The sequence below is a fragment of the Phaseolus vulgaris genome, chromosome 11 (assembly GCF_000499845.2).
Source record: "Phaseolus vulgaris cultivar G19833 chromosome 11, P. vulgaris v2.0, whole genome shotgun sequence".
Taxonomy (NCBI): Eukaryota; Viridiplantae; Streptophyta; class Magnoliopsida; order Fabales; family Fabaceae; genus Phaseolus; species Phaseolus vulgaris.
The window spans coordinates 27,117,603-27,189,691 of NC_023749.2; the positions used below are offsets into that span (position 1 = coordinate 27,117,603).

Genomic DNA, 72,089 nt, shown 5'->3' on the forward strand with positions numbered 1-72,089 from the left:
CATCTATGTCATTTCCAAGTTGTTTTGAACCAGAGATCATCATAGATAAACATCATGTCTTTGCGCTTCATACACAAAGCAGAAGGTAAGTTGTAAATCACTAACAAAACAGGTCATGAACTATGATTACTACTTAAATTTCCAAAGGGATTTATTCCATCAGTTTCTAATCCAAGTCTTAAGTTTCTTGATTCTTTTCCAAATTCATGAAATTCTTTATCAAAATTCTTCCACTGCAAAGAATCAGATGGATCATGAAGTAGTCCATCACATTTTCTATTATCTGCATGCCACCTAAGGTTTTTAATGTCATATGCATTTGCAAACAAACGCTTAAGCCTTGGAATTATTGGAAGATACCAAACAACCTTAGCAGGAGGACTTTCCTTTGTGAATTCATAAATTTCATCATTCTGACCAACTTTAACCTTATAACGTTACAAACCACACCTAGGACATCTTCTTAAATCTTCATACTCATTTCTGTATAAAATACAATCGTTAGGACATGAATGTATTTTTCTATACTCCATACCCATTGGACAAAGTATTTTTTTGCCTCATAATTTCGATTGGGCAAGGTATTTCCTTTTGGAAGCCTGTCCTTAAGCAATTGAAGCAATTCTGTATAAAATTTGTCGGCCCATCCATTCATTGTCTTCAAATTCATCAACCTTAACATTGTTGTTAATCGTGTGAAGTTAGTTGAAACAGGATACAAAGGAGTCTCTACATCTGATCCTGCCTGTTGACCAGAACGTTGGAACTTGCCTCGTCAAACTTGGATCGACGTGCGCACCGCTTCAACCTCCGTCCTTCGTCACGATCCACCTCAAGAACCTGTAAAAGAACAGAGCGGCGCCGCTGCGGCCGATCGCACTCCAACGCCCAAGTCAGTGACTGAACCACCAAATACTAAGAGCAATAACACTCAAGAACTCTCAAGGAACCGTGCAATGTTCTCTCTCACAGTATGCTCAAGAACTCGCAAGCGTAAAGAATACAATCTGAACGTGCGTACCTCGAAAGTTCGTTGGGAAACCCTTTTATACCTGGTCACTTTCTCTCTCCTGGCAGTTACGCAGCTGGACACGTGGCTCGCATCCAGGCGTACACGTGCCATCATCTAGAGCCTCCTTGACTTGGGCGCTGCTTCTGACTCTCTTTTGGCTAAGTTACTTATGCATGGTACTGCCCAGTGCATAGCTAACTTGGGAGTGCGATCTCTACTAGAATTGGCGAGTTAGGGTGCCTTCGTACACCTTCCCTGTGGTCTCGCCGGCCGCCTTCATAATCTGCACCACCTTCATCTTCGGCGATGTGCTTGGTCTGGCGATCTCCAATCACTTGGTCGCCTGAGTTTACATCTGGCGACTTCATCTTTAACCCGGTTCTGGTATGCTGGGGATCGGAGCACGCCAACTTAATAACTGGCGACTTCACGAGCCCCCCGACTTCCTTCCCTTCTGCCAACCTGGCGTCTCGTCAACACGCCTATACCATAGCTTGATGCCATGTCATCACTTCCGACTACCAGGGCGGTACACAATCCCCCCAGTCTTAAGCGAAGACTTGTCCAGCGAAAAGACTAAAAGAGTCACGTCAATACCGATCTACGTGGCACTGGCGCAGAATTTCAAGCGGTTGTACTTTCTGCTTCTCTGACGCTCCACCAAACACTTCACCCATCGCTCGACACGTGGCTTCATCAACGGTTACCTTCAGTTAACGTTTGCGCTTCCCAAACCCATTTCGAAAAACCCTTAAACCCATTTTCGCTCCACTGTTCCATCATTTTCTTCGTATTCTCAAACGCTCCAACTCTCTTCTGCGAAAAAGCTCTCAGCGTTCTTCAACATTCTGAATCACCAACATTCTTCATCGCCTTCCTGATCATAAAAAGGTACTTCCTTTCCTTCTTCTGCTGGTTTCTCTTGCATTTTAACCGATTCGCATCATCCTGTAACTGTCTGGTGCATACGTTGTGGGTTGTTTTTTTTTTTTTCCATTTCTCATTCTTCGTAACTTAGGGCTCCGTCAACGTCACAACGAACCTACGTTCGTTCACTTTTCACCCTTCTTTTATGATCGAGTCAGCCTCTGCGAACCCTGATCATTTTCCTTTTCTTCTTCCTTTGCAGCTTCAACAATGACTCGCTCAAAGATCACCCCAAATCCTCCTCCTTCATCACGAAACCCTTCCTCACAAGCACACGACCCACCGCGAGCACGCGGCGCTTCGTCTTCCCAGGCTAAGAGGCCTGCACCTTCCAGCCCCAACCTGGCCCAGGCTACTCCGCCTGTCACCGGAGGAGCCTCCGTCCCCCCACCAGACTTCAAAAAACTATATCCCTGGGCCAACTCGACCTTGTTGAGGGAAACGTCTTCTGTAAACACTGCTGGGGCAGTTCTGCGATTGACGAAGGGGGATGAGCCTCACCAATCATTCCACAAGGAGCACGACGAGAAGATGAGTGCTACCTTGCCCCCCCGACCTGCCAGTCTACGCCGATGACAAGGCGATCAATGATGGGCCCTTCTGCTTCGTTTACACAACTTTGTTCAAGAAGGTGAAACTCAGGTTTCCCTTCACTCGCTTTGAGAGGGAGCTTCTCACCGAGCTCAACATCGCCGCCGCCCAGCTCCATCCCAACAGCTGGGCGTTTTTGCGGGCGTTCCAAGTCATGTGCGACCACCTGGGGTTGCCAGCATCAGTAGATGTTTTCTTATTTCTCTTTGAAGCCAAACACCCAGGAGATCGCCTATGGGTAAGCTTGAATGGGATTGCTGGGAGGTCGATCCTCTCTATCTTCCAGCAATCCTATAAAGACTGGAAGGGCAAGTTCGTCCAAGTGCGCCCCAACGACAAGGACGCTTCCCTGCTCGACGGTTTCCCCTTGTATTGGGTAAACAAGGGGAACAAAGAGTCCAAGAGCAGCTTCAGGAGACCAAGAAGTCCTGATAGCATGGGCGCTTTGGACAGAGATCTCTGTTTCTTCTGGAAGAGTGTGGCAGACGCCAACATCACCTTCCTCACCACCACACTCATCTGCTTCGAGTTTTTCGAGGACCAGCTCGAAATTCGCATAGGTTAGAACGTCTAAGTCTTTGTTCTAACACTACTTCTGTTAACTGTTTCTGGGCGTCTTGTGCGTTGTGCGCAAGACTTTGGTTTTATTTTCTGCATCATTCATCTGCTTTCTGTTGCATACTGTCTTATGCATTTATTTTCTTTCTGAGCTAACCCATGCATTTTTGCTCTGTGCAGATAATATGTTGGGCCGGGGCAAACTCGCTGAATTGAGGGCGCTCGCCCGAACCCACGGGTTGGCATCGGGTTCCCAAACCGTGCCAAACTCTGTGGTGGAGATCGCCGCTGCTCAAGGCAGATCGCCACCCAGGGGCCCAACTTCCTCTAACGCCCAACCCGCCAACCAACGTAAGAAGCTTGTCCTCAGGAAACCCAAGAGGAAAGCCCCCCAAGTAGTCCACGAGGAGGTAACTGAAGATGGCCTCGTCACGAAGAGGAAGAGGGTGGCACCTTCTTCACCACCTGCTCCACCCCCTCTTCCAACATCAACACCGCCATCCACGCCTGCTCCACCTCCAACATTGCCTCCTCCGCCAGCTCCTGCCTCACCAGTCCAAGCAATTCCATTGGCGTCTGCGCCACCTGCGGTTGAGGCCCCCGAGCGCCTCCACACCTTGTGCAACAGCTGGAGGGGGTCCTCCTTCAAATGCCTCAGCCGCAGGCGTTGCTCCAATCCGGGATGAGGTTGCCCATAACTCTCCAATTCTGATTACTGAATCCCCGACGTCGCCACCGCGCCAAGAAGCACCTGCTGAGCAACCAACTAAAGAAGGTGGCGGCGAGAGCCAACAACAGGCCCAACCGGCACCTCCACAGGCAGGTCTCTCTATTGAGGTTAAGAGGATGTGGGAGCCTTTCTCTGCTAAACTGAAGATGATGGCAGAAGACTTCCCCACCATTATCTCTAGAGCTGTGGAGAGCTCCACCAGGAAGCTCCAAGATGACCTCTTCAACCTTCGAACTGAGAATAGCACTATGAGGGTTGAGGTGGAGAAGTTATCCTTCAATCTGACACTTGCGGAGATTGAACACTCCCGAGTAGAAGACGCAATGAGCACCGAGCTCCGGTTGGCGCGCAAGGAGGCCACCGATCTCCGCCATAAGGTACAACTCTTGGCTCAAGAGAAAATTGAGCTGGAGAGCAAGATTGTACCTTATCGCGTCAAAGTGGCTGACCTGGAGGCCTTAATAAAAACTGACGCCGCCAAGGTGAAGAAACTGGAGCAAAGGTCAGCCGATCGGGAGGTCTTCCTGGGGGCGGTGGAAAAAGAAAGGGATGAAACCATGGCGAAGCTTGCTGAAGCCAACACAGAGAAGGGGAAAATCGCTGCTAAATTGGGCCAAGTGTAGGCAGAATCCAAGAAGGTTGCTGAAGACCTTCTCCAAGCTCAAGAGACCATCGAACAACTCAAGAAGCAAGCTGAAGAGCTGGAGCAGCAGAACAAGGGGCTGAAGGAACAAACTGAAGAACTCAAGAAACAAATTGAAGAGCTTAATCTGAGTTCTGCCCAAATTCTGGCTGCTGGATTCGAGGCCGCACGGGAACAATTCGCCTGCTTGTTCCCTGATCTGGATCTTAGCATGGTATCCCTTAACAACGAGGTGGTGGATGGGAAGGTGGTTCCCGCTGAAGACTGATCAATTCCATCCATCCACTACCTTTATGCTTTCACCTTGCATACAATTGTAATAAACTTTTTCTTTTTTTTTTGTATATGTGCCCCGAACTGATATTTACTTAATGAAATTACCTTTGTATTTCTTCTTGTAACTTCTTTGTCTGCTTTAACTTTCCTTGCACAGTTTGCTTTAAGAAATTAACTTAACGATTTCGTAAGCGTGATCATATACTTAACTGCTTCGAACCACTTCAACTTCAAATAACGACCACTTTAACAACTTCTAATCTCAATGCAATGAATCTTCAGCGTAAAACCATTCTTCAAACGACAAACTTTAACTCAACTACTGGCTTAAAAAATCGCTTCACCCGATCTGCTTCATAAAAAACGGGTCTTTAACTCTCTCGCCATTGCTTGAACTTTTTCTGGTCGCCAAAGACTCACTTGGCGATATCAGCTTCTTTCTGGCTTCCTGCCTTGGCCATTGTTCTTTTATCTGGGGTAGAGGCGCCTTTCGGATCCTTCTCTACCTCCTTGAGCTTCAGAACAAGAGACCGGGTGGCTGGGTGCTCTCTTCGAACCTACCTTAGCCACCTTCCAAACTTCTTCCGCCCTCTACGCCATACCTGAACTCGTTCGAGACGAGAAGGATTTTCTCTTGCCTGAACTCGCTCATAGGCGAGAAGGTCTTTTAACTTGCCTGAACTCGCTCATAGGCGAGAAGGTCTTTTAACTCGCCTGAACTCGCTCATAGGCGAGAAGGTCTTTTAACTCGCCTGAACTCGCTCATAGGCGAGAAGGTCTTTAAATCGTGCCTCTACATTGCCCCAGGGGTTACATCTCCTCCCCCCCAGAAACACTGAGGACTTTTCACTGGTGCCTCTACATTGCCCCAGGGGTTACATCTTCTCGCCCCCAGAAACACTGAGGACTTTTCACTGGTGCCTCTACATTGCCCCAGGGGTTACATCTTCTCGCCCCCAGAAACACTGAGGACTTTTCACTCTTCCTCGCCTGCACTCGCTCGACGGCGAGGAGGTCTTTATCTCGCCTCAGAACGCGCGAGGGCGTTGAGGTCTTTTAACTGGTGCCTCCGATCGCCGAAAGACGATGAGGACTTTAACTTTAACTGGTGCCTCCGATCGCCGAAAGACGATGAGGACTTAAGCTTTAACTGGTGCCTCCGATCGCCGAAAGACGATGAGGACTTAAGCTTTAACTGATGCCTCCGATCGCCGAAAGACGATGAGGACTTAAAACTTTTTAGAAAGCATGCGATATATCTTTAACTTGCCTTAAGTCACGTATAAGTGACAAGGTCTTTCTTCAAAACTTTCTGAAAACAACAGGCATGCAATCTGAAACAACTTAAACTTTTGAAAACTTCTCTTTATTGGGTGGCCTCGTTAAAAACCCTCCTTAGGGAAAAAAGAGTGCCCCCTTCAAACTGTTTTAACAGAGACATTGTAATGTAACTTCGTGTTTATCTTTACTTACAAAGTTCTTAACTGTAATATGACTTGAGGTGCGTGGCGTTCCAAGTGCGAGGAATCGCCCCTCCTTCCAATGTCTCTAAGCGGTAGGCGCCGTTCCCGAGCGCCTCGGTTATTCTGAACGGTCCCGTCCACTTGGGCGACAGCTTCTTCTCCATCTCGTACTGGTGGGCTTTCCTCATCACCAGGTCGCCTTCTCTAAACTGTCTCGGCATCACCTTTGAGTTATATCTTCGTTCAATCCTTCTCTTCACCGCCTCAGCCTTCAATCTCGCCTCTTCCCTGACCTCATCCAGTAGATCCAGATTAAACCTTCTTTCTTCATTCGAGTCTTCCTCTACGAAGTTCTGGAATCTCGGCGAGCTCTCCTGGATCTCCACTGGAATCATTGCATCACACCCATAGACCAAGCTGAACGGGGTCTCATGGGTTCCTGACTGCTCAGTGGTGTGGTACGCCCAGACTATACGGGGTACCTCCTCAGCCCAGCTTCCTTTGGCTTTCTCTAGCCTTCTCTTCAACCCTCTCAGCAACACCCGATTAGCTGACTCTACTTGGCCATTTGTCTGGGGGTGCTCGACGGATGCAAACACTTGTTGAATTCCCACCCCTTCGCAAAGCTTCTTCAACAGGTGGCTTGCAAACTGAGTCCCATTGTCCGACACCAGGCGCTTGGGCACACCAAACCGGCACACAATGTTCTTCCACACGAAACCTTCGATCTTGTGTGCGGTGATCTGGGCCACTGGCTCTGCTTCGATCCACTTGGTGAAATACTCAATCGCCACCACCAAGTACTTCATCTGCCTGAACGCCAGCGGGAATGGTCCCAGGATGTCGATTCCCCATGTATGAAACGGCCAAGGGCTGTAAATCGACTTCAACTCCTCGGGAGGCGCCTTGTGCCAATCGGCGTGCTGTTGGCATTGTTTGCAACACTGCGCGTACTTCTTGCAGTCTTCTCTCATCGATGGCCAGTAGTAACCTGCACGGAGAGTCCTTGCGGCCAGAGCTCGACCCCCGACGTGGCTTCCGCATATCCCTTCGTGGAGCTCTGCCATGATTCTCGTGCATTTCTCGCCATGCACACATTCTAGGAGTGGGTGAGTGAACCCAAACCTGTACAGATCGTCATCAATCAATGTGTACTTGCTAGAATTTTTCTTTACCTTCCTAGCCTTTGTCGGATCCAGCGGGAGAAGGCCATCTGCCAGGCACCGCTTGTACTATGTTATCCAGGTATCTGGCTCATGGGTAGCGCAGACCTGCGTCATGTTCACCCTCTCTCCCCGACATGCTCTAATTCTCGGCGATCTCAACGTTTCTTGCATTAAAGACTTGTGACTTCTTGCCGCTTTTTCCGTCGACCTGCTTATCTGAAGAACCAGGTGATCTGCTACAAATGCTCTCGGCGTCTTCAGAGTTTCTTGAATCACCGTCCTCTGCCTACCCCCCTTGCCTGAACTGGCGAGCTTGGCTAGCAAGTCAGCTCGGGCATTCTGCTCTCTGGGCACATGTACCACTTCAAAGGAGGCAAAGGAACTCTTCAGTTCCTGCACATACTCCAAGTAAGCCGCCATTTGTGGATCTTTAGCCTGGAACTCGCCTGTTACTTGCCCTGTGACTAGCAGCGAGTAACTCTTAGCCATCAACACCCTCGCTCCCATCTCTTTGGCCAGCAAAATCCCGGCGATCAACGCCTCATACTCTGCTTGATTGTTACTGGCTTTGAAAGCAAACCTCAAAGATTGTTCAATCAGCACACCGTTGGGTCCTTCCAAAATGACTCCAGCACCGCTACCCTGCTGGTTCGACGATCCATCCACCGAGAGTACCCAACGGAAGTCGTCCCCTTCAACTCGTGTCGCCTCAGATGAGAGCTCGACCACGAAATCTGCAAAGATTTGCCCCTTGATCGGGCCTCGGGGCTCATACTTAATATCAAACTCTGACAATTCTACTGCCCACTTCACCATCCTTCCCGCAACGTCAGGCTTCTTCAAGACCTTCTGGATGGGCAGGTCAGTCATCACCAGTATAGTGAAGCTATGGAAATAGTGGCGCAACCTCCTCGCCGAAAATACCACAGCCAGCGCAGCCTTTTCCAGGGCCTGATATCTCGTTTCGGGGCCCTGCAGCACCTTACTAACAAAATAAATAGGCTTTTGAGCCTGATCTTGATCCTGGGCGAGCACCGCACTCACCGCCCTCTCAGTTACAGCAAAATTCAACCTGAGAGGGGTTCCCACCAGCGGTTTGCACAAAACCGGCGGGCTCGCCAGGTACTCCTTGAGCTTGACGAAGGCTTCCTCGCACTCCTTCGTCCAAGCAAACTTGTTATTGCGCCTTAAGCACTGGAAGTAGGGATGGCCCTTTTCTCCGCTAGCTGACACGAAGCGAGACAGGGCTGCCATCCGACCTGTTAGCTGTTGAACTTCCTTCACCGTAGCCGGGCTCCTCATCACCAAGATGGCGGCACACTTATCCGGGTTGGCCTCTATGCCTCTTTCAGTTAAGAGGAAACCCAAAAACTTTCCAGCCTCCACGCCGAAAATGCATTTTTCTGGATTAAGCTTTAATTTGAACTTGGCGATCGTCGTGAACAATTCCTCCAAGTCTGCAACGTGCTTGCTTTTCTCTGGCGAGGTCACGACCATGTCATCGACGTACGCTTGCACATTCCTTCCCAGCATCGGTGCAAGTACTCGATCCATCAACCTCTGGTACGTGGCCCCCGCGTTCTTCAGCCCAAACGGCATCACTTTGTAGCAGTAGCACGATCTCTCGATCATGAAGGCAGTCTTCTCTTCATCCATGGGATGCATCTTGATCTGGTTATACCCCGAGAAGGCATCCAGGAAGCTCAACAACTTACACCCCGCAGCACTATCCACCAGGGCGTCTATGCTTGGTAAAGGATATGAATCCTTTGGGCAAGCCTTGTTCAGATCAGTGAAATCGACGCACATGCGCCATTTCCCATTACTCTTCTTCACCAGCACAACATTTGCCAACCATTCAGGGTACTGGACTTCCCTGATGTGGCCTGCAGCGAGGAGTTTCTGTGTTTCGTCCCTAATCGCCTGCCTCCTCTCCTCGTTGAACTTTCTTCTTCTTTGTCTCACTGGTCTCACCAAGTTGTCCATCGCCAGATGATGGCACAAGAAGTCGGGATCGATCCCGGGCATGTCCGAAGCGGACCATGCAAATGCATCCAGATGCCGTTCTATCACCTTGGCGATCTGGTCCTGGAGCTCAACCTCCAGGGATCTTCCCAGCTTGAAGATTTTTCCCCCGATCTCTCTCTCGAGCCACTGCTCAACGGGTTTTGGTCTGGTTTCTCTGGCGATCACCGCCCTGGCGATTCCCAGTTCTCTCGCTTCCTCAGGGCGATTCCTTGCCTCTTCTTCCTCCAGGCCAGCGTTCTTCTCCCCCAGCTCAGCATCCACCATCTCAACATCCCTTCCGGCGGTCTCTTCTGTTACCGTCGATCTGGGCTTCACACCAGGAGGCGGGGTGGTCATTACGTAACTCACCGATCTCTTGTTTTTCAGGCTATTCTCATAGCACTTTTTTGCTTCTTTCTGATCGGATTTGATGGTGATCACCACCCCCTCCATAGACGGCAACTTCACCTTCATGTGCCGGGTCGACGGTATGGCACCTATCCTGTTGAGCGTGGGTCTTCCCAACAGGATGTTGTATGCTGAAGGAGCGTTTACAACAAGGTATTTGATTTTCTCCGTTCTTGAACCCGCCACATCTGTAAACGTAGTCCTCAATTCTATATACCCCCTGACCTCCACCTGGTCACCAGCGAAACCATACAAACACCCTCCATAGGGCATCAGCTGGTCAAGGGGCAGCTCCAACTGCGTGAAAGTCGGCCAAAACATCACGTCTGCCGAGCTTCCTTGGTCCACCAGCACCCTGTGGACCTTTCTTCCTGCTGTTATCAGCGAAATTACTATGGGATCGTTGTCATGAGGCACAACATCCCTAAGATCTTGCTTGGTGAATGTAATATCCACTTCCGGCGAGTGGTCTTCAAACATATCCACCGTCATCACAGACCTCGCGTACCTCTTCCTCTGTGATGCGGTGCATCCACCTCCTGAGAAACCCCCTGCAATGGTGTGGATTTCCCCGTGCGTGGGCATCTCGTGCTGCTGGGCTTCTCCACCTGCTGGTTGGGAGCTCGACGCGCCCCCCGTCCTTTTGTCCAGCAAATAGTCATTTAGGAACCCGCTCTTAACCAGATCGTCGAGCTGGTATCCCAAAGCTAAGCACGAATCCACTGTATGGCCAAAGTGAAACTCACACCAGGCGTCTGGCTTTGGTCCCAGCACCTTGTCGCCCCCCTTCTCTAGCGCTTTCAACCTAGCAGATATATTGGGAATGGCGATCAGGTCCGCCAATCCCATGACAAACTTGTGCTTAGGCGGGCGATTGTACTCCCGGCGTGCTGGTTGCTGGCGTCCTTGGCCCCTGCCCTTGTTCTTCCTTGGATCATAAGGATGGCGAGTCCTCTGATCCCTCCTGGCCGCCGCTGTCTCCAGCACCCTCTGTGGCTGGATCCCGGTCTGGGCGCGTGGCCTAGCGGGAGCCACGCTCCCTCTCTTCTCGGCGACTTCACTCTCGTCGGCGATGTGGGCCACCGCAAGTCGCCTAACCTCAGCAAACGTGGCGGGGTGTGCCCTGATCAATGCCTCGCAGAATGGTCCCGGCAGCACGCCCTTCTTAAATGCGTAAACCAGCATTTCTTCATCTTTGGCCGGCGATCTGACCATCTGCGCCCCAAAGCGATTCAAGTAGTCCCTGAGGGACTCTCCCTGATATTGCCTTATATCAAACAAATCGTAAGACACCCTGGGCGGTGCCTTATTCACGATATACTGCTCGACGAAAATCTTCGAGAACTGTTGGAAGTTGGTAATGTGGCCGTTAGGCAGGCTCACAAACCATTCCAGCGCCGTTCCCTGGAGTGTGCTCACGAACATCTTGCAGTATACGGCGTCCGATCCTCCTGACAGCATCATCTGCGTATGGAACGTGGTGAGATGAGCTTCAGGATCCTCCACGCCGGTGAAAATAGCCTTGACAGGTACCACACTCGCAGGAATAGGCGTGTCAGTAATCGCCTGAGCGAAAGGCATAGGAAAAACACGAGGTGGCGACGACGGCGCAACCTCTTCAGCAATAGAACGCCCTTGCCGCTCCTGAAGAGCTTGACGCAGCTCCTCAGTCACCTTGCTAAGCTCGTCATTCCTGGCCCGAGAGGCGGCCAAGTCTTCATGCATTCTCGCCTGTTCTATGCGCGAGGCTTCCACAGTTGCCTGCAACGAGCGCATAATCTCTACCATCTGCGCCATGGTCATGGCGGCGGCGCCTTCAGCAGCGACGGGCGCAACTGGACTTGAACGATTGCTTCTCATTTTTCTCATGAAACTTGACGAATCACAGAATGCAGCGAGCAACACTTACTTCAGCTACGATCGATTCAACGATCAATCGGTAAAAACTGCGCGAAACTCCGCAAGAAAACTCAAGAACACAGCGAACCTCCACAGAAACCTGCAACTCCACCAGAAACCACCGCTTCTCCCTCGACAAACCAAACGAGCCAAAGAACTCAAACTTCACCGAACAAATCTCGCGTAAACAGCGGAAAACTTCACTTCACCGGAAAAAACTCGAAACGAACGGTGGAAAACGCGAAATCACCGAACAAAACTAGATGAACAGCGAACTACGGTTGCACCAGCACACAACCACACAGAAAATTACGAAAACCTCCAAGAACTCACGCTGCGGATGGGAGCAAGTTTTACACGGCCCCACGGTGGGCGCCTGATGATCCTGCCTGTTGACCAGAACGTTGGAACTTGCCTCGTCAAACTTGGATCGACGTGCGCACCGCTTCAACCTCCGTCCTTCGTCACGATCCACCTCAAGAACCTGCAAAAGAACAGAGCGGCGCCGCTGCGGCCAATCGCACTCCAACGCCCAAGTCAGTGACTGAACCACCAAATACTAAGAGCAATAACACTCAAGAACTCTCAAGGAACCGTGCAATGTTCTCTCTCACAGTATGCTCAAGAACTCGCAAGCGTAAAGAATACAATCTGAACGTGCGTACCTCGAAAGTTCGTTGGGAAACCCTTTTATACCTGGTCACTTTCTCTCTCCTGGCAGTTACGCAGCTGGACACGTGGCTCGCATCCAGGCGTACACGTGCCATCATCTAGAGCCTCCTTGACTTGGGCGCTGCTTCTGACTCTCTTTTGGCTAAGTTACTTATGCATGGTACTGCCCAGTGCATAGCTAACTTGGGAGTGCGATCTCTACTAGAATTGGCGAGTTAGGGTGCCTTCGTACACCTTCCCTGTGGTCTCGCCGGCCGCCTTCATAATCTGCACCACCTTCATCTTCGGCGATGTGCTTGGTCTGGCGATCTCCAATCACTTGGTCGCCTGAGTTTACATCTGGCGACTTCATCTTTAACCCGGTTCTGGTATGCTGGGGATCGGAGCACGCCAACTTAATAACTGGCGACTTCACGAGCCCCCCGACTTCCTTCCCTTCTGCCAACCTGGCGTCTCGTCAACACGCCTATACCATAGCTTGATGCCACGTCATCACTTCCGACTACCAGGGCGGTACAACATCATTAGACATATTTTCGAAAACTGCATTAGCAAAAGATTCTTTTCCCACATCACGAATCATGTCTTCTAATCTATCGTCCACTGAGAAATCAACTTCCTCCGAAGCTCCGCGCAGAGTTGGCAATTCTAATAATTCACCATGCCATGTCCATGTTGTGTAAATTTTCAAAAATCTATCACACAAAAGATGTTCTCTAATTTCGGAAACACTCAATATCCTTCCATTCAAACAATTGACACAAGGACGCCTTATTCTTACTCCATTATTAAAACTAACGACATTATGTAATGCGAACTGTATGAATTCATCCACCCCTTTTTCATAAGCATCACTTACCCATGGTGTATTAATCCAACTCCGATCCATTGAACTGCTAAACTAAGAACTAGTGCGGACTCAGAACCAAAGCGTTTAATATGTTATCATTAAAATATAAATTAAAATTGATCCTGCCTGTTGACCAGGACGCAAGAACCTTGCCTCGTCAAATCTGGATTAACTCTGCGCCGTGTTAGCTTCCGTCCTTCGCCTTGATTCACCTCAAGAACCTGCAAAAGACAGAACGGCGCCGCTGCGGCCGATCACGCTCCGACGCCCAAGTCAGTGACTGAACCACCAAAATACTAAGAGAAAACTAAGAACAGGAACCGCGCAAAATTCTCTCTCAGCGTACTCAAGTTCTTGCAAGCGTAAAAGAAGTATTCTAAAACGCGCGTACCTCAGAAGTTCGTTAGAATCTCTTATATACCTGTGCACTTTCTCTCTCCTGACAGTTACACATCTGGACATGTGGCTCGCATCAAGCTGTACACGTGTCACCATCTGGAGCATCCTTGACTTGGGCGTCACTTTTTACTCTTCAGGCCTTTGGCTAAGTTACTTATGCAGGAAGCAACTCAGCGCATAACTGCCTTGGAGCGTGATCTCTTATGCGTGGCGAGTACGGGTGCCTTCATACACACCTTCCCTGTGGTCTCGCCAGCCGCCTTCATTGTCTACTTCTCTTGCCTCATCGTGCATGCTCGGGTAAGCTGTTCCTCGACCTCAACCTCTGGCTAGCTAGAGAATGACCATCTGACGACTTCATCCTCTGCTTCGAAAGCCTGGAACAAACCTCCTTGATCCTTCGGCGATGTCCTCCTTTCGGCGATCTCTGATCACTTGGTCGTCTGGGTTCGCATCCGGCGACTTCATCACAAACCTGGTGACCGTCGGTTTAGGTATGCTAGAGATCGGAGCACGCCAACTTAAGGACAGGCGACTATACGAGCCCCCCGACTTCCTTCCCTTCCGCCAGCCATGAGCCCTGCTCAACACGCCTACATAATAGCTTGCTGCCACGTCATCACTTCCGACTACCTGGGCGGTACACAAGCCCCCCAGTCTTAAGCGAAGACTTGTCCAGCGAAAAGACTAAGTGGTCACGTCACTGCCGATCTACGTGGCGCTAGCGCAGAATTCCAAACGTTCGTACCTTCTTCTTTTCTGACGTTCCACCAAACACCTTTTCCAATCGCTCGACACGGGGCTTCATCAACGGTCATCTTTAGCTGTCGTTTGCGCTTCCAAAAACGTTTGAAAAACCCTTAAACCCTTTTCATTTTTATTGTTTCATCATCTTTCTGCCTTCTCAAAAACGCTCTGAGTTTTCTCTGCAAACCCACGACGCTCTTCGACTCTCTCAATCCCCAACTCCCTTCAACGCTCATCTGATCATCGAAAGGTACCTCTTTTACTTCCTCTGTTGATATTTGCTGCATTTTAACTGATTCGCATCATCCATTATCTGCCTGGTGCATACGCTGTGGGTTGTTTCTTCTTCGTCTCCCTTTTCATAACTTAGGGCTTCGTCTTCCATTACTTTCATCACAACGAACTCTCGTTCGTTCGTTTTTCATCCTTCGTCCACAATCGAGTTGATCTCTTCGACCTTCGTTCATCTTTCTTTTTCTTTTTCCATTGCAGTTCCCGCGATGGCTCGTACAAAGACCACCGCGAATCCTCCTCCTTCGTCACGAAACCCTCCATCCCAAGCGCATAACCTACTGCGAGCAGCTGGTGCTCCCTCTTCCCAGGCTGAGAGGCCTGCAACCTCTCGTCCCAACCTTGCTCAGGCAACTCCACCAGTCGCCGGAGGAGCCTCCATTCCCACTCCAGACTACAAGAAACTCTACCCATGGACCACCTCAACTTTGCTGAAGGAGACTTCTTCAGTAAACGCTGCGCTGGCGGTGCTACGGTTGAAGAAAGGGGACGAACCCAACCTCTCGTTCCACAAGGAGCACGATGACAAACTGATGGTGCTGCCTTGCCCTCCTGACGTGCCGATCTGCGCAGATGACAAGGGGAACAACGGCGAGTTGTTCTACTTCGTGTACACAACCCTCTTCAAGAAGGTGAAACTCAGGCTTCCCTTCACCCGTTTTGAACGGGAACTATTAACCGAGCTCAACATCGCCGCCGCCCAGCTCCATCCCAACAGCTGGGCATTCGTGCGGGCGTTCCAAATTATGTGCGCGCATTTGGGACTACCGGCCTCGGTAGACGTCTTCCTTTTCCTGTTCGAGGCCAAGAATCCTGGAGATCGCCCCTGGGTGAGCTTGAACGGAATTGCTGGGAGATCGATCCTCTCTATCTTCCAGCAATCTTACAAAGATTAGAAGGGAAAGTTCATCCAAGTGCGCCAAAATGATCAAGACCCTTCGCTGCTTGATGGTTTTCCCTTGTACTGGGTAAACAAGGGAAATAAGGACTCCAAGGAAAGCTTCAGAAGGCCTAGAAGTCCTGACAACATGGGCGAGTTGGACAAGGATCTATGCCTCTTCTAGAAAAGCGTGGCAGCCGCTAACATTACCTTTCCCACCTCTGCAATAATCTCCTTCGAGTTCCTCGAGGGCCAACTCGAAGCTCACATAGGTTAGCACTTACCCCGATATTTGGGTTTTCGCCTTGTGTTGCATCTCTGTTATCTATTATTGGGCGTCCTGCTTGTTGCGCACTAGACTTGGTTTTTATTTCCTGCACCATTTGTTTGTCTCATTTGCACATGTACTCATATATTTTACTTTTGCCTTTGCGCTTACTTGTATATTTTTGCGCAAAGGCAAGTTAGTTGAATTGAGGGCGCTCGCCCGAACCCACAAATTGGCGTCGGGTTCCCAAACTGTGCCTAACTCAGTGGTGGAGATCGCCGCTGCTCAGGGCAGATCGCCCCCTCAAGGCCCAGCTCCTCCAGAGGCACTGCCCGCCCCTCAACGAAAGAAGCTCGTCTTAAAGAAACCAGAGAGGAAAACTCCTCAAGTGGTTCAAGAAGACGAGGATGAGGATGATGAGGCAACTGAGGACGGCCTCATTACCAAAAGGAGAAGGGTGGCACCTTCTTCACCACCTGCTCTCCTAACACCAACACCGCCCTCTCCTCCAGCTCCAACACCTCCAGTCCAAGCAGTACCCTTGGCAGCTGCACTTCCTGCGGTTGAAGGCAATGAGCCCAACTTCATGGAGAACCCTCCGAGCGCCTCCACGCCATTCGTATCTACTGGAGAGGGTCCTCCTTCAACTGCCTCAATCGCCGAAGCCGCACCAGGTGGGGACGAAGGCGCTCATAACTCGCCAATACTCATTACCGAGTCCCCCACATCACCACCACGCCAGGAAGCCCAACCTCATCAACCAATTCAAGAGGGTGGTGGTGAGAGTCAGCACCAGGCTCCTTCAGCATGATGGAGATCAAGCCCAAGAGAACATGGAGGCCACTCATCAAGCTCAAGAAGAGGTGGAGGCACAAATGGAGGACGCCCATGGAGGTCAAAGTCCACCTCAAAGGATTACAAGAAGCATGTTCAAAGCCTTGGGAGCTAGAGGACATTTATTTTCTCTTTTTGTAGTGTCTTTAGTTGAAGGTGCTTAGAGGGAAACCTTAGAAACCTCTTTTGTTATAGCATCTTTTAGGTTTTAGTTAGGAGCTTTAGGGGGGTGTATTAGTAGATAGGTGTAGGAGTAGAACAGGGGGTGCCAAAGTGAAGGAAAGGATCACACCTTCCTTGCTTTGCATTTTAGCGCCGGTTCTAGCTTGTTTTGGAGGGAATTTTGATTTGTTTTAGCTTTCAATTTTCAGCACCTTAGGCTATAAATAGAGGTGCCTTCCTTGTAAATTTCAGATTTGAATTCATCTAAAGAAACTATACTCAAAATTGGAGTGAGCATTTGGAGAGCTTTTGAGCTTCTACTCTAGTCTTATCTTGAAGGACCATGGTTTCCTCAAGTGGCGGCTTCCACACTCATCTAGGAGCATCCATACTTCTAGTGGCGTGATCATCCAACCTATCTTCCATCTTCATGAGCATTCTCTTCTCCTTCCTTTCTTCTCTTTCAATTACTCTTGTTGTCTTGTGTTCTTGAGCATGTTTTGGTTCGGCTATTCCATTTTCCAGCACATGTGTTCTGTTTTTGTTTTCAATTCCTTTTATGTTCGGTTCTTATGTGTTCTTGCCTAATTTCTGTTCGGTCTCCTCTTTTTATAATTCCTTTGTTGATTCAATTTGACAATATTTGGTTCAACCAAATGAGTTTGGGATTTGGTACTTGTTATTGGTGAGTTCTTGACTTAGAACCATGATCCAACTTCTAAGAAAGTGCCTCTATATTTTCCAGCTCAAGGTGATTCCTCAAAGTGTCAAGAATCTTGTTCTATGTGGCTATTGGAATCACATCATGTGGTATCATGAGTCTTAGGTTCTTCTTGTTTAATTGTTGAGTTGTGTGCACTTTATTTCAAGAGCTCTTTTAATTTCTTGCAAATTTAAGTTTCTGTTTTAGAATTTTATTTGAGTATTCTTGCTGTTTTTCTTTTGCTCCAAGTGTTTGTGGAAAGGTTTATGGCACTCATAATTCTTATGAGTATGGTTGCTCTTTTGGAATTGCATTATCCTTCCTAGAGTTTACCTTAAGCTTCCTTTCACTAGTTACAATTTGTGTTGTGTCTTTTAATTTTTGAATCATGTCAAGTTTTGTCTTAGTCATGTTATTCCATATATGTCATTACTTCTAGTAGTACTTTTATTGTTTTGATTGTTTCTTGCTTTGGTGTCATATAATTTTCTGAATTGATGTTGATCCTTTGTGCATTTTCTTTTTAGAATTGAGTTCATACTTGTATTCTAGACCTATACAAGTTCCAATACATCATTTTCTATTATGTCTTTGCTAGTTCATCATTCTGTTTTTTATTCCTATTAGGATTCCTCTGTTTCTGAAAAAAGTGCTTACTGTTTTTCCTTATTGCAACTGATTTACGTACTGTAAAATTCTGAAATTCTGGATTTGAGATATTCAAAGTGTTAGAAAAGAATAGAAAAAAGAATTATTCAAAAATATGAAGTACAAAAAAAATGATAAATAAAATAAAAAAAGTGTACATTCCTGCCGAAAAAAAATACGGTAATCTGGCAGCGATTTTAAAAAATTTATTTCTCTCAATTGGCTTACTGTTTTTATTTGATTCCAGTGCCATTTTTGAGTTAACATCTTGAAGTTTCTGTGGTAAAAATTTCATAATCCAGTTCGCTCTACAACGTTCCAGTTAAATCAGTGAATATCAAACACAGTTTGCATAAAAAAAATATTTTCCAGTAGCTAAATTTTTTTTGTTTTCTTCATCTACTCTAGTGATTTTCCTTAGGTATTCTTTTGTGTGCCTACTTTTCTCATTGAGTTCTTTATTTTCTTGATTGTCTTTCATTCTTACTCTTTGAGTTTGTCTTACATATAGTATTCCTTTTGTAATTGCCTTTCCTTGCTTCTACCTTTTTCTTGTTTGTCTTTATTGTTTCTTTGGTTTTGTGGTGGTTTGCTCTTAAGATTGGTGTGCTTGCTTTGACATATTTCATTTGAGGATTCCAAGGCCTCAAGATCAGATTGGAGCAAGAACATTATTTCTTTGAGAGTGATATCTTTTTCAGCCTTAATTTCACTTCGGCAGTTTCAATTGCAAAGCTCACTGTTTTTGGCTAATTTTTTTAACTTGTTTGCTGTTTTGTGTGTTTGCTGTTTTTAATTACAAATGGCTGGATTTTCAAGTGATGCATCCTACAAGCAGAATTCTCCTTCCAAAGCTTCAATTCTTGGTGAATTACATGAAGCTCAAAGAACAATTAGAAGGTTGGAGGAGAAAATGCAAAAGATGGAGGTCCAACAAACTAGACCATCTCCTTCTATCCATGATGGACATCATTCTCATAGACCATCTTCAAGAGCTTCTTCAAATGATGTTGGCCGTGAAGATGAGCATAGGAGAAGGAGACCTCCACCCCAAGTCCATGGACAAAGACAACATCACCAAGGGGAAAGAATTCACTACGGCAATGGCTTCTACCATGATGCAAAGTCCAAGCTTCCTTCGGTCAAACTACCTTGTTTTAATGGTTCTAGTGATCCAAATGTGTATTTAGATTGGGAGGCTAAGTGTGAACAAATTTTTGAGATCCATGAGATCCAAGATGAGCATAAGCTCAAGCTAGCCACCCTAGAGTTTAGTGATTATGCCATGAAATGGTGGCATGGGATTGTAAAGGACATTATCTATCACAAGGGTCCTCCCGTGGACTCTTGGAACTCTTTAAAGGATCATATGCGCGCTAGGTTTGTGCCCCCACATTTTAGGAAAGACCTCATGTTGAGACTCCAACGGTTTCAACAAAGCACGCTAAATGTGGATGAATATTATAAGGAGCTTGAGACGCTTGTGCTTAAAATTGAATTAGAAGAAAGTGAAGAAGCCATGATTGCTAGGTTTGTGAGTGGTCTTAGGAAGGATATCCAAGACATTGTTGAGTTACAAGAGTATTCATCATTGGGCTCTTTAGTTCATCTTGCAATGAAGGTGGAAGCCCAACTTGCTAAGAAAAACTCTTTTAAAAATGCTTCCAATAATGGATACTACTCCAAGTCTTGGAGAAACAAAACTTCTTTTTCTAAACATCCTTCCAAAGATTCTTCTTTCAAACCCAAGGAATCTAAGCCATCAACATCTAGACCTAAGTCTCCCACTAGAACATCTAACACTAAATGCTTTAAATGTATGGGTTATGGTCATATTGCTGCAAATTGTCCTTCCAAACGAAGTATGTACATGCATGAGGGCATTGTAGTTAGTGAGCATGATTCGGATTCTTCAAAGCATTCATTGCATTCTCATGCATCTAGTGAGGAAGAGAGTGAATGTCCACTTGAAGGGGACTTGTTAGTTGTGAGAAGACTTCTTGGACAAGTTTCACAACCTTTTGATGAAAGTCAAAGGGAAAATATTTTCCATACAAGATGTCTTATTCAAAACAACATTTGTTCCTTGATAGTGGATGGGGGTAGTTGTGCAAATGTGGCTAGTACAAGAGTAGTAGATAAACTTGGATTGCCTACTATCTCTCATACAAAGCCTTACAAGTTACAATGGCTTAGTGAAGTAGGAGAAATAATTGTTAATAAACAAGTCCTCATCCATTTCTCCATTGGAAAATACAAAGATGAGGTATTATGTGATGTTGTGCCCATGGAAGCCACTCATGTTCTTTTGGGAAGGCCTTGGCAATTTGATAGAAAAGTTTTACATGATGGCTTTACCAACAAATTATCTTTTGAATTCCATGGTCACAAGGTTACTTTAAAATCTCTCTCTCCAAGAGAAGTCCATGAGGACCAAGTTATCATGAAGAAAAAGAGGGAGAGTGAAAAAGATAAAAAAGATAAAAAAGATAAGAGTTCTAAGCCTACACTCCTTGTGTCTAGGCGTGACATTGAAAGGGAAATAGTGGCTCATCATCCTCTTTTTTTAGCCATCCCTAGAACTCTTAGCATAGAAACACTTGTTGATAGTCCTCATTGCTTGGAAAATTTGGTAGAAGAGTTCAAAGATGTGTTTCAAGATCCTCCAAATGGACTTCCACCTTTGAGAGGGATTGAGCACCAAATTGATTTGATACCGGGCTCTTCCTTACCAAATCGTCCCGCATATAGGACCAATCCAAGTGAAACCAAGGAAATTCGCCAACAAGTTGAGGCTTTGATTGAGAAAGGGTGGGTGCAAGATAGCATGAGTCCTTGTGCTATGCCTATCATCTTAGTGCCAAAAAAGGATGGCACATGGCGAATGTGTTCGGATTGTAGGGCCATAAATAACATAACCATTAAGTATAGGCATCCCATACCTAGACTAGATGATTTGTTGGATGAATTACATGGTTCTAAAATCTTTTCAAAGATTGATCTTAAAAGCGGCTACAATCAAATCCGTATCAAACCGGGTGATGAATGGAAGACGGCTTTTAAGACCAACTTTGGTTTATATGAGTGGTTAGTTATGCCTTTTGGTTTAACTAATGCACCAAGTACCTTCATGCGCCTCATGCATCATGTTCTTAGACCTTTCATTGGTAAGTTTGTTGTGGTTTACTTTGATGACATTCTCATTTATAGCTTATCTTTGAATGACCATAGGTTGCATGTTAGGCAAGTTTTGGAAACCCTTAGGAAGGAACATTTGTATGCTAACCTTGCTAAATGTATGTTTGCTCTTGATCATATAGAATTCCTAGGGTTTGTTGTGAGTTGTAAAGGGGTCCATGTGGACAAAACAAAGGTGGTGGCCATTCAAAATTGGCCTACACCGAAATCTTTGAATGAGGTCCGAAGTTTTCATGGGCTTGCTTCTTTCTATAAAAGATTTGTCCCAAACTTTGGTACCATTGCCGCACCACTCAATGACATAGTGAAAAAGGATGTGGTCTTTCATTGGGGAGAAGCACAACAAAATGCTTTTGATACTTTGAAAGAAAAATTGACTAATGCTCCCATCTTGGCCCTTCCTAATTTCACTAAGACATTTGAGATTGAGTGTGATGCTTCAAGCATAGGTATTGGGGCTGTTCTCCTTCAAGAGGGCCACCCCATCGCCTATTTTAGTGAGAAATTGAAGGGAAGTCATCTCAACTATTCCACCTATGATAAGGAATTATATGCACTTGTTAGGGCTTTGTTTACTTGGCAACACTATCTTTTTCCCAAAGAGTTTGTGATACATAGTGATCATGAATCTCTTAAATATTTGAAAAGCCAAAACAAACTTAACAAGAGGCATGCTAAGTGGGTGGAATTCATTGAGCAATTTCCTTATGTGATCAAACACAAGCAAGGCAAAATAAATATTGTGGCGGATGCTCTTTCTAGAAGATACACCTTGCTAAATCTTTTAACCTCTCAATATCTTGGTTTTGATCACATTAAGGAACTTTATCATAATGACCTTGATTTTTCTCTCCTCTATCAAGAGTGTCTTAAGGGAGGACACAAAGATTTTTTTATTCAAGATGGCTTTCTTTTTAAGGGAAAACGTCTTTGTGTTCCCCAATGCTCTATTAGATTATCTCTTGTTAGAGAAGCTCATGAGGGGGGCTTAATGGGTCATTTTGGGGTTGCTAAAACTTTGGATGTGTTGCATGAACATTTCTTTTGGCCTCATATGCATAAGCATGTTCATAGTTTGTGTGATAAATGCATAGCTTGCCGCAAAGCTAAATCTAAAATGCATCCCCATGGTCTTTACACTCCTCTTCCTATCCCTTCAATGCCTTGGGTAGATATATCTATGGATTTCATCTTAGGCTTACCCAAGACATCAAAGGGAAAGGACTCCATTTTTGTGGTAGTGGATCGTTTTTCAAAGATGGCTCACTTTATTCCTTGCCACAAAGTGGATGATGCATGCCACATTGCAAACCTCTTCTTCCAAGAAGTGGTTCGCTTGCATGGGATTCCTAGGTCTATAGTGTCCGATAGAGATCCTAAGTTCTTGAGTCACTTTTGGAAGACCTTGTGGGGCAAGCTTGGAACTAAGCTTTTATTTTCTACCACTTGCCACCCACAAACTGATGGTCAAACCGAGGTGGTGAATAGAACTTTAGGACAACTATTGAGATGCTTTATTTCGGGGAATCCTAGAGTGTGGGAGAATTTACTACCCCATGTTGAGTTTGCATATAACCGAGTAGTAAATTCTACCACCTCCCATTCTCCTTTTGAGGTGGTCTATGGGTTTAATCCCCTAACACCTCTTGATCTTCTTCCTATTCCCCTTCTTGACGATGTCTTGTGCAAAGATGGGGATGAAAAGGCTTCTTTTGTGAAAACTTTGCATAAAGACATCAAGAAGAGAATTGAGAAGAAGGTTGGCAAGTATGCTGAACTTGCCAATAAAAGGAGAAAAGCATTGTTGTTTGATGAGGGCGATTGGGTTTGGCTTCACTTGAGGAAGGATCGTTTTCCTACTCAAAGGAAGTCCAAACTAATGCCTCGAGGGGATGGACCTTTCCAAGTCCTCAAGAGGATTAATGACAATGCTTATGAGTTAGATATGCCTGATACATTCTTAGGTAGTCATACTTTTAATGTCAGCGATCTAACTCCTTTTTCTGTAGGTCTCCAGAATTCGTGGTCGAATTCTCTCCAACTCGGGAAGTATGATGGAGATCAAGCCCAAGAGAACATGGAGGCCACTCATCAAGCTCAAGAAGAGGTGGAGGCACAAATGGAGGACGCCCATGGAGGTCAAAGTCGACCTCAAAGGATTACAAGAAGCATGTTCAAAGCCTTGGGAGCTAGAGGACATTTATTTTCTCTTTTTGTAGTGTCTTTAGTTGAAGGTGCTTAGAGGGAAACCTTAGAAACCTCTTTTGTTATAGCATCTTTTAGGTTTTAGTTAGGAGCTTTAGGGGGGTGTATTAGTAGATAGGTGTAGGAGTAGAATAGGGGGTGCCAAAGTGAAGGAAAGGATCACACCTTCCTTGCTTTGCATTTTAGCGCCGGTTCTAGCTTGTTTTGGAGGGAATTTTGATTTGTTTTAGCTTTCAATTTTCAGCACCTTAGGCTATAAATAGAGGTGCCTTCCTTGTAAATTTCAGATTTGAATTCATCTAAAGAAACTATACTCAAAATTGGAGTGAGCATTTGGAGAGCTTTTGAGCTTCTACTCTAGTCTTATCTTGAAGGACCATGGTTTCCTCAAGTGGCGGCTTCCACACTCATCTAGGAGCATCCATACTTCTAGTGGCGTGATCATCCAACCTATCTTCCATCTTCATGAGCATTCTCTTCTCCTTCCTTTCTTCTCTTTCAATTACTCTTGTTGTCTTGTGTTCTTGAGCATGTTTTGGTTCGGCTATTCCATTTTCCAGCACATGTGTTCTGTTTTTGTTTTCAATTCCTTTTATGTTCGGTTCTTATGTGTTCTTGCCTAATTTCTGTTCGGTCTCCTCTTTTTATAATTCCTTTGTTGATTCAATTTGACAATATTCGGTTCAACCAAATGAGTTTGGGATTTGGTACTTGTTATTGGTGAGTTCTTGACTTAGAACCATGATCCAACTTCTAAGAAAGTGCCTCTATATTTTCCAGCTCAAGGTGATTCCTCAAAGTGTCAAGAATCTTGTTCTATGTGGCTATTGGAATCACATCACAGCACCTCCACCAACAGCGGCTGCAAGCCTTCCCCTCGCGGTCAAAGGAATCTGCGGGCCCTTCACGGCTGTACCGCCCAGGTAGTCGGAAGTGATGACGTGGCAGCAAGATATTATGTAGGCGTGTTGAGCGGGGCTCATGGCTGGCAGAAGGGAAGGAAGTCGGGGGGCTCGTGTAGTTGCCAGTCCTTAAGTTGGCGTGCTCCGATCTCTAGCATACCTAAACCGGCGGTCACCAGGTTTGTGATGAAGTCGCCGGATGCGAACCCAGACGACCAAGTGATCAGAGATCGCCGAAAGAAGGACATCACCGAAGGATCATGGAAGCTTGTTCAGGCTTTCGAAGCAGAGGATAAAGTCGTAAGATAGTCACCCCCTAGCTAGCCAGAGGTTGAGGTCGGGGAACAGCTTACCTGAACATGCACGATGAGGCAAGAGAAGTAGATCATGAAGGCGGCCGGCGAGACCACAGGGAAGGTGTGTATGAAGGCACCCGTACTTGCCATGCAGAAGAGATCACGCTCCAAGGCAGCTATACGCTGAGTTGTTTCATGCGTAAGTAACTTAGCCAAAAGCCTGAAGAGTAAATGTACAAGAATCATGGCCGACCTCTGGCCGCAAGAACCTAAACCTATGGCCGCAAGAACCCTCCGTGCAGGTTACTATTTTCCTACAATGAGGGAGGACTGCAAGAAGTATGCACAGTGTTGCAAGCAATGTCAGCTGCACGCCGATTGGCACAAGGCGCCTCCCGAGGAGTTGAAATCGATTTACAGCCCTTGGCCGTTTCATACGTGGGGGATCGACATTCTGGGACCTTTCCCATTGGCGATCAGGCAGATGAAGTACTTGGTGGTGGCGATTGAATACTTCACCAAGTGGATCGAAGCAGAACCAGTGGCCCAGATCACCGCGCACAAGATCGAGAGTTTTGTATGGAAGAACATCGTGTGCCGGTTTGGTGTGCTTAAGCGCCTGGTGTCAGACAACGGGACTCAATTTGCAAGTCACCTGTTGAAGAAGCTGTGCGAAGAGGTGGGAATTCAACAAGTGTTTGCATCCGTCGAGCACCCTCAGACAAATGGCCAAGTAGAGTCCGCCAATCGGGTATTGCTGAGAGGCTTGAAGAGAAGACTAGAGAAAGCCAAGGGATCATGGGCTGAGGAGGTACCCCGTATAGTTTGGGCATACCACACCACCGAGCAGTCAGGAACCCATGAGACCCCGTTTAGCTTGGTTTATGGGTGCGACGCAATGATTCCAGTGGAAATCCAGGAGAGCTCGCCGAGATTCCAGAACTTTGTAGCGGAAGACTCGAACGAGGAAAGAAGGTTGAATCTGGATTTGCTGGATGAGGTCAGGGAGGAGGCCAGAGTAAAGGCTGAGGCAGTGAAAAGAAGGATTGAACGAAGGTATAACTCAGAGGTGATGCCAAGCCAGTTTAAAGAAGGCGACCTGGTGATGAGGAAGGCCCACCAGTACGAGATGGAGAACAAGTTGTCGTCTAAGTGGACGGGACCGTTCAGGATAACCGAGGCGCTCGGGAACGACGCCTACCGCTTAGGAACATTGGAAGGAGGGGCGATTCCTCGCACTTGGAACGCCACGCACCTCAAGTTATATTACAGTTAAAAGCTTTGTAAGTAAAAACAAACACGAAGAGTTTTGCAAGCTTTCTGTTAAAACAGTTTGAAGGGGGCACTCTTTTTTCCCTAAGGAGGGATTTTAATGAGGCCACCCAATAAAGAAGAGTTTTTCAAAGTTTAAAGTGTTTTAGATTGCATGCTTGTTGTTATTACAAAAGTTTTTAAAAAAAGACCTTGTCACTCATATGTGATTTAAGGCGAGTTGAAGTTATGTTGCATGCTTTCTAAAAGTTAAAAGACCCCATCGCTTTTCGACGATTGGCGGCATCAGTTAAAGTTAAAAGTCCTCATCGTCTTTCGGCGATCGGAGGCACCAGCAATGTTTAAAAGACCTCAACGCCCTCGCGCGTCCTGAGGCGAGAAAGAGATAAAGACCTCCTCGCCGTCGAGCGAGTGCAGGCGAGAAAGAGAAAAAGTCCTCAGTGCCTCCAAGGGAGAGAAGATGTAGCCCCTTGGGCAATGTAGAGGCACCAGTAAAAAGTCCTCAGTTCCTCCAGGGGAGAGAAGATGTAACCCCTGGGGCAATGTAGAGGTACGAGATAAAGACCTTCTCGTCGTCGAGCGAGTTCAGGCAAGATAAAGACCTTCTCGTCGTCGAGCGAGTTCAGGCAAGATCAAGACCTTCTCGCCGTCGAGCGAGTTCAGGCAAGATAAAGACCTTCTCGCCGTCGAGCGAGTTCAGGCAAGATAAAGACCTTCTCGCCGTCGAGCGAGTTCAGGCAAGATAAAATCCTTCTCGTCTCGAACGAGTTCAGGTACGGTGTGGAGGGTGGAAGAAGTTTAAAGGATAGCTAAGGTAGGTTCGAAGAGAACGCCTAGCTATCCGGCTTATTGTTCTGAAACTCAGGGAGGTAGAGAAGGATCCGAAATAGCCAAGTTATGAAGGCAAAAGGAGGCTTACATCGCCGGGACCCGATGGCGATCAGAGGAGATTCAGGCGATGGCGAGAGTAAGGGCCCGTTTTGATGGAGCAGATCAGGTGAACTATGTCTTAAACTTTCAGTTGGACTGAAACTCGCTGTTTAGTGAGTAGTTTCGCGCTGAAGTTTGTTGCCTTAAGTTCACAAGTTATTAAGATGCTATCGTTCGAAAGTTGATAGTTTGATCGAGTTTGAAGCAATAAGTAAACAGTTGCGCCCGCAGAATTGCTAAGTCAATTTCGTTTAAGCGGTTTTTACAAGAAAAAGCAAAGTAAACAGAGAGATCATATGAACAAGCAGAAAAGTTTATGATGAAAGTGGCATCAGTTCAAATACAAAGAAAGGAAGATTACAAGTAAGGACTGTGCAAAAGCAAATAGGCAGATAAGTGATGGAGGGAAGTAGCTAATCTTCAGAAGGAACGATCTTCCCATCCACTACTTCGTTGCATATTGACACCATGGAGAGGTCCAGATCGGGGTATTGGTAGGCGACTTGCTCCATGGCGGCGTCAAACCCAGCGGCGAGGACTTGGGCGGAGCTCAGCTCAAGCTCTTCGTTTTGTTGCTTGAGCCCCTCGGTTTGCTGCTTCAGCTCGTCAGCTCGCTTCTTCAGTTCTTCAGTTTCCCTGCGAGTCTGAGCGAGGTCTTCAGCAACCTTCTTGTTTTCCTCCCGCGCCTGGGCCAGCTCTGCAGCGATCTTTGCATTCTCCTATCTGGCTTCGCCGAGCTCAGCCACGGCGTCATCCCTCTCCTTTTCAACTTTTCCTAAGAGAACCTCCCGATCGACCGACCTCTTCTCAAGGTTCTCTACCTTGGCTGCATCCGCTTTGATTGATGCCTCCAGGTCAGCCACCTTGAGGCGGTAGGGAACCAGCTTGCTCTCCAGCTCGATTTTCTCTTGAGCTAGGAGGTGCAGCTTTTGGCGCAGATCGGAGGCCTCCTTACGCGCCACCCTCAGCTCGGTGCTCATGGCGTCCTCCACCCTCGAGTGTTCGATTTCTGCCATCATAAGGTTGCAAGACAACTTCTCCGCCTCGATTCTTATCAGGCGATTCTCCTCTTCGAGTGTGGAGATATCATCCTGAAGTTTCTTGTTGGAGCTCTCCACAACTTTTGCTATGATAGAGGGGAGGTCCTCTGCCATCATTTTGAGCCTAGCTGTGAAGGGCCCCCAGATTCCTTTGACCGCGAGGGGAAGGTTTGCAACCGCTGTTGGTGGAGGCGCTGAAGGAGCCTGGTGCTGGCTCTCACCACCACCCTCTTGGATTGGTTGTTGAGGTTGGGCTTCTTGGCGTGGTGGTGACGTGGGGGACTCGGTAATGATTATTGGCGAGTTATGAGCGCCTTCATCCCCACCTGGCGCAGCTTCGGCGATTGAGGCGGTTGAAGGAGGACCCTCTCCAGTAGATACGAATGGCGTGGAGGCGCTCGGAGGGTTCTCCATGAAGTTGGGCTCGTTGGCCTCAACCGCAGGATGTGCAGCCGCCAAGGGTACTGCTTGGACTGGCGGTGTTGGAGCTGGGGGGAAGGCGGTGTTGGTGTTGGGAGAGCAGGTGGAGCAGGTGGTGAAGAAGGTGCCGCCCTTCTCCTTTTGGTGATGAGGCCATCCTCAGTTGCCTCATCGTCCACTTCTTCATCTTCTTGGACCACTTGAGGAGTTTTCCTCTTTGGTTTCCTCAAGATGAGTTTCTTTCGTTGAGGAGCGGGCAGTGCTTCTGGAGGAGTTGGGCCTTGAGGGGGCAATCTGCCCTGGGCAGCGGCAATCTCCACCACCGAGTTAGGCACAATTTGGGAACCCGAGGCTAGTTTGTGGGTTCGGGCGAGCGCCCTCAATTCAGCCAACTTGCCTTTGCCCAAGATGAGATCTGCACAGTGCAAAAGTATACAAGTAAGCTCAAAGACAAAAGTAAAATATATGAGTACATGTGCAAACAAGACAAACAAATGGTGCAGGAAATAAAAACCAGGTCTAATGTGCAACCAGCAGGACGCCCAATAACAGGTAACAGAGATGCAGCACAAGATAAAACCTAAAGGTCGAAGTAAGTGCTAACCTATGTGAGCTTCGAGTTGGCTCTCGAGGAACTCGAAGGTGATTATTGCAGAGGTGGGAAAGGTAATATTAGCGGTTGCCATGCTTTTCCAGAAGAGGCATAGATCCTTGTCCAACTCGCCCATGTTGTCAGGACTTCTTGGCCTTCTGAAGCTTCCCTTGGAGTCCTTATTTCCCTTGTTTACCCAGTACAAGGGAAAGCCGTCGAGCAGTGAAGGGTCTCGGTCATTTTGGCGCACTTGGACGAATTTTCCCTTCCAATCTTTGTAAGATTGCTGGAAGATAGAGAGGATCGATGATGTGATTCCAATAGCCACATAGAACAAGATTCTTGACATTTTTAGGAATCACCTTGAGCTGGAAAATATAGAGGCACTTTCTTAGAGTTGGATCATGGTTCTAAGTCAAGAACTCACCAATAACAAGTACCAAATCCCAAACTCATTTGGATGAACCAAATATTGTCAAATTGAATCAACAAAGGAATTATAAAATGGATTGACCGAACAGAATTAGGCAAGAAAACATATGAACCGAACATAAAAGGAATTGAAAACAAAAACAGAACATAGGTGCTGGAAAATGGAATAGCCGAACCAAAACAAATCAAAAACACAAGGCAACATGAACAATTGAAAAAGAAGAAAGGAAGGAGAAGAGAATGCTCATGAAGATGGAAGAATGGTTGGATGATCACGCCACTAGAAGTATGGTTGCTCCTAGATGAGTGTGCAAGCCGCCACTTGAGGAAACCATGGTCCTTCAAGATAAGACTAGAGTAGAGGGCTCAAAAGCTCTCCAAATGCTCACTCCAATTTTGAGTATAGTTTCTTTAGATAAATTCAAATCTGAATTTTACAAGGAAGGCACCTCTATTTATAGCCTAAGGTGCTGAAAAATGAAAGCTAAAACAATTCAAAATTCCCTCCCAAATCAATCTAGAACCGGCGCTTATTTGCAAAGCAAGGAAGGTGTGATCCTTTCCTTCACTTTGGCACCCCCTATTCTACTCCTACACCTATCTACTAATACACCCCCCTAAAGCTCCTAACTAAAACCTAAAAGATGCTATAACAAAAGAGGTTTCTAAAGTTTCCCTCTAAGCACCTTTAACTAAAGAAACTACAAAAAGAGAAAATAAATGTCCTCTAGCTCCCAAAGCTTTGAACATGCTTCTTGTAATCCTTTGAGGTGGACTTTGACCTCCATGGGCGTCCTCCATTTGTGCCTCCACCTCTTCTTGAGCTTGATGAGTGGCCTCCATGTTCTCTTGAGCTTGATCTCCATCATACTCCCCGAGTTGGAGAGAATTCGACCACGAATTCTGGAGACCTACAGAAAAAGGAGTGAGATCGCTGACATTAAAAGTATGACTACCTAAGAATGTATCAGGCATATCTAACTCATAAGCATTGTCATTAATCCTCTTGAGGACTTGGAAAGGTCCATCCCCTCGAGGCATTAGTTTGGACTTCCTTTGAGTAGGAAAACGATCCTTCCTCAAGTGAAGCCAAACCCAATCGCCCTCATCAAACAACAATGCTTTTCTCCTTTTATTGGCAAGTTCAGCATACTTGCCAACCTTCTTCTCAATTCTCTTCTTGATGTCTTTATGCAAAGTTTTCACAAAAGAAGCTTTTTCATCCCCATCGTTGCACAAGACATCTTCAAGAAGGGGAATAGGAAGAAGATCAAGAGGTGTTAGGGGATTAAACCCATAGACCACCTCAAAAGGAGAATGGGAGGTGGTAGAATTTACTACTCGGTTATATGCAAACTCAACATGGGGTAGTAAATTCTCCCACACTCTAGGATTCCCCGAAATAAAGCATCTCAATAGTTGTCCCAAAGTTCTATTCACCACCTCGGTTTGACCATCAGTTTGTGGGTGGCAAGTGGTAGAAAATAAAAGCTTAGTTCCAAGCTTGCCCCACAAGGTCTTCCAAAAGTGACTCAAGAACTTAGGATCTCTATCGGACACTATAGACCTAGGAATCCCATGCAAGCGAACCACTTCTTGGAAGAAGAGGTTTGCAATGTGGCATGCATCATCCACTTTGTGGCAAGGAATAAAATGAGCCATCTTTGAAAAACGATCCACTACCACAAAAATGGAGTCCTTTCCCTTTGATGTCTTGGGTAAGCCTAAGATGAAATCCATAGATATATCTACCCAAGGCATTGAAGGGATAGGAAGAGGAGTATAAAGACCATGGGGATGCATTTTAGACTTAGCTTTGCAGCAAGCTATGCATTTATCACACAAACTATGAACATGTTTATGCATATGAGGCCAAAAGAAATGTTCATGCAACACATCCAAAGTTTTAGCAACCCCAAAATGTCCCATTAAACCCCCCTCATGAGCTTCTCTAACAAGAGATAATCTAATAGAGCATTGGGGAACACAAAGACGTTTTCCTTTAAAAAGAAAGCCATCTTGAATAAAAAAGTCTTTGTGTCCTCCTTTAAGACACTCTTGATAGATGGGAGAAAAATCAAGGTCATCATGATAAAGTTCCTTAATGTGATCAAAACCAAGATATTGAGAGGTTAAAAGATTTAGCAAGGTGTATCTTCTAGAAAGAGCATCCGCCACAATATTTATTTTGCCTTGCTTGTGTTTGATCACATAAGGAAATTGCTCAATGAATTCCACCCACTTAGCATGCCTCTTGTTAAGTTTGTTTTGGCTTTTCAAATATTTAAGAGATTCATGACCACTATGTATCACAAACTCTTTGGGAAAAAGATAGTGTTGCCAAGTAAACAAAGCCCTAACAAGTGCATACAATTCCTTATCATAGGTGGAATAGTTGAGATGACTTCCCTTCAATTTCTCACTAAAATAGGCTATGGGGTGGCCCTCTTGAAGGAGAACAGCCCCAATAACTATACTTGAAGCATCACACTCAATCTCAAATGTCTTAGTGAAATTAGGAAGGGCCAAGATGGGAGCATTAGTCAATTTTTCTTTCAAAGTATCAAAAGCATTTTGTTGTGCTTCTCCCCAATGAAAGACCACATCCTTTTTCACTATGTCATTGAGTGGTGCGGCAATGGTACCAAAGTTGGGAACAAATCTTCTATAGAAAGAAGCTAGTCCATGAAAACTTCGGACCTCATTCAAAGATTTCGGTGTAGGCCAATTTTGAATGGCCACCACCTTTGTTTTGTCCACATGGACCCCTTTACAACTCACAACAAACCCTAGGAATTCTATATGATCAAGAGCAAACATACATTTAGCAAGGTTAGCATACAAATTTTCCTTCCTAAGGGTTTCTAAAACTTGCCTAACATGCAACCTATGGTCATTCAAAGATAAGCTATAAATGAGAATGTCATCAAAGTAAACCACAACAAACTTACCAATGAAAGGTCTAAGAACATGATGCATGAGGCGCATGAAGGTACTTGGTGCATTAGTTAAACCAAAAGGCATAACTAACCACTCATATAAACCAAAGTTGGTCTTAAAAGCCGTCTTCCATTCATCACCCGGTTTGATACGGATTTGATTGTAGCCGCTTTTAAGATCAATCATTGAAAAGATTTTTGAACCATGTAATTCATCCAGCAAATCATCTAGTCTAGGTATGGGATGCCTATACTTAATGGTTATGTTATTGATGGCCCTACAATCCGAACACATTCGCCATGTGCCATCCTTTTTTGGCACTAAGATGATAGGCATAGCACAAGGACTCATGCTATCTTGCACCCACCCTTTCTCAATCAAAGCCTCAACTTGTTGGCGAATTTCCTTGGTTTCACTTGGATTGGTCCTATATGCTGGACGATTTGGTAAAGAAGAGCCCAGTACCAAATCAATTTGGTGTTCAATCCCTCTCAAAGGTGGAAGTCCATTTGGAGGATCTTGAAACACATCTTTGAACTCTTCTACCAAATTTTCCAAGCAATGAGGACTATCAACAAGTGATTCAATGCTAAGAGTTCTAGGGATGGCTAAAAAAAGAGGATGATGAGCCACTATTTCCCTTTCAATGTCACGCCTAGACACAAGGAGTGTAGGCTTAGAACTCTTATCTTTTTTATCTTTTTTATCTTTTTCACTCTCCCTCTTTTTCTTCATGATAACTTGGTCCTCATGGACTTCTCCTGGAGAGAGAGATTTTAAAGTAACCTTGTGACCATGGAATTCAAAAGATAATTTGTTGGTAAAGCCATCATGTAAAACTTTTCTATCAAATTGCCAAGGCCTTCCCAAAAGAACATGAGTGGCTTCCATGGGCACAACATCACATAATACCTCATCTTTGTATTTTCCAATGGAGAAATGGATGAGGACTTGTTTATTAACAATTATTTCTCCTACTTCACTAAGCCATTGTAACTTGTAGGGCTTTGTATGAGAGATAGTAGGCAATCCAAGCTTATCTACTACTCTTGTACTAGCCACATTTGCACAACTACCCCCATCCACTATCAAGGAACAAATGTTGTTTTGAATAAGACATCTTGTATGGAAAATATTTTCCCTTTGACTTTCATCAAAAGGTTGTGAAACTTGTCCAAGAAGTCTTCTCACAACTAACAAGTCCCCTTCAAGTGGACATTCGCTCTCTTCCTCACTAGATGCATGAGAATGCAATGAATGCTTTGGAGAATCCGAATCATGCTCACTAACTACAATGCCCTCATGCATGTACATACTTCGTTTGGAAGGACAATTTGCAGCAATATGACCATAACCCATACATTTAAAGCATTTAGTGTTAGATGTTCTAGTGGGAGACTTAGGTCTAGAAGTTGATGGCTTAGATTCCTTGGGTTTGAAAGAAGAATCTTTGGAAGGATGTTTAGAAAAAGAAGTTTTGTTTCTCCAAGACTTGGAGTAGTATCCATCATTGGAAGCATTTTTAAAAGAGGTTTTCTTAGCAAGTTGGGCTTCCACCTTCATTGCAAGATGAACTAAAGAGCCCAATGATGAATACTCTTGTAACTCAACAATGTCTTGAATATCCTTCCTAAGACCACTCACAAACCTAGCAACCATGGCTTCTTCACTTTCTTCTAATTCAATTTTAAGCACAAGCGTCTCAAGCTCCTTATAATATTCATCCACATTTAGCGTGCCTTGTTGAAACCGTGGGAGTCTCAACATGAGGTCTTTCCTAAAATGTGGGGGCACAAACCTAGCGCGCATATGATCCTTTAAAGAGTTCCAAGAGTCCACGGGAGGACCCTTGTGATAGATAATGTCCTTTACAATTCCATGCCACCATTTCATGGCATAATCACTAAACTCTAGGGTGGCTAGCTTGAGGTTATGCTCATCTTGGATCTCATGGATCTCAAAAATTTGTTCACACTTAGCCTCCCAATCTAAATACACATTTGGATCACTAGAACCATTAAAACAAGGTAGTTTGACCGAAGGAAGCTTGGACTTTGCATCATGGTAGAAGCCATTGCCGTAGTGAATTCTTTCCCCTTGGTGATGATGTCTTTGTCCATGGACTTGGGGTGGAGGTCTCCTTCTCCTATGCTCATCTTCACGGCCAACATCATTTGAAGAAGCTCTTGAAGATGGTCTATGAGAATGATGTCCATCATGGATAGAAGGAGATGGTCTAGTTTGTTGGACCTCCATCTTTTGCAATTTCTCCTCCAACCGTCTAATTGTTCTTTGAGCTTCATGTAATTCACCAATAATTGAAGCTTTGGAAGGAGAATTCTGCTTGTAGGATGCATCACTTGAAAATCCAGCCATTTGTAATTAAAAACAGCAAACACACAAAAACAGCAAACAAGTTAAAAATTAGCAAAAACAGTGAGCTGTAATGAAACTGCCGAAGTGAACTAAGGCTGAAAAAGATATCACTCTCAAAGAAATAATGTTCTTGCTCCAATCTGATCTTGAGGCCTTGGAATCCTCAAATGAAATATGTCAAAGCAAGCACACCAATCTTAAGAGCCAACCACCACAAAACCAAAGAAACAATAAAGACAAACAAGAAAAGGTATAAGCAAGGAAAAGGTAATTGCAAAAGGAATACTATATGTAAGACAAACTCAAAGAGTAAGAATGAAAGACAATCAAGAAAATAAAGAACTCAATGAGAAAAGTAGGCACACAAAAGAATACCTAAGGAAAAGCACTAGAGTAGATGAAGAAAACAAAAAAAAAAAATTTAGCTACTGGAAAATTTTTTTTATGCAAACTGTGTTTGATATTCACTGATTTAACTGGAACGTTGTAGAGCGAACTGGATTATGAAATTTATACCACAGAAACTTCAAGATGTTAACTCAAAAATGGCACTGGAATCAAATAAAAACAGTAAGCCAATTGAGAGAAATAAATTTTTTAAAATCGCTGCCAGATTACCGTATTTTTTTTCGGCAGGAATGTACACTTTTTTTATTTTATTTATCATTTTTTTTGTACTTCATATTTTTGAATAATTCTTTTTTCTATTCTTTTCTAACACTTTGAATATCTCAAATCCAGAATTTCAGAATTTTACAGTACGTAAATCAGTTGCAATAAGGAAAAACAGTAAGCACTTTTTTCAGAAACAGAGGAATCCTAATAGGAATAAAAAACAGGATGATGAACTAGCAAAGACATAATAGAAAATGATGTATTGGAACTTGTATAGGTCTAGAATACAAGTATGAACTCAATTCTAAAAAGAAAATGCACAAAGGATCAACATCAAATCAGAAAATTATATGACACCAAAGCAAGAAACAATCAAAACAATAAAAGTACTACTAGAAGTAATGACATATATGGAATAACATGACTAAGACAAAACTTGACATGATTCAAAAATTAAAAGACACAACACAAATTGTAACAAGTGAAAGGAAGCTTAAGGTAAACTCTAGGAAGGATAATGCCATTCCAAAAGAGCAACCATACTCATAAGAATTATGAGTGCCATAAACCTTTCCACAAACACTTGGAGCAAAAGAAAAACAGTAAGAATACTCAATTAAAATTCTAAAACAGAAACTTAAATTGCAAGAAATTAAAAAGAGCTCTTGAAATAAAGTGCACACAACTCAACATCACATCTGCCGAGCTTCCTAACAAGCGAGATGACTATTGGATCGTTGTCATGAGGCACAACGTCCCTGAGATCTTCCCTTGTGAACGTGATGTCCACATCTGGCGAGTGGTCCTCGAACATGTCCACTGTCATCACAGACCTCGCATACTTCTTCCTCTGCGACGCGGTGCATCCACCACCCAAGAAACCTCCCGCGATGGTGTGGATCTCTCCGTGAGTGGGCATTTCGTGCTGCTGAGCCTCACCACCCGCCGGTTGGGAGCTCGACGCGCCCCCCGTCCTTCTGTTAAGCAGGTAATCATTTAGGAACCCGCTCTTGACCAAGTTGTCGAGCTGGTATCCCAATGCCAAACATGAGCCCACGGTGTGGCCAAAACCCTGGTGGAATTCGCACCAGGCGTCTGGCTTTGGTCCCAACACCTTGTCACCCACCTTCTCGGGCGCCTTGAGTCTGGCTGCTATATTGGGGATGGCGATCAGGTCCGCCAGCCCCATGACAAACTTATGCTTTGGCGGGCGATTGTACTCCCTGGGGCGCCCTAGGCCCCTGCCCTTGTTTTTCCTTGGATCATAAGGATGGTGGGTCCTTTGATCCCTCTTGGCCGTCGCTGTCTCCAGCACCCTCTGTGGCTAGATCCTGGTTTGGGCACATGGCCTAGCGGGGGCCACGCTCCCTCTCTTCTCGGCGACCTCACTTTCATCGGCGATGTGGGCCACCGCAAGTCGCCTAACCTCAGCAAACGTGGCGGGGTGAGCCCTGATCAACGCCTCGCAGAAAGGTCCCGGCAGCACGCCCTTTTTGAAGGCGTAGACCAACATCTCTTCGTCCTTGGCCGGCGAGCGGACCATCTACGCCCCAAAACGATTCAAGTAGTCCCTGAGGGACTCTCCCTGGTACTGCCTTATGTTGAACAGGTCATAAGACACCCTAGGTGGCGCCTTGTTCACTATGTACTGCTCGACGAAAAGCTTCGAAAACTGCTGTAAATTGGTTATGTGACCGGTAGGCAGGCTCACGAACCATTCCAGCGCTGTTCCCTGGAGCGTGCTCACAAACATCTTGCAATACACAACATCCGAGCCTCCTGACAGCATCATCTGCGTGTGGAACGTGGTGAGATGCGCCTTAGGATCCTCCAAGCCGGTGAAAGTAGCCTTCACGGGTACCAGACTCGCAGGGATGGGCGTGTCCGTGATCACCTGAGCAAATGGCATGGGGAAAACGCGAGGTGGCGACGACGGTACGACCTCTTCAGCGACTGGGCGCCCTCTCTGCTCCTGAAGAGCTTGGCGCAATTCCTCAGTTACTTTGCTGAGCTCTTCATTCCTGGCTTGAGAGGCGACTAGGTCCTCATGCATCCTTGCCTGCTCTATGCGCGAGGCTTCCACATTCGCCTGCAGCGCACGCATGATCTCCACCATCTGCGCCATAGTCATGGCGCCTTCAGCAGCAACTGGCACAACTGGACTTGAACGGTTGCTTCTCATCTTTCTCATGAAAACTTAGTAGACCGCAACGATCGATCCAGCAATCAATCGATCAAAACTTCGTAAACTCCAAAGAACTTCAAGAACGCGAACTCAATCAGCAAAAACCTTCGCAGAAACTCGCAGCTCCACCGCAAACCACCGCTTCTCCACCAAAACCTCTTATTCACCGGTCGAGAATCCAAACAAACGGCGAAGCTTCGATTTCACCGATTAAAACTCGCGTAAACAACGAAAAACTTCTCCTCACCGAACAAGAACTCACACGAACGGGGAAAAACCTCAATTCTCCGAACAAAACCTCGAACGAACGGCGAAAAACACGAATCTACCGAACAAAGCTTGAATGAACGGCGAAAAACGGTTGCACCAGCACACAACCACACAGAAACTGCAGAAACTCCAAGAACTCACGCTGTGGATGGGAACAGGTTTTACACGGCCCCACGGTGGGCGCCTGATGATCCTGCCTGTTGACCAGGACGCAAGAACCTTGCCTCGTCAAATCTGGATCGACTCTGCGCTGTGTTAGCTTCCGTCCTTCGCCTTGATTCACCTCAAGAACCTGCAAAAGACAGAACGGCGCCGCTGCGGCCGATCACGCTCCGACGCCCAAGTCAGCGACTGAACCACCAAAATACTAAGAGAAAACTAAGAACAGGAACCGCGCAAAATTCTCTCTCAGCGTACTTAAGTTCTTGCAAGCATAAAAGAAGTATTCTAAAACGCGCGTACCTCAGAAGTTCGTTAGAATCTCTTATATACCTGTGCACTTTCTCTCTCCTGACAGTTACAAATCTGGACACGTGGCTCGCATCCAGCTGTACACGTGTCACCATCTGGAGCATCCTTGACTTGGGCGTCACTTCTTACTCTTCAGGCCTTTGGCTAAGTTACTTATGCAGGAAGCAACTCAGCGCATAACTGCCTTGGAGCGTGATCTCTTCTGCGTGGCGAGTACAGGTGCCTTCATACACACCTTCCCTGTGGTCTCGCCGGCCGCCTTCATTGTCTACTTCTCTTGCCTCATCGTGCATGCTCGGGTAAGCTGTTCCTCGACCTCAACCTATGGCTAGCTAAAGAATGACCATCTGACGACTTCATCCTCTGCTTCGAAAGCCTGGAACAAACCTCCCTGATCCTTCGGCGATGTCCTCCTTTCGGCGATCTCTGATCACTTGGTCGTCTGGGTTCGCATCCGGCGACTTCATCACAAACCTGGTGACCGCCGGTTTAGGTATGCTAGAGATCGGAGCACGCCAACTTAAGGACTGACGACTATACGAGCCCCCCGACTTCCTTCCCTTCCGCCAGCCATGAGCCCTGCTCAACACGCCTACATAATAGCTTGCTGCCACGTCATCACTTCCGACCACCTGGGCGGTACAAAAATTGTCGAAGGTCGGACACCTCCGGACTCAAAACCAGTGCTATATTTGGTGGGAAATGAAAAAACTAAGACTTTTAACGACGGTTCTAGGTGAACCATCGTGGAATCCTAAAACTATGACTTTTAATGACGAACCGTCGTTAAAAGTGTAAAAAAAATTCAAAAAAATTACAAAGTTGCCACCGCCTCGCTTATTACGATGGTTGTTTCTAAACCGTCTTTAAAGGGTGTCATTAATGAATTATTTTGTACTAGTGCAAACTAACTCACCTTTATACAAGTTGGGTAATGAGTTCAGTATGGGTGGACCAAGACCCAATCCGATATTCACTCTTATACCTATCTCATACTCACTTGTAATTGACAATAACCCTAGACAAACCTAAAACTCTCATGGAGGCAATGCATCTTCCTCTGTTTCATTGGTGCATTCACCTCTACTAGATCTCAACCCCCAACATTGTTAGAATGTATGGCTTTAAACTAGAGGGGGCTGAATGGTTTAAAGAGGGTTTTCGCAAACTTTTAAGCCTATAATGAAATTACTTCGAGAATAACTTGATTAAGAAATCAGTTTTCCAAAACACAAAGCAAATAAGCACAACACAGAAAGACAATTGGTTGTTTATACTAGTTCACAAAATATAAAACTGAAATTAAAGAGTTAAAGGATAGAAAGAATGCACACACAGGTTTATACTGGTTCACTCTTAACCAAGAGCTACATCCAGTCTTCCCAGAAATCGATCCTCGAATTAGTAGGGAAGTGGAGACGGCATAGTCCTGGAGGGGCCAAACAGGTTGTTGATTGAAAAGGCCTTGAGGTTCGCCTTCAAGGAAAGTAATAATCAGGCAGAGTGTGAGGCCCTGATAGCTAGAATGCTCTTGGCCAAAGAGATGGGCGCACATAGTCTACTAGCGAAGAGTGATTCGCAGTTGGCCACGGGACAGGTAACCAGGGAGTACCAAGTCAAAGATCCACAGATGACTGCGTACTTAAGTTATGTTCAAGTTCTGAAGGGAGCGTTCGTGGCGTTCAAGCTGGTGCACGTCCCAAGGGAGCAGAATGCCCGTGCTGACCTGATCGCCAAGCTGGCCAGCTCGGGCAAGGGTAGAAGGCAGAGGACGGTCATACAGGAGACCCTCAAAACGCCGCGAACATTTTTCGCAGATAACAGGGTGAACGTCCTCCAGATCAACGCGTCTAAAGGAAGGGCGAGGAGTCATCGATCGTTGACTCAGGACACGGCGAAAACCCCCAGCGTAAGCATTTACCCGATCTCACCAGTAGGAAAGGACCCCATGCAAGTGTGCGTCCTTGAAGAAGGGGACACGTGGATGACGCCCTATAGGCGCTACCTCGCCAATGGGATACTCCCAGTAGAGCCCGAGGAGGGCAAGAAGATAAAAAGAAACTCTGCAAGGTACACCCTCGTGGATGGAGCATTGTTCAGACACGGGTTCACACACCTAATCTTGACGTGCGTAAGCGGAGATGAATGTACGAGAATAATGACTGAGCTGCACGAGGGGATCTGTGGGAGCCACGTTGGGGGAAGATCTTTAACATCGACGGTCGTGCGCGTAGGGTTCTACTGGCCGACGGTAAGAGAAGATTGTGTAAGGCACACCCAGCGCTGTAAGCAGTGCCAACAGCACGCCGACTGGCACAAGGCGCCGTCAGAAGAGTTGAGGTCCGTCTACAGTTCGTGGCCTTTCCATAATTGGGGAATTGACATCCTGGGACCCTTCCCGCTGGCGGTAAGATAAATGAAGTATTTGATAGTAGCCAACAAATACTTCACAAAGTGGATTGAAGCCGAGCCAGTGGCGCAGATCACGGCTCACAAAGTTCAGCATTTTGTATGGAAGAATATAGTATGTCGTTTTAGCGTACCAAGGCGCCTCGTCTCCGACAATGGGACACAGTTCGCCAGCTAGCAGCTGGGCAAGCTATGTGCATAGGTTGGCATAAAGCAGGTGTTCGCGTCTGTCGAGCACCCCCAGACGAACGAACAGGTGGAGTCCACCATGGAGACGCCGTTTAGCTTGGTATACGGATCAGATGCGATGATCCTGGTGGATATCCATGAGAGCTCGCCACGTTTCCAAAGTTTTGTGGCCAAAGAGTCCAACGAAGAAAGGAGGGTGAATCTGGATCTGCTGGACGAAGCCAGAGAGGAGGCGATGATCAAAGCTGAGGCAGTAAAAAGAAGAGTGGAGCACCAGTACAGCTCCAAGGTAAAGACCCGGCAGTTCCAGGTGGCTGACTTGGTCATGCGAAAGGCTCATCCGTATGAATTGGAGAACAAGCTATCCCCCAAGTGGACCGGTCCCTTCAGGGTAACCGAGGCTCGGGGGAATGGATCATACAAGCTTGAGACTCTGGAGGGAGGCGCCATCCCGCGCACTTGGAACGCGGCAAACCTGAAGTTCTATTTTAGTTAAATACTTTATGTTGTATATAGTTCAAGGGGACACTCTTTTTCCCTTTCGAGGGTTTTTTAATGAGGTCACCCAATTAAAAGCCAGTTTGAGAGTTTTTTTATTATTACGATGTAAGGAGACACTAAGTAAAGATAACGTGGTTCAGTAAGAAACAAACCCACGACCTTGATGTTTAGACACCTCAAGGGGAGTCGCGAGGGCGCCTCCCTCGAGCGTGGGCATCAAGGGCGAAAGAAAGTTCGAAATCAGTGAAGAGTCGGGCGTCTTGGTGTGGGTACACCCCAAACAGGAGTAGCGTTATCCCTCGGGACACCTCCTCCTTGGGCGTGAGCACCAAGTTCCTGGTCATTTTGGTGTTTAGATACCTCGTAGGAGAGAGCGACGGGGGGCGCCTCCTACGAGCGTGGGTGCCAAGTGCACTGATTGCCTTGATGTTTAGACACACCGAGGACGAAACGGCGCTGCTTTGTAGCAAGCCTTTCCTCGGGCGTGGGCATCCAAGCGCAAGTTATAAGGACTGATCGATGGTGAACTGGTTGCTTTGGTGTTTAGACACACCGAGGACGAAACGGCGCTGCTTTCTAGCAAGCCTCTCCTCGGGCGTGGGCACCAAGCATACCTGTTGACCTGGTGTTTAGACACCTCGAGAGAGGGCGATGGGGGGCGCCTTCTCGAGCGTGGGCACCAAGCATGAATAGTAGGCTTCGGCCAAGATAAGTCCTCCTTCGCCTTTGAGCGATGTTGAGGCCAGTAACGCTCGTGAGGCTAGGCGCCTCAAGACCATGAAGAACAAGTAAAAACCAAGTGAAGAAGTCCCCACGATGGGGTAAAAGGAAAGGGTCGAGGACAGTAGAAAGGTACGTGCACATTCCCCACCTTAGCAATTCGTTGAAGCAAGTTAAAGAAGAAGGTCGAGATAGCGTGCTACCTAAGTTTTAAGTTTGGAGCCCTAAAAGCGTTATCTAGAGGTTAGTAGCAGAAACGATGTCAGCAAAGGACACAAGTAAAAGAAGGCAGGTGGGCACACAAAGCAGAAATGTGCAAGTCAAATGAGCAATTAAGTTAAAAGATAAACTAGCATCATAATGTCAATGTGTCATGAAGAGTTACGACATGAAGAGAAAAAGATAAAGAGTTCAAAGGGGGCGAGGCACGATATCGCCATCGACCACATGGTTGGCTAGGATGAAGAACGCAATGTCCACCTCAGGGTGCTTGTAGGCCACCTAGGCCAGAGCATCTTCGAATCCCGCACCATAGGCCTCCGAGGCGTTAGTAAAGAGTTCATCCTCGACCCCCTTGGCCTTCTCAGCTTGGGCGGTTGTTTCCTCTTCGGCTTGGGCGAGGGCCTCGATTTTCTCTTCCAACTCTTGTTGGCACCCAGCCAGGGCCTGGGTCTTGTCAGCCAACTTGCTCTCAACCTTACCTAGTTGCACCTCTCGAGTAACCGAGCGCTCCTCAAGGTTGGCCATCTTTTCACCCTTTTCCTTGAGGGCGTCTTTGAGATCCTCTATCTCAACCCGCAGAGGCACCACCTTGCCCAAGAGAGTGGCATACTCCTGGCCTTGCTTGTGAATTTTCTTGTTGGCATCCAACTTAGCCTTCCGGAGCACCCCCAACTCTTCGTTTAGTGCGACCTCTTGAGCAAAGGAGCGTTGAAATTGTTGGGCTAGCTGCTCCTTCATCTTTTCCACCTCATCCGCCAAGGCTTGTCGTTTCTCTACGGCTTGTTGGAGGGAGGAATGGACACGTGCGGTATGGCCCCCGAGGCTGAAGAACACACTCTCCTGCAGCGCCTCGTCAGTTGCTGAGCTCCCCAAGCTCTCTTGCCGCCACCCTCTTAGAAAATGCTAGACGACCATGGGGAGCTCAGGGGCGGTTGCAGGAGGGGGTTCGGGGGTAGTCTCCACTTCTTCCTCGAGAGCAATAGGGGGTGGTGGAGAGGGGGCGCTCGGGCTCGGGGGATTACCCTGGAGGTTGGTGGGAACCCTTGCAGAAGATGAGTGGGACGTGCCCACCATTGTAGTCTTCCTCCTCTTGAAGGCAGGACCCCCAACGGATTCTTCCTCTTCATCCGATGCAATGTGTACCACCCCTTCGTTCAAAGGGGCTTGAGGTAAAACAGCTCTAACCGTGGCCAAAGGGATAGCCTTGATTGGAGCTGTAGAAACCGGTGCAACCCTTGGAGAAGCAGGGGCGGGGATTGATCGAGGGGAAATAGCTGTTGGCAGGGTAGGCTTGGAAGCTGCTAGGGGCGTGGTGATAGAGGTAGGGGGCGCAGAAGGACCCGCTTTGTTTGCAGCAGCACCACGGGTCAAGAGCCCAGCCAGCCGGGTGCGTTTCTCTTGGGTCATCACCATGGCTGCACCAGAAGGGAGTGGATAAGAATGAAGTTAGGAAAGTATGAACAAACTAAGACATGAGAATCAGTTGAAGCAACATCAGTTATCAGTTAAACATGCATGCGAGTTAAAAGGTAAATGGGAAAGCGTATGCGTGGTATATGCGTAGGAGGCGGGAGAGCGAGTTCCTATACCCAAATAGTTGGCAAGGGCAGTAGGGTCGCGCCCATGCTTGATGAGGTCAGCTGTATTGAAGACAATGCCCAAGCTGGCCAAGACCTGGCACATTTCGCGACCAGCTGATGAAAGCTCGTTTAGAGACTTGGCCTTGTCGAACTTGAGTTCCTTCACCCAGTATAGTGGGAAGCCGTCAAGGGCTGTGCGGTCGTAGTCAGAGGCGCACACCCTGAAGAATTTTCCTCTGAATCCCTTGTAGGATTGTTGAAAGAGGGTAAAGAGAACCCTCCCAGTGACCCTGCTCAGGCTCACCCAGAGGTTGTTTCCAAGGCTTTTGGCTTCAAAAAAGTGAAGGAACACGTCAACTGAAGGGGTGAGGCCAAAATGTCCTAGAAGGAGGGAGAAGGCTCTGATGAAGGCCCAGTTGTTGGGATGCAGCTGGGCAGGAGCCACGTTCAATTCCGTGAGGAGCTCCATCTCGAAGTTGTTAAAGGGAAGACGTTGCCCTATGCGCTTGAACACCGTTTGGTAAAAGAAGAAGAACGGCTCCCCGTTGTTGGAGCGATCGTCAACACAAACAAGTTCGCCGGTAGTGCAAGGGCGAACATAAATATAAGCATCGTGTTCCCTCCCAAACGCTTTCCCTACAGGGTCGCTATAACAATGGGCCCTCTAGTCTTCAGCGCTGAGTAGGGTGGAAGATTCGGCAAGGAGCCTATCGGAGGCCCAAGAGTAAGAAGCTTTGTAATTTATGAAAGGAGGTGGTGGGTTGGCCGTGACTTTGGTTCTCGCCATGGTCGAAGAAGCTGGGTAAAAAGAAAAGGCAACGGTTCAGCAAGGGGGGCTATGGTGCAAAACTAGGGAAACTCAGAAACTCTACCCAATGCGAGAAAACCCAGAGAAACAGGGGAACGAAGGAAATGCAGACGAAAGCGAGAAATGCGAAAGTTTAAACAGTCCCAGACAATTTATCAGAGCAGAATATCGAGAGATAAGAGCAAACGATTGAGAAAAATCGTACCTTTTTGCGTTAATCAGTGAAAGTCTCAGTTTTTGCGAAGAAGGATCAGCGAAAGCTTGAGGAAGAAGATGAAGAGTGCAAACGTTAGCATAAATGATGGAACAGTGTCTAAGAGCGCGTTTTCAAAGAGTTTAACGTAAACTTAAGAAGCACAAGAGGCGTTAAGTCATGGCCGTGCAATTGGGCCACGCGTTTATGGATTACCGCATGAACAGAAAGTGTCACTTCATAACACAAAGTGTCTTGTCATAGAATGCCACGTAGGACGGTAGGGCGAGGCCTTAGTCTTTTCGCTAAGCAGTTGTCAGATCAAGACTAGGGGGCTTGTGTACCGACCCGTCCTCGGGCGTTGACCAAAGTCAACATAGAGGGTGTCCCCCCACGATACCTACAGGTAGGAGTGATCGTGGAGGAGGCGGCACAGTAGGAGGCGACACGGTAGGGGCGTGGAGGCCTCGGGCCTCGGTACCCCAAACAGTAATGGTAGGTGAGGAAAGGTGGTTTTCAAGCCACACCTCCAGCACCAGAAAGAAGAAGCCCCACTCACAAGGGATCCGTGCATAGAGTGTAGAGACGCGGCAAGTACGCACCACCGATGGAAAGCCACCGGGGCAAAGACGACCCATGAGAGGGTCACATCCCAGGAGGCAATCCGCATGTATGGTACGTAAGGAAGGCAAAAGATCCCCTAGGGCGGATGACTCAGAGGATGGGCGCATGAGTTGGCACCCAAGCAGTCACCCCCGCGCGGGATGCACTCCAGGAGAATTACCTTACACACTGGGATTTCCCTAAGTTTGGGCTACAGTGTCGTGAGGCTGCACCCACAGATAGGCTTAAGTTAGAGGTAGACACGTGGCAGAAACACGGGCAAAGGTATATAAGGCTTTGCCACAAGCAGAATAAGGTACGTTTTCACAATTTACACACAAGTGAACTCAGAGAGAGAGAGAATTTAGTTACACACTTCTTTGAGCACTGAGCTGGTGGTGTTCTGCGACAAGAAGTGTCACGGTGTTTTCTGCCATAACTGACTTGAGCGTCGGAGTGCAAACGGCCACGAGGGCGCCCATTTGTCTCTCTGTTTCAGGTATTCGCTGGAGGTAGAAGGTGAAGCTGGAACGAAAGCGAAGGAGTCCTAGAAGCGTAGTTCGTAGCTACGCACGAAGGTGATCCAAGTCAACCGGCAGGAACATGTTCAATATACAGAAGGGATTTACCCTATTCTTTCTTTTCCTTTAATAATATTAAAATACCATTAACTCCTTGGTAATAATAGGATTTCACAAACTCCTTGTAATAACGGGGGTTTTGCAAACCCCTGGTAATAACGGTGGTTTACAAAACTCTTGATAAAAACGGGATTTTACAAATCCCCTGTAATAACGGGAATTTACAAAACCTTTGTAATAACAGGTGTTTACAGAACCCCTGGTAATAACAATGGTTTATAGAACCTCCGGTAAAATTTAAACTTTCAAGAATTACTCAAAATTGCTGATATTCTATTAACGACGTTGCATAATAAAAGTAAACGGTGGATAACGCGCGGGGTTAAAACCGCTAGAAACGTTAAAAATAATTTTTCTACGAGTGTTTAGTTAAATCAAATTTAATATAAAAAAAATACAAAATTCAACTCGATCTAATTTAATATTTTTTAATAAATTGGATAATAAGTTCCTTCAAATGCTATCAACTCCTATAACAAATATCCCTAGTTTTTCTATATAAAAATTTAGTATTTGTGAAATGATTTGGACGTTGAAGTATATATATAGTACGTAATCTGTTATCTGATGACGCGTCATTTTATTTATTCTATTCTATCTCTTTCCACTTTCCTAAGTATGATAACTTAAACCATTAGTCTAATGGGAGTCTTCTCCACTGTAAGTAAACAACTCTGCATTCACAAACACCATATTAAATTTCCGTATCAAATTCATGGAAAAACACAAATTTTTCATTACATTACTATTTTTTCTCTACAACCTCCTCCCAAAGAGAAGGAACATATCCCCGAAACTAACACAAAATTAATAAAAAAGGAAAATGGAAAATTCTAGAGCCATAGAGCTCGTGCTTCTTTGAGTATTGGAACCAATTCCCCAGAAATATGAGTGGCCATAACTCGATCCAATCCCCCAAACAATTTCCCACCAATAAAAACCGCAGGAAACTGCATCTTGTTTTCGTTGCCACCCACAATTGCTTCCAATTCTCTAACCACACCCACTTCGTCATGCTCCTCCACCTCGTGCATGGCAGGGTTCACCCCAAGACCCAAAAGCAATCGGTTCACCACGTGGCTCATGCAACAACCACGCCTAGCGAAGACTATAACCGCGTTCTCTAAGACCATGTTTGGCACCATTTTGGTGGAAACAAAGGAGGGAGTAATGTTAGTGGTGTTGTTGATAGTAGTGAAGTGAGTGGTGGGGGAAGATGAGATGAGAGGTTGCCATGACCTATAAGGAATTGCTTGTTGCATGATGTTTTACTTTTGAGGAAGTTAATGATTTCTAAAGAGAGAGAAGAAGAAGAAAAAGAAGATGGTGTTGTGTGAGTGTGAGTTTGTTTGATTTTGGTTATGGAGGGTGAATATAAAGGGGAAAGAAAGAGTGGGTTGAGTTGTTGATGATTTGAAAGGGTCATTAGCTTGTAACGTCAACTGCAAATAAGCTTATTTTTAATATTATTATTTTATTTTTCTAAGTTTCTAAGATTACGCGGTGTTATTTGGTCGTCTTACGTTTGAGGTTGTCACTTCGTATTTTTATTTTCTACGTTGTGGGTTTTGGACGGCCATCCCCACTTGGCACTTTTGAAACATCCCACTCTGCAAAACACTGCTGCTAGTGTTGGACTAAATGCTCTGCAACATTTAAAATAAAATAAAATAAATGCAATTAAGACACTAATTTCATAAGCATTTGTACTTGAATCAAGGAAGAGAGAATGAGGGAATATTTTTAAACATTACAAAAGAGGGTGTGAATATTCTGATCTTAAATAGATTAAGATAATATTGTTATAATCAATTTTATGTATTATTTATTTTAGAGTTAAGAGTTTTGTCAATCTTTTATTTTAAAAGATATTTCATAGTATTAAGGAAGAGAGAACGTGAAAATATTTTTAAACATTATAAAATTTTTCGTTTGATGTTAATGAGATGAATTGAAATTGTGAAGGGAAAACAATAGAAAAAAAAGAAAAGAAAATGTGGAACAAGTGCGTAGCGAGACACGTTATTAACAATGAAAAGCGACAAATTAAGCGTCATGGGCTCGTGGCATGACATAAAGGTGTGGGACCCACCACGTGGCAAGGATTAAGCTCTATCCACTAACGACGTCATATACTGTTGTCCACTGTCCGAACATGACATGGCCATCCCACAAATTATTATACGTAGTTAAAAATAATTACAACCTTATTATTATAGATGCATAATCTTATTCCAATTAAATAAAAAGGTTAATCACTTATTTCCTCCTATAATTAATTTATTTATTTTAATGATATTTGTACCGCCCTGGTGGTCGGGTGTGATGACGTGGCATCCTGCTACAGTGTAGGCGTGTTGACAAGGCGCCAGGTTGGCAGAAGGAAGGAAGTTGGGGGACACGTGTAGTCACCAGTTGTTAAGCTGGCGTGTTCCGACTTCCAGCTTACCAGAATAGGCGATCGCCAGGTTGAAGATGAAGTCGCCAGATGTAGACCCAGGCGACCAAGCAGTCGGAGATCGCCAGAACAAGCACATCGCCGAAGATGAAGGAGAAGCAGATTATGAAGGCGGCCGGCGAGACCACAGGGAAGGTGTATGAAGGCCCCTAACTCGCCAGTTCCAGTATAGATCGCACTCCTAAGTTAGCTATGCACTGGGCAGTACCATGCATAAGTAACTTAGCCAAAATGAGAGCAGAAGCAGCGCCAAGTCAGGGAGCCTCCAGATGATGGCACGTGTACAGTTGGATGCGAGCCACGTGTCCAAGTTTGTAACTGCCAGGAGAGAGAAAGCCACCAGGTATATAAGAGTTCTTAACAGACTTTCTGAGGTACGCACGTTCAGTTCATACACTTTACGCTTGCGAGTGATAGAGCTGATTGTGAGAGAGGATTTGCACGGTTCTAGTTCTCTTAGTTTTTGGTGATACCGTCACTGACTTGAGCGTCGGAGTGCGATCGGCCGCAGCGGCGCCGTATCGTTTCTTTGCAGGTTCTTGAAGTAGATCCCGGAGAGGAACGAAGGTGAGAAGCGGTGCGCACGTCGATCCTTTGACGAGGCATTCTCCAGCGTTCCAGTCAACAGGCAGGATCACCAGGCGCCCACCGTGGGGCCCTGTAAAACTTGCTCCCATCCACAGCGTGAGTTCTTGGAAGTTCGAGGTTTTCTGCGTGGTTGTGTGCTGGTGCAACCGTCGTCCGCAGTTTCTTTGAGTTTCGTTCGGTGAATTTGCGTTTTGAACCGTTCGTTTGGCTTTTCGATCGGTGGAGTAAGGTTTTCTGCGGCTTACGCGTAATCTGTTTGGTGGAAGTTCGAGTTCTTTCGTTTGTTTGGTTGTTCGCGGGGAAGCGGTGGTTTCTGGCGAAGTCGTGGTTTTCTTTGAAGGCTTACGGTGTTCTTGAGTTTTCTTGCACTGTTTCGCTCTGTTTCTCCGATTGATCGCTGATTCGATCGAGGCTGAAGTGTTGTTTGCTGTTTTCCTGTGATTCGCTGAAGTTAATGAGAAAAATGAGAAGCAATCGTTCCAGTCCCGTGGCGCCTGTCGCTGCTGAAGGCGACACCGCCATGACCATGGCGTAGATGGCAGAGATGATGCGCTCGTTGCAGGCAACTGTGGAAGCCTCGCGCGTAGAGCAGGCGAGGATACATGAGGACCTGGTCGCCTCTCGCGCCAGGAACGAGGAACTCAGCAAGGTGACTGAGGAGCTGCGTCGAGCTCTTCAGGAGCAGCAAGGACGTTCTTCTGCTGAAGAGGTGGCGCCGTCGACGCCACCTCGTGTTTTCCCAATGCCTTTCGTTCAGGCGATTACCGACACGCCTATTCCCACGAGCATGGTTCCGGTTAAAGCTGTCTTTACCGGCGTGGAGGATCCAGAGGCTCATCTGACCACGTTCCACACGCAGATGATGCTGTCGGGAGGGTCAGACGCCGTCTACTGCAAGATGTTCGTGAGTACGCTCCAGGGAACGGCGATGGAGTGGTTTGTGAGCTTGCCTAACGGCCACATAACCAATTTTCAACAGTTCTCGAAAATCTTTGTCGAGCAGTACATTGTGAATAAGGCACCGCCCAGGGTGTCCTATGATCTGTTTGATATAAGGCAGTACCATGGGGAGTCCCTCAGAGACTACCTCAATCGCTTCGGAGCGCAGATGGTCAGATCGCCGGCCAAGGATGAAGAAATGCTGGTCTATGCCTTCAAGAAGGGCGTGCAGCCAGGGCCATTCTGCAAGGCCTTGATCAGGGCTCATCCAGCGACGTTTGCTGAAGTCAGGCGACTTGCGGTGGCCCACATCGCCGACGAGAGTGAAGTCGCCGAGAAGAGAGGCAGCGTGGCTCCCGCCAGGCCACGCGCCCAGACCAGGATCCAGCCGCAGAGGGTGCTGGAAACGGCGGCGGCGGCCAGAAAAGACCAGAGGACTCGCCATCCTTACGACAGGAGAAACAAGGGAAGAAGCCAAGCGCGCCAACAACCAGCACGCCAGCAACCAGCACGCCGGGAGTACAATCACCCGCCTAAGCACAAATTTGTCATGGGACTAGCGGACCTGATCGCTATCCCTAACATATCTGCTAGGTTGAAAGCGCCTGAGAAGGTGGGCGACAAGGTGCTGGGGTCAAAGCCGGACGCCTGGTGTGAGTTCCACCAGTGTTTTGGCCACACTTTGGACTCGTGTTTGTCTTTAGGATACCAGCTCGACGATCTGGTTAAGAGCGGGTTCTTAAATGACTATCTGCTGGACAGGAGGACGGGGGGAGCGTCGAGTTCCCAGCCAGCAGGTGGGGAAGCCCAGCAACACGAGATGCCTATCCATGGGGAGATCCACACCATTGCAGGGGGTTTCTCAGGTGGTGGATGCACCGCATCGCAGAGGAAAAAGTATGCGCGATCGGTGATGACAGTGGACATGTTTGAAGATCACTCGCCGGAAGTGGACATTACGTTCACAAAGCAGGATCTTCGGGACGTTGTGCCTCATGACAACGATCCCATAGTTATTTCGTTGGTTACGGCGGGAAGGAAGGTCCACAGAGTTCTGGTGGACCAAGGAAGCTCGGCAGACGTGATGTTCTGGCCGACTTTCACGCAGCTGGAATTGCCCCTTGACCAGCTAAGGCCCTATGGAGGGTGCTTATATGGGTTCGCTGGCGACCAGGTGGAGGTCAGGGGGTACATTGAGCTGAGAACCACGTTTACAGATGAGGCTGGGTCGAGGACGGAGAAAATCAAGTACCTCATCGTAAACGCCCCTTCAGCATATAACATCCTGTTGGGAAGGCCCACTCTTAACAGGATAGGCGCCATTCCGTCGACTCGGCACATGAAGGTAAAGTTGCCGTCCATGGAAGGGGTGGTGATCACGATCAAGTCTGATCAGAAAGAGGCGAAAAGGTGCTATGAGAATAGCCTGAAAAACAAAAGATCAGTGAGTTATGTAACAACCACCCCACCTCCCGGTGTGAAGCCCAGACCGCCGGTAACAGAGGAGGCCGCCGGAAGGGATGTAGAGATGGTAGACGCTGAGCTAGGGGAGAGGAATGCTGGCCTGGAGGAGGAAGAGGCGCGGAATCGTCCCGAGGAGGCAAGGGAACAGGGAATCGCCAGGGCGGTGATCGCCAGAGAGTCCAGGCCTAAACCTGTCGAGCAGTGGCTCGAAAAGGAGATCGGAGGAAAAATCTTCAAGCTGGGAAGATCTCTGGAGGTCGATCTCCAGGACCAGATCGCCAAGGTGATTGAGCGGCATCTGGATGCGTTTGCGTGGTCCGCTTCGGACATGCCCGGGATTGATCCCGACTTCTTGTGCCATCATCTGGCGATGGACAATTTGGTGAGACCGGTGCGACAAAGGAGAAGAAAATTCAACGAGGAGAGGAGGCAGGCGATCAGGGATGAAACACAGAAACTCCTCGCTGCAGGCCACATCAGGGAAGTCCAGTACCCTGAATGGTTGGCAAATGTCGTACTAGTGAGGAAGAGTAATGGGAAATGGCGCATGTGCGTCGATTTCACCGACTTGAACAAGGCCTGCCCGAAGGATTCGTATCCTTTACCAAGCATCGATGCCCTGGTTGATAGTGCTGCAGGGTGCAAGCTGCTGAGTTTCCTAGATGCCTTCTCGGGCTATAATCAGATCAAGATGCACCCCATGGATGAAGAAAAAACAGCCTTCATGACGGAGAGGTCGTGCTACTGCTATAAGGTGATGCCGTTTGGGCTGAAGAACGCGGGGGCCACGTACCAGAGGTTGATGGATCGAGTACTTGCACCGATGCTGGGAAGGAACGTGCAAGCCTACGTCGATGACATGGTCGTGACCTCGCAGGAGAAAAGCAAGCACGTTGCAGACTTGGAAGAATTGTTCACGACGATCGCCAAGTTCAAGTTAAAGCTCAACCCGGAGAAATGCATTTTCGGCGTGGAGGCTGGAAAGTTTTTGGGTTTTCTCTTGACTGAAAGGGGGATAGAAGCTAACCCAGACAAGTGTGCCGCCATCTTGGCGATGAGAAGCCCGGCTACAGTGAAAGAAGTCCAGCAGCTGACAGGTCGGATGGCAGCCCTATCTCGCTTCGTGTCAGCTAGCGGAGAAAAGGGGCACCCCTATTTTCAGTGTCTGCGGCGCAATAACAAGTTCGCTTGGACGAAAGAATGCGAGGAAGCTTTCGTTAAACTGAAGGAGTATCTGGCGAGCCCGCCGGTTCTGTGCAAACCGCTGGTGGGGATCCCTCTCAGGTTGTATTTTGCTGTAACTGAGAGGGCGGTGAGTGCGGTGCTCGCCCAGGATCAAGATCAGGCCCAGAAGCCTATTTATTTTGTGAGCAAGGTGTTGCAGGGCCCAGAAACGAGATATCAGGCCCTGGAGAAGGCTGCGCTGGCTGTGGTGTTTTCGGCGAGGAGGTTGCGCCACTACTTCCACAGTTTCACAATACTGGTGATGACTGACCTGCCCATCCAGAAGGTCTTGAAGAAACCCGACGTTGCGGGAAGGATGGTGAAGTGGGCGGTAGAGTTGTCAGAGTTTGATATTAAGTACGAGCCTCGAGGCCCGATCAAGGGGCAAATCTTTGCAGATTTCGTGGTCGAGCTCTCATCAGAGGCGGCGCGGGTTGAAGGAGACGATTTCCGTTGGGTGCTCTCGGTGGATGGATCGTCGAACCAGCAGGGTAGCGGTGCTGGAGTCATCTTGGAAGGACCAAACGGCGTGCTGATCGAACAATCTTTGAGGTTTGCCTTTAAAGCCAGCAACAATCAAGCAGAGTATGAGGCGCTGATCGCCGGGATTTTGCTGGCCAAGGAGATGGGAGCTAGGGTGCTGATGGCTAAGAGTGACTCGCTGCTAGTCACAGGGCAAGTAACAGGCGAGTTCTAGGCTAAAGATCCACAAATGGCGGCTTACTTGGCGTATGTGCAGGAATTGAAGAGTTCCTTTGCCTCCTTTGAAGTAGTACATGTGCCCAGAGAGCAGAATGCCCGAGCTGACTTGCTTGCTAAGCTCGCCAGCTCAGGCAAGGGGGGTAGGCAGAGGACGGTGATTCAAGAAACTCTGAAGACGCCGAGGGCATTTGTAGCAGATCACCTGGTCCTTCAGATAAGCAAGTCGACGGAGAGAGCAGCGAGAAGCCATAAGTCTTTGACGCAAGAAACTTTGAGATCGCCGAGAATTAGAGCATGTCGAGGAGAGAAGGTGGACGTGATGCAGGTCTGCGCCGACCGTGAGCCAGACACTTGGATAACACAGTACAAGCGGTGCCTGGCAGATGGCCTCCTCCCGCTGGATCCGACAGAGGCTAGGAAGGTAAAGAAAAATTCTAGCAAGTACACATTGATTGATGGCGATCTGTACAAGTTTGGGTTCACTCACCCACTCCTGGAATGTATACACGGCGAGAAGTGCACGAGAATCATGGCAGAGCTCCACGAAGGTATATGCGGAAGCCACGTCGGGGGTCGGGCTCTGGCCGCGAGGACTCTCCGTGCAGGCTACTACTGGCCATCCATGAGAGAAGATTGCAAGAAATATGCCCAATGTTGTAAACAATGCCAGCAGCACGCCGATTGGCATAAGGCACCTCCCGAGGAGTTGAAGTCGATCTATAGCCCTTGGCCGTTTCATACTTGGGGAATCGACATCCTGGGACCTTTCCCGCTGGCGATCAGGCAAATGAAGTACTTGGTGGTGGCGATTGAGTATTTCACCAAGTGGATTGAAGCAGAACCAGTGGCCCAGATCACCGCACACAAGATCGAAGGTTTTGTATGGAAGAACATCGTGTGCCGGTTTGGAGTGCCTAAGCGCCTGGTGTCAGATAATGGGACGCAGTTTGCAAGCCACCTGTTGAAGAAGCTTTGCGAAGGGGTGGGAATTCAACAAGTGTTTGCATCCGTCGAGCACCCTCAAACAAATGGCCAGGTGGAATCAGCTAATCGGGTGTTGTTGAGAGGTTTGAAGAGAAGGCTTGAGAAAGCCAAGGGAAGTTGGGCTGAGGAGGTGCCTCGTATAGTCTGGGCGTACCACACCACCGAGCAGTCAGGAACCCATGAGACCCCGTTTAGCTTGGTCTATGGGTGTGATGCCATGATTCCAGTGGAGATCCAGGAGAGCTCGCCGAGATTCCAGAACTTCGTAGAGGAAGATTCGAATGAAGAGAGAAGGCTGAACCTGGATCTGCTGGATGAGGTCAGGGAAGAGGCGAGATTGAAGGCTGAGGCCGTGAAGAGAAGGGTTGAACGAAGATACAACTCGAAGGTGATGCCAAGGCAGTTTAGAGAGGGCGACTTGGTGATGAGGAAGGCCCACCAATACGAGATGGAGAATAAACTGTCACCCAAGTGCACTGGACCGTTCAGAATAACCGAGGCGCTCGGGAACGGCGCCTACCGCTTAGAGACGCTGGAAGGAGGGGCGATTCCTCGCACCTGGAACACCACGCACCTGAAGTTGTACTATAGTTAAGAGCTTTGTAAGTGAAGACAAACACAATGTTATATTACAATGTCTCTGTTAAAACAGTTTGAAGGGGGCACTCTTGTTTCCCTAAGGAGGGTTTTTAATGAGGCCACCCAATAAAAGAAGAGTTTTCGAAGTATAAGGTGTTTTCAGATTGCATGTGTGCTATTTTCAAAAGTTTTGAAGAAAGACCTTGTCATTTGTACATGATTTAAGGCAAGAAAAGATATATCGCGTGCTTTCTAAAAGGTTTTAAGTCCTCATCGTTTTTCGGCGATTGGAGGCACCAGTTAAGTTTTAAGTCCTCATCGTTTTTCGGCGATTGGAGGCACCAGTTAAGTTTTAAGTCCTCATCGTTTTTCGGCGATTGGAGGCACCAGTTAAGTTTTCAAAGTCCTCATCGTCTTTCGGCGATCGGAGGCACCAGATAAAAGACCTCAACGCTCTCGCGCGTCCTGAGGCAAGTTAAAGACCTCCTCGCCGCCGAGCGAGTGCAGGCGAGAGAAAGAAAAGGTCCTCAGTGCATCCAGGGGGGAGGAGATGTACACCCTAGGCAAGTTGAGGCACCAGATAAAGTCCTTATCGCCGTTGTGCGAGCTAAGGCCAGTTAAAGACCTCCTCGCCGCCAAGCGAGTGCAGGCGAGAGAAAGAAAAGGTCCTCAGTGCATCCAGGGGGGAGGAGATGTACACCCTGGGCAAGTTGAGGCACCAGGTAAAGTCCTTATCGCCGTTGTGCGAGCTAAGGCCAGTTAAAGACCTCCTCGCCGCCGAGCGAGTGCAGGCGAGAGAAAGAAAAGGTCCTCAGTGCATCCAGGGGGGAGGGGATGTACACCCTGGGCAAGTTGAGGCACCAGATAAAGTCCTTCTCGCCGTTGAGCGAGTTCAGGCGAGTTAAAAGACCTTCTCGCTTACGTGCGAGCATAGGCAAGATAAAATCCTTCTCGTCTCGAACGAGTTCAGGTATGGCGAAGAGGGTGGAAGAAGCTTGAAAGGTGGCTAAGGTAGGTTCGAAGAGAACGCCTAGTCAGCCGGTCTTTTGCTCTGAAGTTCAGGGGGGCAAAGGAAGATCCCAAAGGGCACTTCTACCCCAGATAAAGAAACGATTGCCAAAGCATGAGGCTGGGAAAAGCTGATGTTACCAAGAGGTCTTGGCGATCGGGAAGAGTTTAAACGACGGCGAGAAGGTTGAAAGACTTGTTTGATAAAGCAGGTCGAGTGGGACGTTGTTTGAGCCAATGATTGAGTTACAGTTCGTTGCTTGAAGGGTATTCTTGCAATAAGGTTAGCTGCCTTAAGAGTACAAGTTGTTTAAAGTGATTATTGCTTAAGTTTGGATTGGCTCGAGGCAGTTACGTCAAAAGTCGCGTTTGCAAAATCACTAAGTTAAATCCGACAAAGTTAAACATGCAAAGAAGGTTAAAGCGCTTAAAAGGAGTCAGGGGAGAGAATATCCAAGCCTTGTGATTGAAATGAGTATCTGTTAAGAATACATAGGCGCGAGTTTATTACAAGATATATACAAGGGAAATCATAAAGTAGCAGATGAGGTGGAGTTGATTAGTCTTCAGCAGGAACGACCTTTCCATCTACTACTTCGTTGTTCAACGACACCATGCTGAGGTCAAGATCGGGGAATAGGCATGCGAATTGTTCCCGAGCGGCTTCGAATCCAGCAGCCAGAATCTGAGCAGAGTTTAGCTTAAGTTCTTCAATTTGCCCTTGAAGTTCTTCAACCTGTTTCTTGAGCTCTTTGTTCTGCTGCTCCAGCTCTTCAACCTGTTTTCGGAATTGTTCGTTGGTCTCTTGAGCATGGAGAAGGTCGTCAGTAACCTTCTTGGATTCCGTTTGAGCTTGGGCCAACTCAGCAGCCATCTTTCCTTTCTCCTTGTTTGCCTCGGCGAGATCAGCCATGGCGTCGTCCCTCGCTTTTTCTACTTGCCCAAGTAGCTTCTCGCGGTCGATCGACCTCTGCTCCAGTTTTTGCACCTTAGCGGCGTCAGCTTGAATGTGAGCCTCCAGGTCGATCGCCTTGGCGCGAAGAGGCACGATTTTGCTTTCCAACTCGACCTTCTCTTGGGCAAGATCGTGAACTTTGCGGCGAAGGTCAGCAGCTTCCTTGCGCGCCAGCCTGAGCTCGGTATTCAGGGCATCCTCCACTCGGGAGTGTTCGATTTCTGCGAGCGTCAGGCTGAATGACATTTTCTCCACTTCGACCTTCATAGTGCTATTTTCAGTCTTGAGGTTGAAGAGATCGTCATGAAGCCTCCTGGTGGAGCTCTCCACAGCCCTCGTTATGATCGCGGGGATATCCTCTGCTATGGTTTTCAACTTGGCAGTTAGAGGTTCCCACATCCTTGTGACTTCAAGGGAAAGGTTTGCTGCTTGGAGAGGCGCCAGGGGGGCTTGTTGAGGGTTCTCGCCGCCACCTTCCTTGGCAATATCTTCAGTGGTTGCTTCCTGGCGTGGCGACGCAATCGGGGATTCGGTAATCAGGATTGGAGAGATATGAGCCACCTCATCCCCGATTGGAGCATTTTCTGCAGCTGAAGCGTTTGAAGGGGGGCCCCCTCCAGCTGACATGTGTGGCGTAGAGGCGCTTGGGGGGTCCTCCAGGAAATTTGGCTCTTGGGCCTCAGCTGCAGGTGGCGCAGTGGCCAGTGGAACCGCTTGGACTGGTGATGAAGGAGCTTGTTGTGTTGGCGATGAGGGAGGAGGAGCAGGCGTTGATGGTGGTGTTGAGGTCGGAAGAGGGGGTGGGGCAGGTGGTGAAGATGGTGCCACCCTTTTCCTCTTCGTAACGAGGCCATCCTCGGTGACCTCGTCGTCCTCTTCTTCCTCCTCTTGGACGACTTGGGGGGCTTTCCTTCTGGGTCTCTTAAGGACCAATTTTTTGCGTTGAGCGGGCTCCTTGGGTGGTGATCGCCCTTGGACAATGGCGGCCTCCACCACCGAGTTGGGCACCGTTTGGGAACCGGTTGCCAACCCGTGGTTTCGGGCGAGCGATTTGAGTTCAGCGAGCATGTTCCTGGGCAACATGTTGTCTGCAGGGGACAGAGATGCGTGGGTTAACTCAAGGAAAATAGATAAGTGCATAGTGTAATAAACAGCAAAGCAGATAATATGTGCAGGAAAGGTAAAGCCAAAGTCTTGCGCATGACGCACAAGACGCCCAGAGACAGCTAAACAGAAGCAGTATTAAAGCAATGGTTCAAATGACCTAACCTATTTGAAATTCTAGCTGATCTTCGAAGAATTCAAAGCTGATCAGGGAGGTGGTGAGGAAAGTTATGTTGGCGTTCGCCACCTTCTTCCAGAAGAGACAAAGGTCTCTGTCCAATGCTCCCATGCTATCAGGACTTCTGGGCCTCCTAAAGCAGCTCTTGGACTCTTTTTTCCCCTTGTCCACCCAGTACAAGGGGAAGCCATCAAGAAGGGAGGTGTCCTTGTCGTTTGCACGTACTTGGACGAATTTCCCCTTCCAATCTTTGTACGATTGCTGGAAGATGGTAAAGATGGATCTCCCAGCAATCGCATTCAAGCTGATCCACAGGCAGTCTCCTGGGTGCTTGGCTTCGAAAAGGAACAAAAACACGTCCACTGACGCGGGCAACCCCAGGTGGGCGCACGTTATTTGGAAGGCTCGAACAAACGCCCAGCTGTTGGGATGAAGCTGGGCGGCTGCAATGTTGAGCTCGGTGAGAAGTTCCCTCTCGAATCGGGTAAGAGGGAACCTGAGCCTGACCTTCTTGAACAGAGTCGTATAGACAAAGCAGAAGGGCCCGTCGGCGCTTACTTTGTCATCAGCACACACGGGCAGGTCGGCGGGGCAAGGCAGCACCATCATCCTTTCGTCGTGCTCCTTGTGAAACGACTGGTAGATTTCGTCCCCCTTAGTCAGCCGCAAGACTGCCCCCGCAGTGTTCACAGAGGATATTTCTTTCAGAAGGGTTGAGTTAGCCCAGGGATATAATGTTTTGAAGTCTGGCAGAGGGACGGGGGCTCCTCCAGCATTAGGTGGAGTCGCCTGGGCCAGGGCAGATTGGGAAGATGCAGGCCTCTCAGCCTGCGAAGAGGAAGCACCACGAACTTGTGTTGAGTCGTGTGCTTGTGAAGGAAGGTTTTGCGCTGATGGAGGGGGGTTCGGGGTAATCTTGGTGCGAGTCATGATGGCAGCTGCAAAGGAAGAAGAAAGGAAAAATGATCAGGGGGGTTACAAAGGCTGACTCGATCGTAGAAGGAAGGTGAAAGACGAACGAATGTGGGTTCGTTGCGACGATCGACAAAGCCCTAGGTTACGCAGAAGGAGAAATGGAAAAACAACCCACAGCGTATGCACCAAGCAGTTACAGGATGATGCAAATCGGTGAAAATGCAAGGAAAACCAGCAGATGAAGGAAAGTAATTACCTTTCGATGATCAGGAAGACGATGGAGCAAAATGGTGATCTCGAGCGTTGAAGAGCGTTGAGAGTTTTCGCAGAAGTAAGTTGGGGCGTTTGCAAGCACGAAGAAAGTGATGGAACAGTGAAGCGAAATGGGTTTAAGGGTTTTTCGAAATGGGTTTAGGAAGCGCAAACGGCAAATGAAGAGAGCCATTGATGAAGCCACGTGTCGAGCGATGAGTGAAGGGTTTGGTGGAGCGTCAGAGCAGCAGAAAGTACAATCGCTTGGAATTCTGCGTCAGTGCCACGTAGATCGGTGTTAACGAAGGCTCTTTCAGTCTTTTCGCTAGACAAGTCTTCGCTTAAGACTGGGGGGCTTGTGTACCGCCCTGGTGGTCGGGTGTGATGACGTGGCATCCTGCTACAGTGTAGGCGTGTTGACAAGGCGCCAGGTTGGCAGAAGGAAGGAAGTCGGGGGACACGTGTAGTCGCCAGTTGTTAAGCTGGCGTGTTCCGACTTCCAGCTTACCAGAATAGGCGATCGCCAGGTTGAAGATGAAGTCGCCAGATGTAGACCCAGGCGACCAAGCAGTCGGAGATCGCCAGAACAAGCACATCGCCGAAGATGAAGGAGAAGCAGATTATGAAGGCGGCCGGCGAGACCACAGGGAAGGTGTATGAAGGCCCCTAACTCGCCAGTTCCAGTATAGATCGCACTCCTAAGTTAGCTATGCACTGGGCAGTACCATGCATAAGTAACTTAGCCAAAATGAGAGCAGAAGCAGCGCCAAGTCAGGGAGCCTCCAGATGATGGCACGTGTACAGTTGGATGCGAGCCACGTGTCCAAGTTTGTAACTGCCAGGAGAGAGAAAGCCACCAGGTATATAAGAGTTCTTAACAGACTTTCTGAGGTACGCACGTTCAGTTAATACACTTTACGCTTGCGAGTGATAGAGCTGATTGTGAGAGAGGATTTGCACGGTTCTAGTTCTCTTAGTTTTTGGTGATACCGTCACTGACTTGAGCGTCGGAGTGCGATCGGCCGCAGCGGCGCCGTATCGTTTCTTTGCAGGTTCTTGAAGTAGATCCCGAAGAGGAACAAAGGTGAGAAGCGGTGCGCACGTCGATCCTTTGACGAGGCATTCTCCAGCGTTCCGGTCAACAGGCAGGATCAATATTTATAATTATTAAAAAATTACTTTATTTTACATTTTAAAATTGATTTAATGTACTATTTTTTAAAGCAATTTAATTGTCTTCCGAAAGAATGTAATATAGTACTAATGTGATTATTATTGTAATTTAAAATATATTACACAATCAAATATCTAATATGATTTTGATTGATGTTAGTATTATAATTAACTTAATTGAGAATATTTATTTAATACAATTTTCTTATTTTTAAGTATGATAAAATGGATTGTTCTAATGAATCAATTTAAGTTTTTTATGATTAAAAAAAAAATATCTAAATATAATTTATTTTTTTATTGGTACTAGTTTTAAGATGAGAGTTTTGTTTAAGGAGTAAGGCATGTAGATACTGTGTTTGTTTTGGGAGTAGATCACATAAAAAGAAATATGTTTTTGAGCTAATGGAAGAAAAAACTCTTTTGACAATCTTTTTTTCGCTATTCGATGAAATTCTTTATGAGGTTGCAGAAGAGAAGACTTTAATAGCGTTGTGTTTGAAGTTCGAAAAGCTCTTCATGAAAAAGTTCATTTGTAACAATTTGTTGTTGACGAGATTACTCTTGGAATTACATATCGAGGAGGGTGGGTCACTATAGGCTCACCTTGATGAACTCAATTTTATCTTCATGGAGCTCTATGACATAAATGGAAAAGTATAAGATGAAAACGTAGTGATGATTATACTAGTCTCCCTTTCGCCATCCTATATGAGAAACATGGTAAGTTTGCTAAGAATTGGGAAGGATTGTATTAGACTTACAGAGGTCAAGTCAAGCCTTTATACAAGAGAGTTATACCTCAAAGCATACATGAATGATGACAATTCATTGTCTTCTGAGATGGTAGTCTTCAAGAAAGACAATAAGGTCAAGAAGCAAAAGAAGATGAAAACTAACCCTGATGATCCTAACGAATATTGTAAACAACTGGAGCCATTATGCATAAGGACACATCATCTAATAAAGACATAGTGTTAGTTGTTGCGATTAGGCAACAATCATCGGGTTAGTGGGTCCTAGACTTTCATTGCTCTTTTTGTATGAGTCTCATGAGGATTGGTTTACCATGTTTGAAGATTATGAAGGTGGTAAGATGTTGTGGAATGCTTCTTACAAGACTTTCAATATAGGTTTTTTTTTTTCAAATAAGGATGTATTCTAACATTGTTCAAACATTGACCAACTTCAGGTATGCCCTTATATTCATTAAAGTCTTGGATATGAAAATAAAAAGGAGGAATGATATCTTTGTGATGCAGGAGCTAGGGAAGCGAATGTGTATTTTTTTAGGGGTTATTTGTAGTTTGTTTGAGGCTGCACCATCACGTCGTTTAAAACCTCATTTGATACTATCTAGCATATGCATCCAAGCCATATGAGTAGTTGTAGTTTGGATATCTTGTCCAGGTAAGGGTTACTAGGTAGCCAAAAGGTGGATTTTTTTTGCTTTATGGACACTATGTGTTTGGGAAACAACAAAAATAAAGCTTTCCTACAACATTACACAAGTGGAATATTGTATTATTCATATTGTTATGGGTCATCATCGTTGGGAGGAGCCAACTATTTTTTTCTCAATCATTGATGATTATTCAAGGTTTACTTTGGTGTTCACGATGAAACACAAAGTAAAAATCTTTGAGAAGTTTAAGCATTAATCGCTCCAAACAATTAATTGACTGAGAATATGGTCAACAGTCTAACGATGAATAACGATATGAAATTCTACTCTAAGATGTTTAACAACTTTTATAGAGATAAAGGTTGTTGTGGAAAAAGCTAAAAAAATCACTTAGATTGTCTACTACACAAGTGAAGAAACTACTAATAGAGAAAAAAAAAACATGCAAAGGAAAAATAGATGATTAATAAGGGAAAATCAAGGAAGAAACATGCATAAAATATTGACGTGGTTCAATTGAAGTGTTGATGAACTTTAGTCTATGCCCATAATAGAAAATTCATTATGAAACAAATATTACAACTCAAGTTCGTCTCTTGGTGAACTTTCTTGCTCCACTAACGATTACAAAGAACTCACAACTCCCCCATTAAACAAACTGTTTGTACAAGGTCCTATCCATAAAGAAATTATTATTATAACTAATTTTCATAGATCACGCCTAAATTAGTAGAAAAGTCATGTGAATAGTGCTTCCACAACTAAGCTTGAAGCATCAAGTAGGTGGACTTTCTAATGACAAACAAATGAAGTTATGATCTAAGGTGGAGTAGACGGTCTTATGCCATCAGATGATTTGAAGACAAACATACTGACAAAGACATGCGATCTTATGCCACCAAACAATTTTGAACCATCAGATGGTCTACAACATCAAACGATCTAGGAATCTTAACAAGATTTTTACTAAGTTAATCTTCAAAAAGGCATTGCAAGGTACTTAATTGTTTGTCATACTCCATAGTAGAACGAAGCTGCTAAGAAAGTGAAAATAATCTTGCTTCAGAGGAAAATTCACATATTGTTGCATTTTGATATTGGATGGATGATATTGGAGTGATGTTGTAAGCATGACGTGTTTTTTGGTGGATTGTTCCCCATCCATAACCAATTCATTCAAGACTCTAATTGAGATATGGTCAGGAAAGTCAAATGATTATTCAATGTTGAATGTGTTTGGGTGTCCAATTTACTATCATGTAGACCATAGTAAATTTGAACATAGATCCAGGAATGAAGTGTTGTTGGCTATGAGAGTGGGGGTAAAAAAGGCTTCAGATTATGGTTACTATCTAAGGGTAGATGATTATCAATAAAGACATTATGTTTGATCAAATCTCTTTGATCCATAAGAAGTTAAACGAGACACCAAGGGAGGTGTCTTCAAAGTTAGAGAGAGTTCAGGAAGAGGTTGAGTTCTCTTTAAAGGATTCGCATGTTAGACTTATAGTGTCTATAACGAAGCACTCAAGCTTTTAAGGGTATTACATCAATTATCTAACCCTCAAACCTTTGTTCTAAGGTCTCAAACATGACCACAACAACTTGAGAGATATAAGATTCTTTCCAATGTGTTGGTTATAATGGAGGAGTTAGAGTCATATGAGCTAGCTAGCTTTTGTGCAGTAGTCATTTGTACTGAGGGCAAAAAGTGGATTGTAGCTATGAACAAAATAGATGAAATTCCAATGGAGAATGAGACTTAGGAGTTGGTAACGTCATCTAGAGGTAGAAGTATTTTTGGGTGCAAGTGGATATTTAAAAAAAATATCACTATAGCCTCTGATAGTAAGCCGTCTGGTGAAACGACTATACGATCGTTTAATGGTAGTGTCTAAAACAACATTTAGTATGAGAGTGTTTAATGGTAGGTTGTTTGGTGAAACACCTACAACATCAAGTGGTAGAGCATCTAGTAAGGTGTCTACATTGTAATAAGTAAGGTTAAAGGTTCATTTGGTAGCCAAGGGCTATAACTAGAATGAGAGGATGGACTATGATGAGATTTTATCTCCAATAGTCAAGAACACATTCATCAAGGTCTTGTTTGCTCCTATGGATAGTTAAGATATGGAGTTTGAACTGGTATATTGGAGATGACCTTCCTCCATGGACATCTAGGGGAAGACACTCTTATGTGGTAACCATAAGATTTCAAGGTGATGGGTGAGGAGGAGTATAAGTGTAAACTGAAGAGGTCATTGTCCAAATTGAAACAATATCTTAGGCAATGGTAAAAGAGATTTTATCAATTTATCATCTCTTAAAGGTACAAAATAAGTTTGTATGATCCATGTGTTTATCATATTAAGGTGGAGAATGGTGAGTTAAGGTTCAAGTCACTACTTAGAAGTGATATTTTGATGAAAAATATGGATACAAATGAGAAAATTTTAGAGATAGAGATCAATAGGGATCACATCCAGAAAAAAAGGTTTTTTTTTTTTTTGTGTCAGAGGCACTACATCCAAACTGTCCTAAGATGCTTTGGGATTGAACATCCTAAAATCGTGACCATACCTTTACAATATCTATATGTCTTTCTAAGATCAATTCTACTCAAATTGATGAAAGCAATTTTTTTGGGTAAAGATAACATGGAGCGTGGTAAGACAAAACATATTGATATCAAATATCACTTTCTTCATTCTAAGGAGAGGATTGAAGTGAAGAATATAAACACCCAGGAGAATCCAATAGATGCCTTCATGAAGCTCGTTCCCAATAGCAAATTTATACATTGTTTGGACTTGTTGAACATTGATGGTTGGTAGTAATTCCAAAAGAAAAAGATTGCAATCCTATGTGGAGCTTTGTAGATCTTGGGGTACTTAAATCTCTCTAGAATACATTATCTAATAATTATAGATGTTGTCTAATGGAGTCATTTGATAGTTGTAGATATCATCTAGTACTAGGATCATCTAATGACTCCGAGTTATACCGTCTGGTTATGTTCTATTTTGTTAGTTAGATTAATGTTTGTACTTCTAATTATGTTTTTTTTTGTTAGTTTGATTTGTGTTTGTACTTCTAACTAACTTGTAATTATTTACGTCCCTTTTATAAGGGTGACTGATATACATTCATTGAAAATGAAAAATGTAATAACATTTATTGTTTAATATAAAAAATAGTTTATTATATTCTATCTATGTATTTGTTTTTTGTTTGATGCATGGTTTTTCACCCTCGTTGAGATCAAGATTCAAAACTAAATCCAAAGTTGTTCTTGTATTATTGGTTAAGGATGTGCAGGTTGGATTCAAGCACTTTCTTGAAGTGGTGGTGGGTGTGAGACGGTGTGGGGTTTGTTATGACATTTTTCATAAAGTTAATGAATTTGAAGTGGACTAATAATGTTGGGTCTTTTGAAGGGGTATACTACAGACCAATGAGCCATGAGAAAATCCACATAAGAGACCTGGTATCACCTTTAACTCAAAACCTTAATTAAGGCAATGGTTTGTGGGTTTTCTTTCTTATATGTTCAACAACTTTCTCATTTCTACTCAATGTGGGACTCAAAGACACACTTTGATTCTTAACAATCTTCCCCTAAAGTGTGAGTCCCTTCCACATTGATATACTGATAAAGGCATAATGCTTGGCCTTGCCCCTCATGGGATGGAATTGGGCTTTTTGGGCTTTGGCCTTCTTGGGCTTGGGCTTGGGCTTGGGCCTCATCTTTATTTTATGTCTTCTTTTAATTTTGAGAAGACTAGAAGGAAGAACTTCAAATGTGAGGGTGAATGTCCTCTTCCTTCATTAATAAAAGCCTCCTTTATTTGATTCTCATCATACTCCTCGAGTTGGAGAGAATTCGTCCACGAATTCTGAATCCCTGCATATAACAAAGTTAGTTTACTTTTACAAGAAAAAGTGGAAGAAAAAGAAAAACATGACTTATCATGTGGTATCTAGAGTTTAGGTTTGCTCTTGTTTAATTTTGAGTTGTGTTGCACTTTTAATTCAAGTGCTCTTTAATTCTTGTTGTTTATCTTTCTGTTTTTAGGCTTATTTTGAGTTTTATTGCTGTTTTCTTAATTGTGCCTATCATGTGTTTGTGTCTTTTCCTTTTTAAATCCATACAAGTTTTGTCATAGTCATGTTTTTCCAAGAATGTCATCACTTCTTGTAGTACTTTTATTGAATTTTTTGTTTCTTGCTTTGGTGTAATACAGTTTTCTGAGTTTGATACTTGATCCTTAGTGCATTTTCTGTTTTAGTTTTGAGTTCATACTTGTAGTTTAGATCTATACAAGTTCCTATACATCATTTCCATTATGTCTTTGCTAGTTCTTAATTCTGTTTTTCGTTCCTGTTAGCATTCCTCTGTTTTTCTGAAAACGTGCTTACTGTTTCGATTTATTGCAATTGATTTACTCACTGGAAATTTCTGAAATTCTGGATTTGTGTTCTTCAAAGTGTTATAAAAGAGTAGAAAAAAGAAGTACTTCAAAATTCCAAGTACAAAAATAATGATAAATCAAAAACAAAAAGTGTGCAATTCTGCCGGAAAAAATAGGGTAATCTGGCAGCGATTTTAGAAAATTTATCTCAATTAATTGGCTTACTGTTTTTGCGTAATTCCAGTGCCATTGTTGAGCTAAGATATTGAACTTTCTGTGGTTAAAATTTCATAATCCAGTTCGCTTTATATCGTTCCAGTTAAATCCGTGAACATCAAGCACAGTTTGCATAAAAAAATATTTTCAAGTAGCTCTGTTTTTGTTTTCTTCATCTACTCTAGTGCTTTTCTTTAGGTATCTTTTGTGTGCCTTCTTTTTTATTGAGTACCTTATTTTCTTGCTTGTCTTCTATTCATTACTCTTTGAGTTTGTCATACATCTAGTATTCCTTTTGTTATAGCCTTTTATTGCTTATACCTTTTCTTGCTTGTCTTTCATTATTCATTGGTTTTGTGGTGAAGTCCTTTGAAGATTGTGTGCTCTTGCTTTGACATATTTCATTTGAGATTGCTCAAGGCCTCAAGATCAGCTTGGTGAAGAGAGTATTCTTTCTTTGAGAGTGATTTTAAGTGACCCTTCACTTCGGCAGTTTGGTTCCAATTTATTTTGCTAACTTTGTTTTCTTAACTTTGTTTGCTGTTTTGTTGTTTGCTGTTTTCTTTTACAAATGGCTTCATATTCCAGTGGTGAGTCTTACAAACAGCGTTCGCCTAGTAAAGCTTCTGTTCTTGGGGAATTACAAGAAGCTCACCGCACTATTAGACGGTTGGAGGCACAATTGCAAAGAATGGACGTGCAGCAAGCTAGACCTTCTCATTCTCAACATGGTTCACGGCATTCTCATAGACCTTCATCTAGAGGCTCTTCCAATGATCATGGACGTGAAGAAGAACATAGAAGAAGGAGACCTCAACCCCACTTTCATGGATATAGACCTCATGCTCATGAAGATAAACGTGAAGATGGCTACTACCGAGATGCAAAGGCCAAGCTCCATTCGGTCAAAATTCCTAGTTTCAATGGGGATAGTGATCCTAATGTGTATCTAGATTGGGAGGCTAAATGTGAACAGATTTTTGACCTCTATGAGATCCTAGATGAGCACAAATATAAGCTAGCCACCTTAGAATTTAGTGATTATGCCATGAAATGGTGGCATGGTGTTGTAATGGACATTATATATCGCAAGAAACCTCTCGTGGTTTCTTGGAATGCTTTGAAAGAGTGTATGCGCGCAAGGTTTGTTCCTCCTTCTAGGAAGGAATACTTGTTGAAGTTCCAAAGGCTTCCTCAAGGACATAGGATGGTAGATGAATACTTTAAAGATTTTGAAACAACTTTGACTAAAATGAATACGCATGCTAATGAAGAGTTAAAGATTAAATGGTTTGTACGTGGTTTGAGAAGAGATATTAGAGACTTTGTAGAATTAAAAGAATATTCTTCTTTAAAGAGAGTGTTTCGCAAAGCCATCAAGGTGGAATCATATCTTTTGAAAAACACTTTCAAAAATACTCATGATGGTGATTTCTACAACTCTTCTAGGAAGGATGCAAACAAAATTTCTACTCAAATTTCTCCTTCCAATTTTTCAAAACAAACCATGTTTCCAAAGAAAGTTTCTACTACAAATCTTTCTACTCCTAAGTCACCTACCAAAACTTCAAATATCAAATGTTTTAAATGTTTAGGTTTTGGGCACATAGCTCTTCATTGTCCACAAAAGCAAATCTTAAAGATAAACATGGTAAAACAAGACTTGATTCACCCACCTACCACAAGTAAAAATGAAAAAGACAAAGAAGGCCAAATTGACATGGGTCTTATCCTTCCACATCCAAGGTGTTTTCCTTCCTTATCTTTTTCATTACCAAAGGTTCTTACTTCACCACCATCTTGGTTAAAAAATGTTAGGGATGATTTGTTCATACCTCCTAATGGTTGTCACCATTTAAGAGGCCTTTTTCCAAAAGATATCATCATTCCCAAACAAATTTTTCCAACTTGGTCGATTTATAGAACCTCATTTTCTGAAATCCCATTGTTTACCAATGATAAGTCATGTTTTTCTTTTTCTTCCACTTTTTCTTGTAAAAGTAAACTGACTTTGTTATATGCAGGGATTCAGAATTCGTGGACGAATTCTCTCCAACTCGAGGAGTGTGATGAGAATCAAATAAAGGAGGCTTTTATTAATGAAGGAAGAGGACATTCACCCTCACATTTGAAGTTCTTCCTTCTAGTCTTCTCAAAATTAAAAGAAGACATAAAATAAAGATGAGGCCCAAGCCCAAGCCCAAGCCCAAGAAGGCCAAAGCCCAAAAAGCCCAAGTCCATCCCATGAAGGGCAAGTCAAGCATTAAATAAAAGAGCATCATTTGAATTACTCTTGTATAGTTGTAGGAGGTGTGGATATTAAATAAAGAAGTGTGAAAATGTAAAATAAAGTCACATTATCCATGTGAATTAGGAGAGTAGGTGTAGGTGTAGTTTTTAGGAGGTGTCATAGTAGAAAAAGGTCACACCTCCCATGTGACTTGTTTTTTGTGGGAATTTCAAATGAGTTTTATTTGAATTTTCCCACCTATTTTCCAGCACCCTCACACTATAAATAGAGGTGTGGGCTCTTGTAAAATTCAGAATTGAAATTGGTAATAGAGAAACTCTACTCAATTTGAGAGAGAATTGTGAGAACTTGTTTTCTCCTTCACCTTGTCTTATCTTGAGTGCATTTGGTTCTCTCAAGTGGCGGCACTAACTCACTTATCTTGGAGCCTTCACCATCCAAGTGGCATGATCATCAAACCAAATCCTTCATCTCCATAAGTTCTTCTTTCTTTCATCTCCTAGTTCATTTGAAGCTAAAACATGTCTTAGTTTACTTTTCTATCATTTTTCATTCGGTATTTTAGTTTGTTTCTGAATTTGCTTCGGTTCATCTTCTCCTTGGCTGTATCCATTTGTTTCTTCTTCATTTCTAGTTGTTTTGTTCGGTTCAATTATGTTATTGAGCTTTTTCAAACGGTGCTTTTGTTTTTATACACATTTTAATCGGTTCAATTGGCAATAGATGGAACTTCCATGTGAGTTTGGTGTTTGGTGCAAGTTTTGGTGAGTTCTTGAAACATAGAACCTTGATCCAATTCTATTAAAAGTGCCTAAGCTATCTCTAACTCAAGTTGATTCCATAGAATGTCAAAGAATCATCTCTACTTTGCTAGTGGAATCATATCATATACTCTCCCTTGATTTTGACCTTTACTTGTATTGCCATTTATCTTAATATGACACATTTTTCCTTAAACACCTATCAGACATAATTTTGATACAAGAAATCCATAAAACTTAGAATTCTTCACCCACTCTCTGATTCGATTACGAAGATGAACAATTGGTTGTTGGGTCTTATATAGGGGATACATAAAGGACAATTGGTACTAAAGAGTCATAAACAAACCCTTATAATAGACTTGACATCACCTTCAATCCAAAACATTAAGGCAATGAGTTTATGTGTTTTCTTCCTTATATGTTGCTTAACTTCCTCATTTCTACTTGTGAAAATAGGTCAAAACGCAAGAAGGAAAGGTTGAATTGTGTGTTTAAACTTCTTCAAATTTTTAAAAGATATCGTCTAATGATATGTAGTCAGACTATAATTTTACTTGACAGATGATTTATCAAAAAAAATTTCTTAAGAGACTACATCTTATGGAGAGCGTTAGATGCAACTTCAAGTTTGATGGTTGAAATGTCTAAAAAGACTTTTCAAAACTTGGTTTCACAAATCTCTACTTATAATATTAGTTTTAGTTAAATAATATGCAATATAAAAAGATAATGGAAAAGAATGATTTAAATTGTGTTTCTATACTGGTTCATCTATTAACAAAAACTACATCCAATTCTCAATCAATATATTAAGTTTCACTAGGCATACTATTGTTATAAGATACAAATGAGTATTAGTCACTCTTGACTAAAACTAAGTATTATTTGGACTACAACCACTCTTAACTGAGATTGAATGTTCTTTGGAGTGCAACCACTATTAGCAAATATTGAGTATCATTTGCAACGCAACCACTCTTGGTTAAACATAGAGTTTACAAAGAATGTGATCTAAAAGGTCACATGTTGGCTCATTAAAAGAGAAGTTACATCTTATGACAAATATAAGATTGACTCACTCTTTTAGGTTGCTCGAATACAAACAATGCTTTTTCCCACAACTACAAGGCTTGAAAAGCTTAAGATCTTGTGCACGTTCTTGTAGCAAGACTTACGTTATCATCAACCTTCCTTCTTCAAAGAGATATTCTATACATAAAACTTGAGTAGAAAAGAGTTGTTGAACATCTTTTGTAGCTCGTGAGGGTCTTCAGAAAAGTCTTCTTCTTGCAAGACGTGCATCTTTAAATGCGATTCATTTTTTCAAGAAAAATCTTAAAATTTGACAAGGTTAAATAGGGCTTGGTCATAGTACTTTTTAAAAACTAGACAAAAGCATGAGATCGTACAAGATATGTCTTGTCGGTTGACTTGGTCGTCGGTTGACTCTAACAACAAGTCTGGCTTCATCGAAATTTGGTGTTTTCTGAGTCGTGCTTGAATGCGGCTTTGTTGTGAGAAAAAGCTTTCCTTCGTAGCGCTGGAATATGGCTTCGCTGAGACAGAGGGCACCCCACCTGTTAATTGCACTCCGACGCTCAAGTCAGTATAGGGCTATAAGAAACAAGAAACAACTAGTTTTACTGTTCAAAATGCATATTCAGAATTGCGTACCTTCACCTGGGACCTTAAGACCCTTTTATAGAGTACCATTAGGTCACCGTTGATAACCACTTTCCCCCACGAGAATCTATCTCGAGTGAGAAGATATTCAATGGGAGAGAATTCTGTTACAGTGTGTGTAATCTTAACAGCACAACTGAGCAGAATTCTATCTTCTTGGAGTGCATCAAATCTTAACAGAATAACCACCTGGGTTCCAACTAGGGTAACCACTCCTGGGGCTAAATCCGTTTTCAAGTACATTTACATGCTTTTACGTATCACTTTACCATGCATATACCATTATGTATCCTGGGCACTAATATTCTATCAAACCCTAATTCACTTGGGCTTAAGATGACAAAATACGTTTTACTCATACTAGACCCAAATGTACTATACGCACCCTGGGCCCTTTAACACACTTTTACTGACCTACCAGGCCTTATATGCGAGCAATTATGAATGAGAGTTAATATGCACATACCTGAGCCCAATCGTACAACCCATCTACTCGACTCAACAACCGAGCTGACCTGTCCGTCGCAGACATCGATGTCCGACCACCGAGCACTGAGCTCTACACGCTTTGGTCAAGTACATAAGCCTCCCAGTTTCGAGTTGAGCTTGTTTGGGTGAGTTCAGCGAAGAGACTAACTGCTCGACGACGGTGACATACGTGTGATGTGAGCAATTCTATGCACACAGTACC

At 45.3% G+C, this 72,089-nt stretch overlaps 2 protein-coding genes across 2 annotated transcripts; both read right to left on the reverse strand.

Moving 5' to 3' along the window:
* Nucleotides 1-42,598: 42,598 nt before the first annotated feature.
* LOC137838383 (uncharacterized) lies at nucleotides 42,599-43,057 on the reverse strand. Its single transcript, XM_068647629.1, has one exon. The coding sequence runs from the start codon at nucleotides 43,055-43,057 to the stop codon at nucleotides 42,599-42,601; it is 459 nt and encodes a 152-aa protein (XP_068503730.1).
* Nucleotides 43,058-46,823: 3,766 nt separating this feature from the next.
* On the reverse strand, nucleotides 46,824-47,632 carry LOC137828828 (glutaredoxin-C9-like). The gene has a single exon (XM_068635553.1). The coding sequence runs from the start codon at nucleotides 47,404-47,406 to the stop codon at nucleotides 46,978-46,980; it is 429 nt and encodes a 142-aa protein (XP_068491654.1). The 5' UTR covers nucleotides 47,407-47,632; the 3' UTR covers nucleotides 46,824-46,977.
* Nucleotides 47,633-72,089: the final 24,457 nt, after the last annotated feature.

Coding starts and splice junctions, on each gene's coding strand:
- LOC137838383 (XM_068647629.1), bottom strand. CDS start 43,057: ATGAAGGAGCAGCTAGCCCAACAATTTCAACGCTCCTTTGCTCAAGAG.
- LOC137828828 (XM_068635553.1), bottom strand. CDS start 47,406: ATGCAACAAGCAATTCCTTATAGGTCATGGCAACCTCTCATCTCATCT.